This window comes from Lissotriton vulgaris, chromosome 6 (genome assembly GCF_964263255.1).
Source record: "Lissotriton vulgaris chromosome 6, aLisVul1.2, whole genome shotgun sequence".
In the NCBI taxonomy this organism is placed as follows: domain Eukaryota; kingdom Metazoa; phylum Chordata; class Amphibia; order Caudata; family Salamandridae; genus Lissotriton; species Lissotriton vulgaris.
Genome location: NC_141694.1, coordinates 939,860,158 through 939,932,246, shown reverse-complemented (window position 1 = coordinate 939,932,246; position 72,089 = coordinate 939,860,158). Strand labels below are relative to the sequence as shown.

At 42.0% G+C, this 72,089-nt stretch overlaps 1 protein-coding gene across 1 annotated transcript; it reads right to left on the bottom strand.

Moving 5' to 3' along the window:
• Positions 1-12,787: 12,787 nt before the first annotated feature.
• On the bottom strand, positions 12,788-66,901 carry LOC147708233 (sodium/potassium-transporting ATPase subunit beta-1-interacting protein 2-like). The gene is made up of 2 exons (XM_086925719.1): positions 66,704-66,901; positions 12,788-12,940 (listed from the first exon to the last, which is right to left on the bottom strand). Exons 1-2 carry the CDS (start codon positions 66,887-66,889, stop codon positions 12,788-12,790), a joined length of 339 nt encoding a protein of 112 aa, XP_086781845.1. The 5' UTR covers positions 66,890-66,901.
• Between the last annotated feature and the right edge of the window lie 5,188 nt (positions 66,902-72,089).

The window sequence follows — 72,089 nt, the reverse complement described above, 5'->3', positions numbered from 1 at the left end:
CGACCGGGTTGAGAGTGCCAGCATCTGGGGCCCTCCGTTGGGATGGCTCACCTCCTTCCTCAATGACTGCTATCAAGCGGTTCGTCTTTCCAGCTTCTCCTCCGAGAAAAGAAGACTGACCTGCAGGGTCTCCCAGGGGTACTCCCTCTCCCCCCTTCTGTTTAATCTGTACATTCTCCCCCTGATTTTTGATCTCCAGAAGAGAAAAGTTGTCACATTTAATTATGCTGATGATCTCCAGCTTATTTTCAACAACGACTCTTCACCCTCCTCTATGGAGAACTTCCAATCCACCATGACCTTCATCAGTAACTGGATGAATGCAAACCAGCTAAAGCTTAATCCAGACAAGACAGAGCTCATCCTTACAGGGTCCCCAGGTAACCCGTGGAACTCTAACTTAAGGCCCCACTCCCTGGGATGCCCGCCTTCCCCAGTCAGCTCGGTCAAGAGCCTAGGTGTCACTATAAGCAGCGATCTTACTATGAAGGCCCAAATCAACTTGGTGGTCTCTGTCTGCTTCTTCCACCTATGAAGAATCAGGAAAATCAGCAGATTCCAATCATATGAGGCTCTCATTCAAGTCACCCTGGCCCTAGTCATGTTGCGTATTGACTACGCCAACTCACTTTACGACGGAATCCCTGCATATCAATCGCACCGGCTTCAAATAGTTCAGAATCAAGCCACCAGGCTTGTCCAGGGCCAGCCGAAGTTTAGCCATACAAAACCCCTGCTCAAGAGTCTACACTGGCTCCTAGTGACCCAGCACAGCCTTTTCAAACTAGGGTGCCTGATTCACAGAGCCCTGTCCTCCCACGGACCTGTTTTTATCTCCTCCATAATACAGCGCTACATTCCATCCCGTGACCTACGCTCTTCCAGTTTGAACCTTTTGACCCTTTTGCCTTTTTTAATGGGAAAAACACGGTGGCCTGAGATTCTCACCCTTGGCACCACTTTTCTGGAACTCCCTCCCCCCAGGATTGCGCCAAACCCCCTCCTATCCCCAGTTTAGGAAATCACTTATACACGGCTTTTCTCTCAGGCCTAAAACTAGTCCCCTCCCGCCGCTTCTGTCAACGCCCCTCTTAAGCGCCAAGAAACCGCTGGTGAATGTGCGTTCAACAAATAATTTTATCATATCATTTCATCATATCATATCACATTACTTATTCCATGCTAAATCTAATTCATATCAGCACTAATGACTTCTGAATCATTTCTGATAACACTGTGCACTGTAGAAGGGTGAGTTATACTTTATGTAGACTGACTTGACTATCGGTAAAGGGTTCAATATAGGGCGAAGGCCGTGTGTAGTAGAGGTTGAGGGCCATATGAATCATCAACCTGAGTTGCGATTCCCAAATAGCGATTTTTAAGAAATCGAATTTGAGAATCGCAAATAGGTATGTATGTACAAAATCGCATTGTTTTGCGATTTCTTAAAATTCCTTAATTGCGATTAGCAAATTGCGAATCACAATTAAGGAATACTTTCCCATTCATTTCTATGGGCCAGGAGGCCCATAGGAATGAATGGGAGGTTATTGTCAATTTGCGATTCGCAATTTGCTAAATGCAAATTGAGAATAATTTCAAGGGTGCAGGGGAGTCCAAAGGACGCCCTGTTGCACCCCTGAAATATGCATGGGTGCACATACATGGCCTAAAGCCATGTATGTGTGTCACATGGCATTTTGAAAAATGCAAAAATTTGCATTTTTCAAGGAATTCGCAACTTACAACCAACTAGAAGTTGGTGGTAATTTGCGATTCCTTGAGGACATTTTGCAAATTCTTTTTGCTTTATACATTGCATTGAAGGAATCGCAAAATTTGCGATTCCTTAAATGCAATTGCAAAATAAGGAATCGCAAATTTTGTGATTCCTTGTTTTGCACCACATTTTGCTTAATACATACCATTTAGCAAATCCGCATTCGCAAAGGCGGAAATTCTGCGAATTTCGGCCTTTGCGAATGCGAATTTGCTTGATACATATGGCACTGAGTTTCTTAAATGGGGTTGGTGTCTGAAGGTAGTGGGCTCTAAGTGAAGAGTACACGGCATAGACTGTGTTCAGAAGGGGCTTGCCCACCCATATCCCTTAAAGGGTTCAGTACACAGTAAAGGCTATATGTAGTAGGGAGTCTGCTGCCTAAAGTAGATAGAGTACCTGAATCACAAAGGGCCTCTGCACTTGTGGTGGAGGACCCGCAGTTGTAGGGGCGTCTCTGCACTCGGGGCAGAATCTCTGCATTGAGCACAGTGCAGGGACTTCCCCATGACTGCTGGGCCTCGGCCATGAGTGTGGTGGCCTTTTGTGAATTAGGTCCTGAGTGTCCAAGGGAGTGGGTCATTGTGTGGGATGTTGCATAAGATGGAAATCATGTGCAGCAGTTACTAGGCCACCTGTGTGCAGTTTGATGCCCACAAAAGTCCAACTATCAAGGTAGAATAGTGGCACTCTTAAGATGATGGAACTCAAAGGAGATATGTCTATGAAAACGTGGTAAAGGCTAGACCCTTTTTAAGTATAAAGCACAAAAATTGCCTAAACCACACTTGCTTCAACGAAAAAACGTTTTTAGGTTAGAAAAATATTTATTACATTCCAACCAGGCATGCTTATTCAATGCCAATTGTTTTAACTTTTAAAGTATCTTTTTTAACATTGATAGGCAGAAATGAAACGGACTGTACATTCAATATTTACATCACTGTACAATTGGTTTGATACACATAGAAACAAACAATGTCAAAATAATATATAAAACATCAAACATCCTACAAAGAAATTAATACATAACAAAACACCAATTTCATATACATATAGAATCAATGAATGAAACAAATCGAAAGAATGGGGAATATGGTCAACTGAATGACTCGAGATTGATAATGTCTTGACTGTCTAATCCTAGTACTGTTTGTTAATAATGCTCTATTCCACCAAAGCTGCCGACGCATTTCGAGACCAGGACAAGCGTCCCTGGGCTCTCATCAGGGCTTTTATTCTTTGTGTCTGAAAGATGCAAAGAAAAAAGCGTTTTACTATTTTGATTGAATAAAAGCCTCTATTCTAAAGTTGCTACATATACTACTAGTTTGTGCATGGATAGAATCTACATACCAGGCTCTTTTTATGGGGTGGAGAAGGCTTGTGGGACTTGTTGTCAAAGTGCCGGGAACCAAGGGAATCAATCGTTTTCTGTAGGCAGGCGATTTTATCTGAAAAATCAGGGTTTGATTGATTAAGGCTAAGCGTTTACATTGTTGCCTAATGAATAAGTGAAGGCATAACTCATAACCAACACTGACCTTTTGTCTGCCGCCAACCGGCGAGGTGGCTTGTAAAATATGACCATCCGCGTTATTTCCTAGCAAGGGCAAAGTAAGCGCGTGTAAGTAAATTTGAACAAAGGGGGGGCCTCATCTACATTAGTGAACGCTGTGTAGTGGCAACAAGAGCCTACCTTGTGAATACTTCTTTATTCTTGAATTCAATATGTTCCCAGCACTTGCGGTCCTGTCATACATTCACCCAGTACAGAGATCTGGGCCTAAATCCATCGTTTTTTTGCACTCCACACCACCCCAGTTCAGACATGGCCATATTACAATTTCAGGTCTGAGCTCACATTGGACCGGTTCGCCACCATCATGCGACTGATCGCTAGCAATTGGATTGGTGATCTCCTCGCCTCCTCAGCCTCACCCCTGCATCAGCACACACTGCCTATCATAAGCAAGGGCACACACCACACAGTACCTGTGAACCACTCTGTGTGATTGTTTGAGGGGAGTGGCGCCCCACCCTTCCCTCATACAAAGTGACACTATATTTAATGTTCCCTGACACTGAGCCTGACAGGGGTGCTTCCTATGCCATACTATTGCCTGAGGCATCAGAGGTGAGGGGCAACTAAAAGAATGCTCTTTGTAACTACACTGCCTTCATCTAGATTGGCTGTGCCTCCATCCTGCAACTGCCTCTGTCCCCTTGATGCTATGGCATTAGGCAAGTCATCACAACAGTTGCTTTTTACAGAGGTGGTTGAGGGTGGCAAAGCAACCACTAACCTCCACTGGTGCACAGCTGACTGTTATGGACATGAAAATAACAGATTTCACTCAATTTTTGAAGACTATTAAGGCAGACATGAGATCCTTTCATGTCTGCAGAGATGTCATAGATCAGTGCTGTTGAGGATAGTCTGGAGCATGTGGACTATCTCATACAATAAGTAGTTGAACTGGAAGACTGGTCGTGTCAGGACAATATCCAATTGTAGAGGGTGACTGAGAAAATGGAAGGCGTTGATGATGCATTGCTCCTTCCAAAGTTCATCCCTTGTGTTACTGGACTTTCTTTTGCTTCCCTGCTTGAAATTCAGAGGGCACACTTCAGCTGAAGCCCACATATATCGACCTTCGAAAACCTGTTTCTTACACCACAACACACCCACCAAATCCTCTTGGAGGGAAGCAAACAACAAAGCAACTAGATTGGGGCAAACTCCTGATCACTACAGATTTCTCCTTTGAAATCAACACCAAAAGAAAGGCGTTCTTAGCTTTACACCCACAAAGTGAGAAAATAGGACATCAAATTTGGACTCCTTAAACGACACCATGTGGATCATGACGAATGACCAATGTAGAGACTTTTTTGATCATTTGGATCTGGCTCACTTACTGGATTGTATGACAACTTCGAATAGACACCTCAGACCCCTTGTTGGGTTCCAGACACACTCCTGGCAAAGGGGGTTTGATCTAGGGGTGTTGCTCATTTGACCACCCATCACAGAATCAATATGAAATGGACAGTGTGCTCCTTTTAAAAGAGAAAATCATGTGGACGTACCCAAGAAACAAATTATGTTTGCCATTGAAACCTAAGACTACCTAAGACAGGGATGCCAACCCTCAACCTATTCCTGTGTGGTCGTGACCGCCACCTTTGGAACTTTGGGACAGATGAGTATTGCTTAGTCTGAGGCAGTCCCCTACTATCCTGTGGTCTGTTGTCCTTTTCCTGGGTCATTTTTGCATTTTTGTTGCACTGCTACATGCTTCTCGTGTTCTCATTCATTTGATTGTTACCCTTCCTCAGCCATTAACCACACCACCCACCATCCCCAAACTTGCTCACAACTGGAAAAGGTTTTTCTCACTCACCCAGCACAGCTGATGCAGGATAGATTTCAAAAGACACATGCCTTAGGGCCGCTTGCCATGCCAACAATCTACCCAGGGTAACCCTCTCTTTGGGACTGCTTTACACAGGACCATATAACACGACATGTAAATGCTGCTACATACACTGTCATAAACATTTGGTGATTGCCCTCCTCTTGGGCACACCCATTTCATTTGGTCCCCTGGGTCCTTCTTCTTGGCTGTACTAAGAACTACCTGTGGATGAGTACTACGGCTATATCTATGGTCTCGCTTCCACATTCACATTGCTTGTCTCATTTTCCACAATACTTCCTCTCACTAGCTCCGAATCTCCCACTTGACATTAAGGCAATGTCTGTACCTTACTTCATCTAGTAGCTCCCTGAGAGGTTCTGACCCGCCGCTAACAATTCTCTGCAAGGTTTCTATATTCTCTCCCTACCCATGCACCAGCCCTCTTTTTTCACACCTTATAAAAGCCCACCATATCATGTATTGTATACCTAGAATGCCACATCAGTCTCAAAGTAATCTTGACTCTCTCCTGTTGGGATGACAAGACCTATGTTTTTAGCCTTGTTTTGATATGCAATTTTCGAAAAAATGGCTCTACTCTCTTTTTTGCACAAATGTATTAACTAAGATTTTAATTTCGATCTTAACTTTTGTATTCTGGATCTATTTTTAATCTATTTGTTTTTACCTGTATGTGTTGTTATGACTTGCTTTGCCGAATAAAGCTATCTAGATGATGATGAGGATGACATTCTATGTTTCTCCCAACCCATGCCTCCCACTACCCTAGCTCTTACTCCATCCTGTCTCTAGTGCTCTCTAAGTAGGGGAATGATCCTTGACATTCCCTCTGCCTCATGTGTGGCCTGGATTTATTTATTTATTTGTAGTGAGCATGGATGCCTCAGCGACGAGGCGTCCCAGCGCAACCAGATACTAGAGACAAGAGCCTGGGAGTACAACCTAGGGATTAAACAGCGGGGGTGGGGAAAAGCCAGGTCTTTAAGGCCTTTCAAAATGCCAAGTGGTTTGGAATGTCTCTAAAGGGAGCCGAGAGCAAGTTCCAAACCTTAGCTGCCAAAAAGCGGAAAGAACGCCCCCCAGCCCTTGCTCTCCAGACTCGAGGTGCGCAGACGAGCGCAAGGTCTGCAGATCTCAACAAGCGCCCGGGCACATAAGGCTCCAACAAATGAAGTAACCCCAATGGGGCTTGGTGTGTCAAGATCTTATGAGAAATGCACAGCGCCTTAAACTGAATGCGCTTTTCAACAGGCAACCAGTGGAGTTTGGGGAGCACTTGCGACACTGAGCAGGATCTGGGCAATGCAACCAAGAGCGTAATACTTGCCTTATTACCGCCCAGGTAAAGGGAATTGCCATAGTCCAGCCTGGACAAAATGGATGGTTGGACAATGGTCTGGCGCACTTTGGGAGGGAAGAAACCAAGCAAAGGTTTTGGGCCACCCAGTAGCCGGAAACCAACTGCTGCGACTGCTTTTGTTTGTTTCTCAAACGTCAATCCATTATCAAGCCACACGCCCAAGTTCTTCACAGCCTCCTAAGGGAGAGGGGCGGGTTTGAGGCAGACCGGCCAGCACTGCTCGGACCATAACTCCTGATCCTTCCCGAACAGCAGAATCTCCGACTTACTGGCCTTTAACTGTAAACAGTTTGCCGCCATCCATATGGAGAAGGCCAGGAGATCCTCCTTTAACTTGCCCAAATTGGTATTGCAATTCTTCAAAAAGGCAATAACCAATTGGGTGTCGTCAGCGTATAACACCAAGGACAGCCCCTACCCTTTGCCACCTCCGCCAGGGGTCTCACATATAGATTGAAAAAAAGTGGGCTTAAAATAGAGCCCGGCGGAACCCCCTGGCGCAGAGCAAACTCCTGAGAGTAGAAAGGTGGAACTGAAACCTGGAAGGATCGTTCCTCTAAAAGCGACCTGATCCAGTCCAAGGCCGCATCCCTTATCCCAACTGCCTGGAGGCGATTAGGAAGTATCTCATGAGACACAGTGTTGAAAGCGGCGCTTAGGTCCAAAAGGACCAAGGCCGCTGAGTCTCCAACATCCAGACTGCTCCAAATGGCTTCCGACACTACCAATAGCGCAGACTCGGTACTATGCTGGGGTCGAAAACCATGCTGTGAAGGATCAAAAATAGCATTCTGCTCAATAAATTTGGACAGAATAGAATTCACATGCGCTTCCACCAGCTTGGCCAAAAAGGCAACTGGGAGATGGGCAGATAGTTACCAGGTTCTTCCAGGTCCAGGGAAGGTTTTTTTATTAGAGGGATAACTTTGGCGTGTTTCCATGCCCGAGGTACAGATGCTGACCTCAGAGACAGGTTGGCCAAATCTAAACTCACAGGGGAGATCAGTGAGTGAAACTGGCGGTAATGGGCAGGTGACATGGGGTCTGCCAGGAAACCTGATTTGATTTTTTGGCACGAGGCCTCGAATTCCGGGGGTGTCAGGAGAGGGAATGATGACAAGTAGTTACCCCCCATGATATCCCTCACTCCTAGCGCCACCCTCTCCATAAGGGGGTCACCTTAGGTAAGCCCTGATAGATCAGCTCAACTTTGTTAACAAAGTATTGCGCAAGCTCGTCGCACTGACGGTTAGAAGCAATGGGAGAAACCTTAGTGGCACCTGTGCTCTTCATGCCTTTGAGCAGGGAGAAGATAGTCTTTGCAGGATTTGTACTGGCCAGAATTTTGTTGGCAACAAACTCCGCATATGCTCTTCGTATAAGCTTATGATACTGCTTGATAGCCGCCCGATATACTAACTTTGCAGACGCATTATAGGAGAGTCGCCAGGCGTGCTCTAACTGCTTGCAGCCCTTCTTTGCTAAAGTGAGCGAGTCCTTAAACAACGGATTAGAAGGCCCTCACCCTTTTCCTCCCCATTTGGCCAGGATACAGCTATCCAGGCCGGCCCTCAGCCATTCTTGAAAACACAAATTTGCCCCATCCACATCTGAAGGTAGCTGAGGCCTATGCTCGGCTAGCCAGGCAGAGAGGAGATCAAGGTCTAGCTTATGCCAAGAAGGTTAGAGAACTTGGGCTGGGCGGATCACATCAGCTTTGCCCTGCAACTGCAGAGAGAATGACACCAAGGAATGGTCAGTCCAGGCCTGCGGGACCGGCGAGTACATTTTTATGGAGCTGATGTTAGAGAAAATAGGGGCCAACAAATGGCCGGCCACGTGCGTGCCCTCGAGAACGTGCTGCGACAACTGGAAGGCCTCTAAAACAGCCAATAACTGGAGATCTCAGCTTTCCCCCCTTTCTCGAGATGGAGATTGATATCCCCCAAGATGGTAAAATTTGCCACATTACTGGCCAATTGTCCCACTTTACTCAGTAAGTCTTCTCTAAACAAACTCGAAGGCCCGGGAGGCCTATGAATTAGGAGGTCAGACACTGTGAAATTGTGATTAAGCTTGATTTTAAATAAAGCACTTCATAGCCCACTACGTTCTCACTGCTCACACTGAGAGTGTACGCTTCCTTAACAACCACTGGGATGCCACCCCCTCGTCCCCCCCTCTCTATTGATGGTCTCTAGCAAATAGCCTTGCGGAAGAGCCAACCGAGGATCTGCCACTGAGTCTTGGGTAAGCCATGTCTCCGTTAGAAATAGAGCATCAGGGGACTCATCGACTAGGAGGTCAAAAACCTTGGCGTAATGTTTTGCCAACGAGCGGCAATTTAAACTAAGGAACTTACACTCCGTGAGGCCTGATGGACGGACAGAGAACCCGCTCCACTGGGGCCAACTTAAATACACAAAATTAACAATGGAAGGATTGCTCCTGGAATGCCCAAGGTGGAGAATGGCTGTTAGTCACCAGAGCCAGGAGCTCTTCCCGCGAGTACCTGAAAGAGTCTGTGGATAGAGATGCAGGGGTTCTGGCGACTGGCGACGGCCCGGCACGAACGGGCGCAGATGGGCTTGCCTTTCGCACACCTTTGGCGCGCCAGCAGCGCGCCCCCTGTGCGGGCGCTGCTGTGTCTGCATTTATGCAGTCTGGGCAATCAGGGCCGCAACAACTATCCCACTAACCTTGCGTTCCTCCCAAGATGGCGGAAATGCTCCAGCCACCCCGGGAAAGCTGCAACCAGGTGCCTAGCACACCACCCGACGGAGTCCAGAAGCCTCCCGCAACTCCCACTGACACAGAAGCAACAGGTAATTTTTGAAAAGACACAATGGGATGTTAAAGAAAATTATTTAAAAACATGCGATGTGAGGAAAACGCTAAGTACACTCCCGGCTCACGCCTCAGGAGTCTGGTGGCTGTGCGGGCACTGCTGTGTCTGCATTTATGCAGTCCAGGTAATCAGGGCTACAACAACTATCTCGCTAACCTTGCGTTCCTCCCAAGATGGCGGAAATGCTCCAGCTGCCCGGGAAAGCTGCAATCAGGTGCCTAGCACACCACCCGATGGAGACCAGAAGCATCCCGCAACTCCCACTGACACAGAAGCAACAGGTAATTTTTAAAAAGACACAATGGGATGTTAAAGAAAATTATTTAAAAATATGCAATGCGAGGAAAACGCTACGTACACTCCTGGCTCATGCCTCAGGAGTCCGGAGTGGATAGCTTCCTTCCTCGTCTTCAGTATGGCCTCCCGAGCCCTGACTCTTGTCACAGTCAACCTTAATGGCCTAACGTCCTATATTAATTTGTAAGAATATCTTTTCATACCTAGTCTTAAGGCAACTGACATAGCCCTCTTATAGGCGATGTGTCTCTCTTCAAAAGAATCTGAAAACTGCAAGAAGGACTTGATGGAAAGGGTGATATAGAGTTGCCGGAGTCTCACTGGAGTCCTGCCTACACTTCCCCAGATCATTGCACCCGGCCCTAAGGAATTCAGAATGGCTATTCTTGTTCACTAACCTCTCCTGTGCACAGTCCTTCAAATCTGTATGGATGAGGAATGCATTAGCACTACTCAGGATCAGTACCAAAGTATTCAGAGTGGACTCAGTCTACGTCCCTAATGGCTCCAAGGCATAATTTTTCTCCTGCCTCTATAGACTCATTACAGAAATCCACACCTCTCAGATAAATGTGGGAGCATTAGGAATCTGGCATTGGATGCTCTCTAAGACCACACAGGCTCCATAGAGACACATAATACCAGAGACAGGGCTCTACGCCGTCATTTGCGATAATCAAGGCCTCCTTGACATCTGCCACCTTCTCCACTCATCTGAGAGGGAATTTTGTTCCTGTGCATTTCATATGGAACCCAGTCATGTGTAGATTACTTCCTTGTATCCCAACCGGTATCTCAGGTAGTCCTAGACTACACTATCCTGGAGGGTTTTTTGACTCATCATGCTCCCCGTAGGTATTGACTGGTGTCTTCAAAGGCCGTCTCAATAACTATTGCACCGTAATTGTACCAAGAGAAGACTCACTTAAAGACCCATATGTCTATGTATGTTGAGGAAAACAAAGTCTTAATTCAATTTGCTAAAGTCCTCTGGGCAGCGGGTTAGGCTACCCTCCAAGGGGCACCCATGAAAGATGGGGAATTGCGAACAAGCATAGAGCACAATGTCAAGTGACTTTAGAACATGATTTCAAAATTCATACATAGATATATACAAAGAAGCCTTCCTACAACACCCAATGCTCACTGTAAACAGCCAAAATGGCCCTCAATTTCAGCAATACGTCAAAGGCCAAATTAATGCATTATTAAACTGCAAGTTCACCATTATAAATAGAGAGAAAACCCCCTAAGGATCCTAGCTACCCAACTCAGACAAGGAAAGGCAGCAGTGGCTATCCCATCCATTAGGAAAAATTCAGGACACATGCTGCGAGTATTGCTACCACACATAGTGGTGCCCAAGTGGAAGCTTTCTTTGCCAATGTGATGTACCCTGTTTGAATGATGACTGTTGTGCACTCTGGAGGGTGAGATCTCCAAAGAGGAGAGGAGAACAGGCCATCTCCCTCCTCTCTGAAAATAGGGCTCCTGGTGAGGTTGAGTTCCTGGGAGAATAATATCAGTGTCTCAAAGAAGAGATGTTGGACCACCTCTGTGCCTCCTTCAAAGAGTCAGTGTGCACTGGGTCCCTGTCAAACATATGTAATTGGTGGTGATCACATCGTCTCAAAACCTGGTAGAGATCCCATGATCTGTGACAGCTACTGCCCAATCTCCCTTCTAAATACCAACATAAAAATCTTGGCCTGCATCCTGATGGCTCACCTCAAGCAGGTTGTTCCATTCCTGATCCATTATTCTCATGTGAGTTTTGCTCTGAGTTGCTCATCCTGAGATCATGTCCGCTTCCTTGCAAACCTCGTGTACATATCTAAGTACTTGTAGGAGTTCACCCTGGCCCTTAAGCTCAATGTCAAAAAGCCATTTGCTTGTATCGAAGGGACCTATATATTTTGGATCTTGCAAAGGCTGGGGCTGGGGAAGGGTTTCATAATAAAGTTCAATTGGTTGTACACCTTGCTCATCATTCAGGTTAACTGTGGTGACTTCCTTTCCGATCCTTTCATGGTGCGTGGGAGAACACAATGGTTCCTCCTTGCACTGGAACTGCTAGCTGCTGCCATCTGTTAATCTCTGTAAATTGTGGGCATCTCTACATCAGCTGGCTCATCAAAACTATTCCTGTATGAAAATGATATCCTGCTCACACTCACTGCACTCAACAGCTCTCTACCAGCTTTGCTATCACTCATGGAAGACGTCTACTCTTTCTGGGGCTGCAAATTTAATTAGGACAAAAGCGAAGCTACCCCATGTCCTGTGTCACAACCGGAGTGACCATAGCTGACTATCCATTATGGTTTAACTCACAACTACTTAAATACTTAGGTACCCTCATCACTAGGGCTATTGAAGGCACAGTCCCCAGTAATTTCAACCCACTTATCTCCAAAACTGATGCTAATTATGCCAAATCATGAAATGTAACCCTGTCATTGTGGGGGAGGCTACAAGGAATAAAAACATTTGTGGCTCCTTGTTTTACTTGTCTACTGGGCATTCTGCCTGTCTTGGCCAAGACTTCCCACCTTTGCTTCATTGATAAGGATATCAGGTTCTTTTTTTGACAGTGTGAGACTATGTTTAAACGCCTCTAAAGTGATCGCTGTTTTGTGGTGTGAAGACCTGGGGCATTAGACCATGTTTGAAAGCCACTAAACTGATTGTACCTCTGCGGTGTTGGCCCCTTGGACTGCCCTGTATCAAACACTCCACCTCTCCACCTTACCCACTTGCCCTCAATATGGCCTTAAATAACAGACCTACCCTTTTGGGTCCTTCTCCTTCTCGGGTTAAAAAATCATTTGGGACAAGTCACAAAAGCAGACTTCACCCATGTCCTGTGTCATGACCAAAGTAGCCATAGCTGATTACTCATTCCAGTGGAATTCATAATGACTTAAATACTAAGGTATCTTCATAAGCAGGGGCCTTGAGGTAATAGTCCCCAGTAATCCATACCCACTTATCTCCAAAGCTGATGCTTATTATGCCAAATAGAACCATCTTAACCTGTAAATGTGGGAAGGCTACAAGCGATAAAAATGGTTGTAGCTCCTGTTTTCACTGGTGTACTGGGCAAGCTGCCTGTCTTGGCCAAGAGCTTTCTCCTTCACTTCATTGATAAGGATATCAGATCTGTTTTCTGGGACAGCATGAGACCATGCTTGAGTACATGTAAACTGATCACACATCAGCAATTTTGAGAACTGGCACACAAGAAGATGTTTAAAAGCCTCCAAACTGACCTTGCTTTGGTAATATGGGACTTTGGGGATGCCCTGTATTGAGCACTACTATTTAGTCTTCCACCTTCCCCACTTGTCCTCTATGTGGCCTAAAATAACTGACCTCCCCTTTTGGGTTCACCGGGAACATATATTAACTGGTAGTGACCAAGGCTGTGACTTCCTCTATCAACATCAATCCCTTCTGCATCAGCTTCTAATCTCACTGTCCCGAAAATGGTGTGGACTTGATACCAGGCCCACAAGCTCTTGCAGAGTCATGCCCACTTACACCTCTATGGGCCAGTGTTGAATAGTAAAACATTCAAGGTGGATGGCAGGGCAATTTTCTGGAGCACATGGAATACTGTTGGAATAATGACCCTAGACAACTTCCTGACTTCAGGCGAGATGAAAACATTCAATGACCTTCAGGCAGAATTCCATCTAGCCCAGTTCCAACACTGGTGATGCTTACAACTGAGACACTGCCTCCACAGTTAATTAAGAGCCAGATAATGGAACCTTATTGCTTTCCCTATCTCATTATACCTTGATCCTGCAAGGGAGTCATGTCCGTCTTTTATAATTCTATTGTCAACCAACTGCATTCACAACCCCTCATAGCTATTTCTTGTATCAAATAGCAAGAGTCACTACAGCTGGAGTATGAGGAATAGGACAGGGTAGAACAAATAGCAGACTTGTGAATGCAGCATGAAATTTTGCACTTTAAGATGGCAGAGGCCTAGTACTAGACTTCACATTCCCTTGCAATGCTAGTATTACAGAATGCCCGATTGTGACTCAACACATATCCTTATGACTGTCCAGACATGTCACAACTATAATCCCAAATCAGCTCAGTCATGAGTCATACCATAGGATGTTCCTTGCCATTGCCATGCACCTTTTGCCAGGCTACATGACACCGGAGACTTTCCCAAGCTCACCGTCAACAAGTGCACACAACTGAGTACAGCACTGACTATGGCCAAATATTATGCTATAATTTACAGCTCAGAAGATCGCAGTAGATCCTGAAGTGTGATGACTGTCTGGTTGAGATGCGATAAGTGGGGTCATGTGAACAAATTATTTATCTGCTCAAATATTGTGTGGATATTTTCAATGCCATTTGGTTGTCTTTTATTAGGGCAGACAGTGGCGCTCCTTAATGGTTGTTGAGGACTCCATAATGGGGGCCAGCATGCTCCTTTCCTCCCTCTACATACCCATACTTGTACCTCTGCATATCCCATCCTTGCATGCCCACCTTTTCAGACCAGCATAACCCTCAGCATTCCAACTTCCTCCCTCTCACCCTAGCTACCCCCTTCACCAGCCCGTGTCATCCCTCCCAGCTTCTTGCTGACATCTGTGATACAATAGTATGGCCTGTGTTACTTTAAAGGTTATTTTATTTTATTGATTGTTTGGTTGTTCAAAGCTCCCTGCTTTATTGTTCCTCCCATATAATAGGCTACAATGGTTCTGTCACCAACAGAACCATTGTAGCCTATTATACATATACCCAGGATCTGAGAGACACACGGTTGCCCCATTGTTGCCATACCTTATTGTTCCTCCCAGCAGACATATAGCGCTTATCATATACGTTAGACTGTGTTGAGGCCCCCAACAGTCTTGTATTACAGTTATGACTAGGCCTGGGCATGAGCTCACAATATTTGTTGGTATCAGTCATCTGATGTTTGATGTGCTATACAACTGTATTGTAATTAAAAAAATTCTAAAGGTAAATGATCTGCGTAATGTTTGGCACAGGGTGAAGGCTGTGTGTAGTAGGGGTACAGCACCTAATGGGTCTTGGGTGCCTGGAGGGAGTGTACTCTCCATGAGGAGTGCACAGCAGATACTTGCCCATCTGTGGTTGATTCCCCAGGAGAGGTCAGCTATCATTGTAGAGTTCAGTACAGGGCAACACTGTGCATAGTAGGGGCGTAGGGGCTTGGTCACCTAATGGGGCTCCTGTGTCTGGAGGGAGTTATCTATGTGAAGAGTTGTGTACAGTGCAAATACCGTGTTTAGTAGGAGTTTGGCCAGCTAAGGGGAATGGATTGCTCTCTGTGATGGGGGTGCACCAGGCGGAGATCAAGAGCAGGCGTTTCCAGGCGAAATGTGTGTGATCCATGGCCCTCGAGAGATAAATGACCCACGTAGGGCTTGGTACAAGAATTGTGTGTTTGGAGGGAGTGTGCTATCCATAAAGTGTTGTGCAAGGGCAAAAAAACATGCACTGCAGGTGCTAGCCCACCTGCATGTGGATGGGTTCCCACAAGAGGTTGGCTATCTGCAAACTGTTTGGTACAGGGTGGTGTCCAAATGGAAACTGGACCCTTCTTCTTATCTAATCTACGTATTATGACTTACCTGATCCTCTGATGGATCTTGTATTATGCCAATATGGGGTTGGATATTAGGGATCCAATATCCATATATTTTATGAGGATCAAGAATGGGATATTTGATTCACAAGCTAATAATTAAGTTCACATATATGACCCAGAACCAGAATATATAACAAAAGAATTACTACTGCAAGTCTGAAACTAACTTCTGAAGAAGTTTGGCTGGACCAAAAATCATGCAAAATAAAAATTGTGCTGGACCTATAAAAAACAATACCATTAGTACTTTTCTCTAAGCTGATCTCTCCTTGGCATTAATAAACAAATTGAGAATGCATAATTAAAAGGAAAGGCCATGATAAAACATAGACTTATGTTTCTGGTTTAAATTTAGTTTATCAAAAAATTAGAAAAAAGGCATCTCATTATTAATAATAATTTATTTGCCTAAAGAGTAGAGAATAGTCTATTTGGTTAGGATTTCCAGAAGGTGGCAGAAGGTTTAAGGGAGTTCAACAAGGACATGGGCCATGACAGCTCATGTGCAGTGTCCATCGGAAGGAGCACATGAATGGCACACACAGCGTATGCGTCTGTCCAAAGGAGGGAGCGAACAGTGTCTGTAATTGATGAGAATTAATGGAAAGAGTTGCAGGAAAACCAAAATTATTCTCTCTTGAATCCGTCCGACTAAAAGAACCGAACCATAGCATATCCCATCCATCTGTTCATTCATAAGATTAATGGACTTCTAGTTCTGAGGTGACACCTCCTTGGTCACCTCAGGACAGATTCCCATACCAAATGTTCCCAAAGTATAACATTTTGATGCAAATAGTCCTTCTGAGTGAGTGAAGACTCCTTCTAGAAAGCAACAGTTTTGCTTCACAATCAAAATTTGAGAAAACTTCTCACTAGTTTAAGACAGTACAAACTAGTAAAATGCAGGCCTGGAATAAAGTCAATTGAAGAATATACAGGATATAGATAGTGAAATATACATTACATAAAGGTAAAACAATATTCTAATATCCCATTTCAGCTTATAGCATTCAAAGATGTCAAAGATTCTGTTGAAAAGATTTCATGTAACTGTGCTATTTTACTGCAATTTCAAAGTGCCAACGTATAAAATGATTTCAAATGATAAAACATGAATCTCGATTTAGGTGTTCTATATTAGCACATGCATGCAGATCATTGTCTGAGGGTGGCGTGAGGTTTAAACTCAATATGACTGTGAGCCCCCCATTTTGTTTTTCTCGTTTGGTGAACAATTTCACATATGTAGAAGATGAAATTCAGACCAGAATCCCTCAATGTCACACACAAATGTATTTAATTTATGTTTTATTTCATTAATTCTTCACACAATTTTACTATTTCTATAAGGATGTTTAAGAATGTCACAACATATGTGCGATTCTATCGCCTGCTGAAATAATTATGCTATGGCTGTTTAATAAAACGTAAACCTGTATTATTCAAATTAATATGATTTCATCTGTCCTACGATCACCTGCATGTTTTTGCGATGCAGTAACTAAGTTTTCTCACATTTATTTCTCATATCTCTTTAACGATTAGATGGTGCACATGAATTCATGTGTTACTTGAATTTTCTCAAAATCAGTATATGTGCCTCGGAAGGATTCTTACAGCTTTTCAGCTGCATCAGTGAGGGCGGTGTGTAGTTGGGGAGTCGCCCTATAATTGTGCTTCATGAGTGAGTGGGCTTTCCATGAGGGGTTGTGCATAAGGCAAAGGTCATGTGCAGCAGGGGCTTGCTTATCTGTATCTGCTTCCTTGGCCAGGAGAGAACAGGTAGCCGCAAAGGGTTCAGTGCAGAGAAAAGTCTGTGCATTGTAGGGGCTTGCCCACCTAATGGAGTTTGGTGATCCGGAGGGAGTGGGCCTCTACGAGGAGTGGTGCACAAGGTGAAGACCGTTTGCAGCAGTTACTAGGCTACTCATATGTTGTTCATAGCCCATGACAGATAAACAATCCATGTTGGGTTCGGTAAAGGTGAAGGTTGTGAGTAGTACTGACTTCACCAACTAATCAGACTTGTGTATGGAGGGAGGGGGCTTTCCATAAAGGGCTGGGCACAGGGCGATGACCATCTACAGACTACCCAAAGGCAAGCAATTTAATGCTTAAATGTCTATGATGACATTGTACATTACTTCTATCCATGTTTAGGTGGGATTTCCACATCTTTTAAGGCACTTTTTCAGTACACATTGCCTCATTGAAACCATGAATCGGCTGAGAACCTGATGGCATAGCTTCCTCCAGCCCACTCAGTCTTTGGCAAAAAGGATGTTTTGCTCTAGCTGTAGTTCATGCACCATGAACGTAAACTTTTCTATATTTTCAAATTGATGAGCAGATTGTGCTTCAGCCTCTAAATTGTGGGACATATTTGACTTAGTACACCAAAAGTCTGTTAATTTAGTCCTTGAGTCTGAAGGTGGCTCTTTATCTAAATTCGATGTTTAAACTTGAGCATTATATGTTTCTCCCATTTCAAAATCAACTATAGGTTTGTCAATATCACCTTTCACTTCAAAACATTATTTTTCCACCACTGTGAGTTCTGTAGAAATAAACATATTTTGATTAAAATAATTCCTGCTTGACATTTTATACATTTTGAAATGCATTACGGGGTTTGTAATTGTAAAAGAAGTGTAATACATAAAAAATGATTTGTCTAATATATATATATATATATATATATATATATATATATATATATATATATATATATATATATATATATATATATATATATATATATATATATATATATATAAATATATTACCTACTGGCGGTCGCCAGTAGGTAGTTATAGTTAGGATAATTTTCAATGTTAAATCTCAACATTCTATTTGGAATAACTTTGGCGCCGGTTGACGAATCTGCCTGAAATTTTCAGGAAAATGGTCTCATGGCGGTCCGGTCCTTCCCTGAAAGTTTGGGGGGGATTCGTCAAGCGGGGGCCGAGATAAAAGGGGGGTCCCAAAACGCGTTTTCCCCATGTTAATTTCCATAGGGCGGTCGATTTCACTTTTAGCCCGAACGGCTGAATGGATTTCCACCAAACTTGGCAAAATTGTAGGGACTGGTAGCCCGATGTGCCTTTGCTATGTCTCAAGATATGTGCTCCAGTGGATTTTGAGTAATTTAGGTTCAAAAAAATATATATATCTATAGCCGCGCTCCCGTGCGCGCACGGGAGTGCGCTCCAGGCGCGACACGGGACTTGCGCGCAGGAAGCTGATTGGATCTCAGTTGTCTGTAAACATTCTAAACAGTGCGGAGCGGCCGCCATCTTGTGTCTCGGTAAAATCGAGACACAAGGGGTTTGAAAAAAAAAGGGGCAAATGACCATAAGGGGGAAGAGTAGACCCCCTCTGACCCCCTAGGTTTGATGTAGGGACTAAAATAGGGTCCTGCAGGGCATTAAAAATTTTTTTTCGTTTTGCGCGGGGATATGCGCTCTCCCGTGCGCGCACGGGAGTGCGCTCCAGGCGCGACACGCGAATTGCGCGCAGGAAGCTGATTGGATCATAAGGGGGAAGAGTAGACCCCCTGTGACCCCCTAAATCCAGGACTATATTTATGAAGGCCTTGCGCTGTTAGTTTTGCGCTTCCTGTGCGTCAATTTTTGTGACGCACCAGCGGTGTAAAAAAATGCGCATTGTTATGCAATATTTAAAAAGTGACGCATCTATCTAGATGCGTCACTTTTTAAATATAGTGCAACGAGGTACATTTTATTACACTGCTGGTGTTATGCGTCACTTTTCTGTGCGCACTCCTTATGACGTTCCAGATGTGTCATATTTAATGTATGACGAATCATGTTGCAGATACAATATGGCGCAGAGTTTTAAAAAGTGACCCATGTACCTAGATGCGTCACTTTTTAAAAATAGCGTCAGGTATAATGTATGCAGAGGGGGTGTTCTCCCGCAAAAAGCTTTGTAATAGCGACGCAGTGAAATCTTTGAGATTTCACTGCGTCAGTTTTAGGATGCTGTTGCGTCAAAATCTTGTGCCTGCTTTACAGCAGGTGTTAGACTGAGGCAAGACCTTTCATATGCTGCTTTCCCCATTTGAAAGGACACATTACTGGAGTTGCGTCACTTTTGTGACGCACTCCACCAATGCGTTACTTGGAATGTCATAAGGAGTGCGCACAGAAAAGTGACGCATTGCACCAGTAGTGTAAAAAAATGTGTTGCGTTGCGTTATATTTAAAAAGTGAGGTATCTAGGTAGATGGGTCACTTTTTAAAATCAAGCGCCACATTATATTTGCGTGAGGTATAATGCATGCAGAGGGGGTGTTCCCCCACAAAAAGCTTTGTAATAGCGACGCAGTGAAATGTTTGAGATTTCACTGCGTCACTTTTAGGATGCTGTTGCATCCTTTAAATATAGTGCAACGAGGCACATTTTATTACACTGCTGGTGTGATGCGTCACTTTTCTGTACACAGTCCTTATGACATTCCAGATGTGTCATATTTAATGTATGACGAATCATGTTGCAAGGAGTTACAGATACGTCAGTATTTCTGACATATGTGTAAACATAAAAGTGATGCGAGGCCGGCGCAAAATTTTGACGCAATAGCATCCTAAAAGTGACGCAGGGAAATCTCATAGATTTCAGTACGTTGTTATTACCAAGCTTTTTGCGAGGGATTGCCCCCTCTGCATACATTATACCTGATGCAGATACAATATGGCGCAGAGTTTTAAAAAGTGACCCATGTACCTAGATGCGTCACTTTTTAAAAAATAGTGTCAGGTATAATGCATGCAGAGGGGGTGTTCCTTGCAAAAAGCTTGGTAATAATGACGCAGTGCGTCACTTTTAGGATGCAGTTGCGCCAAAATCTTGCGCCTGCTTCACAGCAAACCTTTCACATGGTGCTTTTTCCATGTGAAAGGACACATTACTGGAGTTGCGTCACTTTTGTGACGCACTCCTGCAATGCGTTACTTTTGTGTTTAGAGATATGTCAGAAATACTGACATATCTGTAACTCCTTGCGAATTGATTAGTCATATATTAAATATGACATATGTGGAATGTCATAAGGAGTGCGTCCAGATAAGTGACGCATCGCTATTTTCACGTAGCGATGCGTCACTTTTCAGAAATGAGGCCTCCAGTTTATTCACTGTGTCATAAATTTCTTTTCTAACACTCACCTTCTTTCAGTCCTCCTACTTCACTTCCTTTCACCTCTCATACCTTTCTGTTCTTTCTTACTCATTCTCCTTTCAATTATCAATGCACTATATTTCACTTACTCTTCATTTTTTAAGATTATAGCTCTTTGATGAGAATTGGAGGTAGTTCTGAAAAGAACTTTTGGTTTTCTTCTTTTAACTGAAGAGGAACAAAAACAGGGAATAGAAACTGCTCAACAGGAGCAAAAAGAAAAGAAAAAAATTAGGGGTGGGAAGGGCAGTGATGGTTCTCTAATGCCCGAACCATGAGCAGGACACTTTGCTCCCCATAGGTGAGGAGTTGATTGCAGTATCTGCATCTGACGACCCCATGGTTGAATGCAGGTTGGATGTTTGCCACCTGCCCCTGAGATTGTTCTCTTCCAGAAGAAGTTGCTCCTCCTGTTGATGTAGAGGCCCCACCTCTGGGAACCTCCTGTGCCAGAGCCCTGACACTTTCTCGGGCAAAATTCTGGGGGTGCCTGGTCTCCACATGGCGAATCATAGTGAAGTTGCCAAAAGAGTATTTTTTTTGGGGGTTACCCCGTGACAGGACCTTTTTGCAGATCCTGCACTCTACTTTTGGTGCATTCACCTTCTTCTGGTCTGCTGGGAATTTAAAGAATTTCCAAATGAAATGTCCCTTCACCTTTGGGGTAGGTGGCTCTTCATCAATGAAGTCATCTTCACTGCTGGATGATCTGGCAGCCATGATGAATCCAGGAATATGGAGCAGCAAAAAAGGCAGGTCTTTCAGTCACAAAAGTGAAAGAAGAAGTGAAGGAAATGGGTGGGGATTTCATTCATTGTAAAAAAAAACTGTTAGCAACCAATGAAAAGTGTTATTTTAGGGTCACATGACCTGACGCGCTTACGATGCGCGCTCGGGTGCACTTCCGGGTGCGTTTACGCAGCGCGATCGTAGGCGCTTCCGGGGCGCACACGTGGCGCGATCGTAGGCGCTTTTGCGTGCGTTTAGGCGCCGCGCACGTATGCGCTTCCGAGGGCACGTACGTTGCGCGCCGAAGTGACGTCATCAATCTTTAATAGAAATGCATAATCATTTTCCATATTAAAAAAAACAAATTTTATTTGTATGGTACGAAATGTTTTGCATTATTATTAACTTTTCATTCATATTTTTTTTTGACGAACGACAGTTGCGCTCTGGGTGCGCTTTCAGATGAGCGCACGGAGAAGCTTACAGGAGAGCTTAGCTGAAAGCTTCCCCGAGCGCGCACCCAGAGCGCAAAAAAAAAAAATTATAAAAAAAATGAATACTTAAAAAAAACAGCAAATTGTAAAAAAAAAAAAGGTTAGAAACTCGATATACAAAGGAATTAGCATTTAAAAAACCTATGAAATACACTGAAAAAAACATAGGTTTCACACCAGTTATAGTTAGGAATTAGCATTTAAAAAACCTTTGAAATTCACTGAAAAAACCATAGGTTTCACACCAGTTATAGTTAGGAATTAGCATTTAAAAAACCTATTAAATTCACTGAAAAAACCATAGGTTTCACACCAGTTATAGTTAGCTGGAAATTTTACTGATATAAAACCATTGAAATTCCCACGTTATAGTTAGTCGGACTCACTATAACTTGCGCGTGCAATGCACTGCTGATGACGTCACATATTACATCACTCATGACATGGTCAGTGACATCACTCATGACATCACTGATGACACCATCCTTGTGACATAGTGACAGACCTCCTCTCAGTGTAAAGTAACCCTTGAGACACATATTCAAAAATAGAAACTGAAATTTTTAAAAAATGGACATACCTATATCAGTTACAACAAGCAATTCTGTACTTCCACTATCTATATACTCATCCACTCATTCACCAACAGTTCTATATAGTCACTCATACATATACTCACTCATCATATGAAGAGATACACCTATACATTCTGTTACACACCGACATTCATCCAAAAGTTACTCACACACATATTCACACGTGCAAATAAACTATTGAACAACCATTTATTTGAAAATAGAGTTATACACACACTTCCACCTTACTTCTATTGAAAATTACACATATTTATTCTCTTAAACAATCACTTATAGAAACACATACTTATTTAAACAGGAAATCTTACAATCTCTTACTCTCACATATACTCAGTTATATACATCAATATTCATATATACTAGATTAAAACATATGTAGTTACTGATAAAGACACTAGTGAGACAGTCATTCACTCACTAACAAACACATATAGACACTCATCCACCCATACAGTCCTGTACATATGCTGTCTTCAAAACACATACAAACAAAGAGTCAGTCACTCATGCATCTATGTGCTAAGTAATACCTCCACCAAACCATATAGACACTCATACTAATACTAATAAAAATATCAAATAACCCATATACATACGCATGTAGCTACTTATCAACACATGTAGCCACTTATACACAAAGTGAAACACTAATATATGTATTTAAATATTTAAACATAACTCACTAATATTTATTTTTCAGAAAGACACATATTCACTGGATGGTGTCATCAGTGATGTCATGAGTGATGTCACTGACCATGTCATGAGTGATGTAATATGTGACGTCATCAGCAGTGCATTGCACGCGCAAGTTATAGTGAGTCCGACTAACTATAACGTGGGAATTTCAATGGTTTTATATCAGTAAAATTTCCAGCTAACTATAACTGGTGTGAAACCTATGGTTTTTTCAGTGAATTTAATAGGTTTTTTAAATGCTAATTCCTAACTATAACTGGTGTGAAACCTATGGTTTTTTCAGTGAATATATATATATATATATATATATATATATACATACATACATATATATAAGCGAAAATTCCAGGCACCACCACCAGTCCCAATGCGGATCGGCGAAGTAAGCAGGAGACGGACCACCAGATAGGATTACAGGTTTCTTTATTGCATTCTTGGAAGGGTAGAAGGGCAAGACACGTTTCGGGCTGGAACAGCCCTTGTTCACATGCAGAAGACGAAATGTAACATTTACTTTTTGTAATGCTAGTGACGCTCCTGTGGCCCACCTCCAACAGGGTCATGTGACCATTGAAATGGAAGACGTACTGTGCATTCAGTGTCTAGCGTGCAAAGTGAGCTATAAATAACAGGGTATTTAAGTTCTCCATAAATAAATATACATTATTTACGAGTAAAATCAGAAACATAATTATAAAACCAGAATAGATTAATAGCTGAGTGCTCCTCTAAGCTCGTGGGCAATTGGGAGTGAATTTAAAACACGGCCGTCCTGCCGTGGGAGGAAGCACCATCTCTGAATAACTAAATAGAGAGGCTAAAGATAGGAACTTTTCCCGTACTGAAAAGCACAGCTAATCATCGAGTCCACCAACCTACAGGTTTCTGAAATCTACTAGAGACATGTAACGCTGTTAAGATAGAAGATCACAGCGCTGTGTTTACGATAGACCGCATGTCCCAGAATGCACGAGGCATGCAAACTGCACTCAGCAGGGCCTCCTAAAGTCATGTGGGGCCAATACTCAATAAAAGGATCCCGAAACACATGAACGTTGTCGCGCCATGATTTTAACACAGTAGCCTCTGAGGATGGGTTTATTACCCTGAAACGTGTCAGGCGAACACGAATAAAAGGTCTCCTGCAGGAGGTTGGACGACAATCACCGGATGGTGGAGGCGCTGCTGAGTGCTCCTCTAAGCTCGTGGGCAATTGGGAGTGAATTTAAAACACGGCCGTCCTGCCGTGGGAGGAAGCACCATCTCTGAATAACTAAATAGAGAGGCTAAAGGAAGGAACTTTTCCCGTACTGAAAAGCACAGCTAATCATCGAGTCCACCAACCTACAGGTTTCTGAAATCTACTAGAGACATGTAACACTGTTAAGATAGAAGATCAGGGCGCTGTGTTTCGGATAGACCGCATGTCCCAGAATTCACGAGGCATGCAAACTGCACTTAGCAGGGCCTCCTAAAGTCACGTGGGGCCAATACTCAATAAAAGGATCACGAAACACATGAACGCTGTCGCGCCATGATTTTATTACAGTAGCCTCTGAGGAAGGGGTTTATTACCCTGAAACACGTCAGGCGAACATGAATAAAAGGTCTCCTGCAAGAGATTGGACGACAAGCACCGGATGGTGGAGGCGCTGCTGAGTGCTCCTCTAAGCTTGTGGGCAATTGGGAGTGAATTTAAAACACAGCCGTCCTGCCGTGGGAGGAAGCACCATCTCTGAATAACTAAATAGAGAGGCTAAAGGAAGGAAATGTTCCCGTACTGAAAAGCACAGCTAATCATCGAGTCCACCAACCTACAGGTTTCTGAAATCTATTAGAGACATGTAACGCTGTTAAGATAGAAGATCACGGCGCTGTGTTTCGGATAGACCGCTTGTCCCAGAATGCACGAGGCATGCAAACTGCACTCAGCAGGTCCTCCTAAAGTCATGTGGGTCCAATACTCAATAAAAGGATCACGAAACACATGAACGCTGTCGCACCATGATTTTAACACGGTAGCCTCTGAGGAAGGGGTTTATTACCCTGAAACGCGTCAGGCGAACACGAATAAAAGGTCTCCTGCAGGAGGTTGGACGACAAGCGCCGGATGGTGGAGGCGCTGCTGAGTGCTCCTCTAAGCTCGTGGGCAATTGGGAGGGAATTTACAACACGGCCGTCCTGCCGTGGGAGGAAGCACCATCTCTGAATAACTAAATATAGAGGCTAAAGGAAGGAACTTTTCGCGTACTGAAAAACACAGCTAATCATCGAGTCCACCAACCTACAGGTTTCTGAAATCTACTAGAGACATGTAACGCTGTTAAGATAGAAGATCACGGCGCTGTGTTTCGGATAGACGCATGTCCCAGAATGCAAACTGCACTCAGCAGGGCCTCCTAAAGTCATATGGGGCCAATACTCAATTAAAGGATCACGAAACACATGAACGCTGTCGCGCCATGATTTTAACACAGTAGCCTCTGAGGAAGGGGTTTATTACCCTGAAACGCGTCAGGCGAACACGAATAAAAGGTCTCCTACAGGAGGTTGGACGACAAGCACTGGATTGTGGAGGCGCTGCTGAGTGCTCCTCTAACCTCGTGGGCAATTGGGAGTGAATATATATATATATTACCTACTGGCGGTCGCCAGTAGGTATATATAGTTAGGATTTTTTTGAATAGGGATTTCTGAATATTCTATGTTGAATAACTTTGGCGTTGAAGGACGGAATTGGCTGCAATTTTCAGGAAAATGGCACACTTTGTTTCTGAGCGTCCCCTGAAAGTTTGGGGGGTTTCGTGAAGTGGGGGGCGAGAAAAAAGGGGGGTCCCAAAACGTGTTTTAACATTGAGTTTTCCATAGGGCGGTTGGACTCACTTTTAGCTCGAACGGCTGAATGGATTTCTATGAAACTTGGCAAAATTGTAGGGACTGGTAGTCCGATGTGCCTTTGCTAGGTCTCAAGATGTGTGCTCCAGTGGCTTTTGAGTAATTTAGGTTAAAAAAAATATATATATCTGTAAGCGCGCCCCGGTACGCGCACCAAGCGCGCCACGCGACTTGCGCACGGAAAGCTGATTGGCTCTCGGGTGTCTGTAAACATTCTAAACAGTCCGGAGCGGCCGCCATCTTGTGTCTCGGTAGGATCGAGACACAAGAGATGGCCAAAACAAAGGGGGAAATGACTATAAATGGGCAGAGTAGATCCTCCCTGACCCCCTAGGTTTGATGTGGGGGCTTTAAAAGGGCCCCGCGGGGCAAAAAAAATAATTTTTTTTCGTTTTTTTTGCGGGGGGAGCGCCCGGTGCGCGCACCGGGAAGCGGACCGGAGAGCGTACTAAGGGGAAAAAAGAATGATAGACTTTTCAAATATTGTATGTTTATTTATTGTTCTTTTTGTTGTTTTATTTTTTTTTATTTTTTTTATTTAAGTAGCAACATGTAGGTACCAATGCAGAGTCTAAAATTGGAATTCATACCATAGTCTGTCAGGAAAGCAGAAACAATATGGAGGCAGGAGATGATAAAGAGATGTTAAATACACATTGGAGATAATATAGTTGGAGAAAGGAAGTAACTATGAGCAAACTTACTATGTAACACAAAAAAGTTGCACAGTATATTTTAAGTCTCACTTTATATTATATCTTTTTGGGTACTATTTCATAATTTTCATATAAAAAAGAATAATGTCTCAAACAATTTTAACTTTTTAAATTTAAATTTATTGTTGCGATTTTTCAAAATCTAAAAGAATTTGCAACATTAATTCATCTGGTATGTCCTCCTTTTCATTCCATTCTTCAATTTCTTCAACACATTTAATCAAGTCTTGGTCTACAGTGTCATCCAAAAAGTCTATTTCTTGTTTGTCTTCTGTAGGATTGTTTTCCATATTTATTTAAAAATTATTTTCATTTTGTTGTGCTTCCATTTTCTTGCTGTAAATTGTATAAAAAATAAATATATCAGTAGAGATAGGGCACTGTTGGGTTTAAGTTCAGACAGGTACTTGTGAGTTTTTACCAGTGAAGTTATCTTTGGGCAGTGTATGGTTTCAGGCAGGAAGTAGAACTATTAAAAAGTGCCTGTGATGAAGCCTAAGTAAATTCATAATTATACCACAGAAGCCTAACTCAATCAATCATTTAAATAAATAAGTCTTTCTCAATGTCTAACTCTTATTGAGGGACAGTATATAACTATCTGAAAACGTTTTCCCAAATTATCTTAAAGTGCATAACATAGTTCTCCTTCAAATTAACAACTTACCTTATTCAAAGTAGTTGACGTTTTCTGTCAAATTCTTTTCCAAATGTACCTTAGGTAGTGTTAGTCAAAATGACTGTGTTTCTCTCTCATTTTTTATATATATTCATGTACTTAACCAATCAAATGTCAGCACATAAAAGTACAAAATGAAAGTAACATTTTAATTGGTTGAAAATTCAAACAGTTTCATATGTGTTTTTGTCATGTAATTTACCTCAGGATATTTAGACAGGGCTACAGCCCAAAAGGCTCAATGGAATACCACCAAATTTGGGTAAATGGTAGGGACTGCTATGTAGTAGGGCCTATTCTATATTTGATGAAAGTGTCTCCAGTGGTTTTTCTGTAAATTACTTTCCCACCTTTTTTTAGCGAGCGCTTACCGGTGCGCGCCCCGGTACGCGTACCGGAAGCGTTACGGGAGTTCACCATTTTGTGTTTCGGTAGAATCGAGACACAAGATGGAGGGCAAACAATGTTGGGAATGGGTAGAAGGGGGCACGGTAGACACTTCCTGACCCTCTAGGTTTTCTGAGGGGGGCTTACGACGCTCATATAGGCAAAAATAAAAAAATAAAAAAATAAAAATTCGCGGGGGGAGCGCCCGGTATGCGCACCGGTAAGCCTACCGGGGAGCGTACTTTGGTGAAAAATAGTGAAAAAAGTTAGAAAAAGATAAACGTTTTGAATGATCAGAGGTAGGGTAGCTCTGAAAAGAGCTTTTGGTTCTGTGGCTGATTTAGGTACCTACAAGTAGGTTCCAATGCACAGTCTTAAATTCAGGAGGAATATTCTATTCCCCTCATCTGAGAAGTGCACACCATCTCCTCTGTAGATGTCTTGCATGTTGTAACGCATGTTGGAATCAATTGGTGACATCTCAATCTTCTCTGGCCAATCCAGTTGATTTCCACATTTTGTAAATTGAGGTTGTGTACATTTCTGTTATCAGCATACCTGTGAGCCCAGTGGATGTAACTATAAAAAACTGTATACATAAAAAAATTCTATTAAATACATATAAAATATATTTTTCCTATAAAAGAAGAATACATTTTACAGCTTTTGATATTTGCTATTAAAAAACCATTGAAATTCACTGAAAAAACCATAGGTTATATACCATATATAGTTAGGAATTAGCATTTACAAAACCTTTAAAATTCACTGAAAAAACCATAGGTTATAGACCATATATAGTTAGGAATTAGCATTTACAAAACCTTGAAAATTCACTGAAAAAACCATAGGTTATAGACCATATATAGTTAGGAATAAGCATTTACAAAACCTTATTTTACTCACACAAAACCATTGAAATTCGCATATATAGTTAGTTGCACTAACTATATATCGCGCACCCGCAATCCACTGCTGATGATATCACATATTACATCATTCATGACATGGTCAGTGACATCACTGATGACATCACTGATGACAACTCAAATGACATCACTGATGACATCATCCAGTTACTGTATGTTTCTGTAAAGTTAAAATATGTCTTACATATTGAAGAATGAGTGGATGTATAAGTGTCTGGATGAAGGATTTAGTAGGTGCATGACTGACTTTATGAGAGAGTGATTAAATGTGTCTCACTGAGTGCATGGGTTAGTGACTAAACTATCTTAATTTGTGCATCATTATATCTGTTGTTCTGTAAACTGCTGCATGTGTTGATCAGTAGCTATATGATTAACTATATGGGTTAATGATTGGTTGCTCGAGTATTTGTATGGGAGAGTGAGTGTGTGTGTGGGTGGCTGGGAGGTGTGTGACTGTGCATAGATGTGTGAGCAGTTGATTCACTAGATGTATGGGTTCAAAACTGCATGTGGAAACAGCTGTATGGGTGGTTGACTGTGTGCATGTGTGTATTGGTGAGTGAATGGATATCTCAGTGCTACATGTCAAAGTAAGTACATATGTAAAACACAGTACATGTGAGAGTTGACATATATAAATAACTGTGTATAAGAGCCAGTGAATGTGTGAGTGGCTGTATGGTTCATTGTAAACTTGTATCAGTGATTGAATAAGAGAGTAAATATGTGTTAGAATATGTTAGAATAAGTAAGGTGTGCATAACTGTATAGTTGAGGAAATGGAGGTGTGATTGATTCTTTGCATGACTGACTAGGTGTATGAGTAACTCCATGGATGAGTGACAGTCTGTGAGTGTCTGTTTACACTGAGTGTATCTAAGGTTATATTAGAGTCTGAAGAGGTTCACCTTATTATCACATGAATGATGTCATCAGTGATGTTGTCAGTGATGTCATTTGAGTTGTCATCAGTGATGTCACTGACCATGTCATGAATGATGTAATATGTGACATCATCAGCAGTGGATTGCGGGTGCGCGATATATAGCTAGTGCAACTAACTATATATGCGAATTTCAATGGTTTTGTGTGAGTAAAATAAGGTTTTGTAAATGCTAATTCCTAACTATATATGGTCTATAACCTATGTTTTTTTCAGTGAATATATATATATATATATTCCCACACAAACGCCGCTCATTCTGCCGAACACTTTACTTGACGGGTGCCTCCTTCGTGCAAGCAGCATGCACATGAATTAAGCATGTGCAAGAAATCCGTTCCGCTCGCGATCCGCGAACTCCCGCGAATTTACTGAAAATCCGCGAGATCCGCGAGCGGCGGATTTCGGGGGCAAAAGTTCAACTGTGTTGAACTTTTAACTATTTTAGGATGGCGCCGGCAAGCTGCCAGCGCCATCCTAAAATAGTTACAAAGTTAGCTTCAACAGGCACTAATAGATAAAATAAAGCAGGTGCTCGAGCACCTGCTTTATTTGATCTATTATGAAGCTTATTTAGTAACTATTTTAGGATGGCGCTGGCAGCTTGCCGGCGCCATCCTAAAATAGTTAGTAAGATTGATGTGTATTTTGTCGAGGCTGGGTAGGTGTGGGTTCTCCCCATATCTATCGTCGAAAATTAGCTATGATGCTTGATGGAGGCCTTTGCATAATTGACTTTCACTAGCTCAATCCCTGTGCAGTTTCTGTGACCACGAGCTTCTCTGATCTGTGCCTGTGCTTTTATACACACAAGAGGCATGTGAACTCGCATATAAGCCCCGTCCTAACAGACACTAGTCTTCGCGCCCTGTACCCACTTGATGGACAGGTCACTCGAGGGACCCCAGCGCTCTTTGGTGTGATGGCAAAGTTAATCAGCACCCCCAAAAATGTGTGTTTTGTCAAGGCTGGGTAGGTGTGGGTTCTCCCCATATCTATCGTCGAAAATTAGCTATGATGCTTGATGGAGGCCTTTGCATAATTGACTTTCACTAGCTCAATCCCTGTGCAGTTTCTGTGACCACGAGCTTCTCTGATCTGTGCCTGTCCTTTTATACACACAAGAGGCGTGTGAACTCGCATATAAGCCCCGTCCTAACAGACACTAGTCTTCGCGCCCTGTACCCACTTGATGGACAGGTCACTCGAGGGACCCCGGCGCTCTTTGCTGTGATGGCAAAGTTAATCAGCACCCCCAAAAATGTGTGTTTTGTCGAGGCTGGGTAGATGTGCGCTCTCCCCATATCTATCGTCGCAAATTAGCTTTGATGCATGATGGAGGCCTTTGCATAATTGACTTTAACGAGCTCAATCCCTGTGCAGTTCCTGTGACCACGAGCTTCTCTGATCCGTGCCTGTCCTTTTATGCACACAAGAGGCATGTGAACTCACATATAAGCCTCGCCCGTTTGGCCCTGCCCCTCACACTAGCGATGTGCAGCGTTTTCCCGCCCGGCCATTACCCACTAAATCCGCAAAATCCGCGAATCCGCAAATTCGCGGATTTTGCGGTTTGCGAATTCGCAAATTCACAAAATTCGCGAATTGCAAATTCGCAAAATTCGCCCATGCTTAACGTGAATACGATTCCACAATTGCTTGCACGAAGGAGGCACCCGTCAAGTAAAGTGTTCGGCAGAATGAGCGGCGTTTGTGTGGGAATCTGAGGATATATTCTGCCAGAACCGCCGCTACGATGGAAAGCATCTGCCAACGATTTGGAATGTGACGGCACGTTAGAAAGCCGATTACTTAAACCGGCAATCTCAGATACAGGACATTCTATAGCGGTTGATGAAATGGGAGGAAAAGCAAATCGTGAGGCTCCATAGTCAACCACCCAGTGACATGACAACATCAAAGAGGCATGTTTCTTTTTCCCAGTGAGAAATGGAAGCTTATTGAAAAGAATGAACATCACCATTAATAACGACAATTTGGCAAACAAACCTAAGAAACAGACACTCCTAGATGGCGGCGTAAAATCAGGAGGAAAGGCATTTCTAATGCAGTCCCTCCTTGCTGAACACTGGGTAGGAGGAGCCCAACAAGGCTTTTTTAATGAACTGAAAATACAAACTTCTTGAACTACCAGACAGCATCTGAAGAAGTCGGAACAGACGAAACACGTCATGCTGTGCGTAATAAAGAACATCAGAACCCCATAGTATGCTCCGTGAGTGTTCTTTAAGGCGGGACACAATTGTGGAATCCCATATATATATATATATATATATATATATATATATATATATATATATATATATATATATATATATATATATATATATATATATATATATATATATATATATATTCCAGTACTCTATCTTAAGAATCCACTCAGCAGACAGGACTCAGATAGACAAGCGCGGACCCATTCTTTCGTGCTTTTCAATATTTATTCAAAGAAAATTCGCCACGCATCAGTATGCCGCCATGACGCGTTTCGGTCCGACCTGGACCTTGATCACATGACGCGTTACTCATGGACCCATGCCATATTTAAAGCGACAGGTAACAAATAATTGTAAACAGCTGTTACATTGCAAAATGAAACTAAAAAACAGACTATGCAACGAACATAATACATATAAACCAGACTGCAAATGGAATATATATAAACACAAATCTTGATAAAATGTACAATTAAAATCATGCGTATTTACAAGTGATTTCATGAATGTACACCCATATATTGATACAAAAATATACATATAAGTCTCAGTAGAAAAATATATATACATATACACATATCTTAATAAATAAAGACATTTTTAAGAAATGGCTCCCAAATGATGTAAGGAGCACTCCTCATATAATCATTGATACATAACCAAATCACTGGTCAACAACTATATATGTTGTATCAAACTCCAAATGCAGTCTTAAATATGCTGTTTACATTAATATAGCCCAAGTGGGCGAACACCTTAAACTAGGCAAAAGGGTCCTGGGATATAAAGATCGATATTATCAGCTGCCTGAAATGTATAGGCGAAAAATAAAGTGATAACATAATTGTGAATCAGTGAAACAAAAGAAATAGAATAGAAAACCAAAATACTCTATTCTATTACTAAGGATAACCAACAGTGTGTTACGTGAATTTAAAATAAGAGAATACTCAAATTCATATTATAGCGCAGATGTATAATCTCAAGAGACATAAAGAGAGGCATTGTTAGCAAGGCTAAATGGAGATTCAGATACATGCCAGAGCAGTGAAGATAATTTACCAAACCGATGTTTAAAGTTTATCAAATCATACAAAGCCTGTCAAACATGTAGAAAACAGCATTTGTTCCAGAGAGATTAGTTTCATATACAGGTATATAAGTCCTCCGTGGTGTTAAGACCATTTGGGACTTTGGAATTAAATTCCAGAATGTACCTGGTTTCCAGCACTCTCAAGGCACTGTCCCTGTTGCCACCCTTGAGAGATGGAGGTATGCAGTCAATGGCAAAGTACTGAAGCAGAGTGTTATCGCTATCATGCTTAGCTTGGAAATGCCGTGCTACAGGATATGATTGATCCTTGTTATTGATGGCCCTGAGGTGTTGCAGGATCCTCATGTGCACGGGTAGCTTAGTACTGCCAATGTAGCGCAATGCGCAGGGACATTCTAACACATACACGAAGTATTCAGTTTTGCACGTAATACGTCGCTTGATTTTAACTGGTTGAGGCAAGAATGGAGTACTATATTCCTTCACATTTTTTGCATGTTTGCAGGCTTTACATTAGAAACACTTGAAAAAACCTTTTTGGTTGGAAAGCCAGTTAGAGGGAGGTCTAATTTCAGGATTGCATTTATCCAGACAATTTCCCATGGATCTAGCTTTCCGAAAAGTTATCAGAGGGGTTGGATTGTCTCTAAGCAAATCATTGCCTATGACAGGATCCTTCAACAACAAATCCCAATGCCTCCTGAAAATCTTTCTAATGGCCGCCTGCTGTTTGTTATAGGTTATAATGACTCGCAATTTATTGTTAGAATCATTGGCCATGGCAGGGATTTTAGGGGATAAGATATTCTCACGACTCAAAGATTCAGTTTTCCTGATAGCTTTGTCAATGATCGCGGGTTTGTATCCCCTTAGAAGGAACCGCTCTTTACAACTTTCCTGTGCCTGTTTACATTCCTCATTGTCACTACAGATGCGTTTGATCCGCAGCATCTCCCCATAGGGGATGCTGTTGATCAAGTGCTGGGGGTGATGGCTTGAGGCATGTAGGACAGAGTTACCAGCCGTAGGCTTATGATGGAGTCTCGTGCATATATTGTTGTTACTAACATACACTTCCACATCCAGAAAGACTACCGAAGTTTTGCTCATATTAGCAGTAAATTGCAAGTTCAAAAGGTTGTCATTTAGCTTTTCTATGAACTCCCTGGCTCTTTCCTCAGACCCCCTCCATAAAATGAAGAGGTCGTCAATGTACCTCAGCCATAAAGGGACATGTGCCTTCAGGATGTTTTCATATTCCCTTTTCAAGACCTGCTCCTCCCACCAGCCCATATGAAGGCGGTCGCCAGTAGGTATATATAGTTAGGTTTTTTTTCCTATGGGATTTCTGAAAATTCTATGTCGAATAACTTTGGCGTTTGTGGACGGAATTGGCTGAAATTTTCAGGAAAATTGCACATTTTGTTTCTGAGCAGCCCCTTAAATTTAGGGGGGTTTCGTCAAGGGGGGGCCGAGAAAAAAGGAGGGTCCCAAAACGCGTTTTTTCCCATTCATTTTTCCATAGGGCGGTTGGAATCACTTTTAGCTCGAACGGTTGAATGGATTTACACGAAACTTGGCAAAATTGTAGATATGGTTTGCCCGACGTGCCTTTGCTATGTCTCAATATATGTGCTCCAGTGGATTTTGAGAAATTAACGTTTTAAAAAACAGATCTATCTGTAACAGCGCTCCGGTTAGCGCCCCGGTTCGCGTACTTGACGCGTAACAGAACTTCGCGAAGCGAAGCTGATTGGCTCTCCGGTGTCTGTCAACATTCTAAACAGTCCGGATCGGCCGCCATCTTGTCTCTCGGTAGGATCGAGAGACAAGAGGTGGAGAAAAACGAAGGTGGAAATTAATGAAAGGGGGCAAGGTAGACCCCTCCTGACCCCCTAGGAATGATGTGGGGGCTATTAAAGGGTCCCGTGGGGCAAAAAATAAAAAAAATAAAAATGTCGATTTTTCGCGGTAGAAGCGCTACCCGGGTAGCTTACCGGTAGCGTAACGGGAGTTCGCCATTTTGTGTTTCGGACAAATTTAATCACAAGATGGAGGAATAACAATGTGGGAAATGGGTATAAGGGGGCACGGGAGACGTATCCTGACCCCCTAGGTTTTCTGAGGGTGGCTGAGGAGGCTCATATATGTCGAGAAAAAAAATTTGAATTTTTCGCGCGGTTAGCTGCCGATACGCGAACCGGTACGCGAACCGGGAAGCGAACATAAGTGAAAATTAGTGAAAAAAGGAACATTCGAAATTTTAAAAGAGTAATTATAGTTAAGGTAGCTCTGAAAAGAGCTTTTGGGTTCTGTGTAAGTTCTAGGTACTTATAAGTAGGTACCAATACACAGTCTTAAATTTTGTATGAAAACTCTGTTTCCCTCATCTGAGAAGTGCACACCATCTCCTCTGTAGATATCTTGCATGTAGTAACGCAAGTTATTGTTGTGGATGGCGCCCATTCTATGGTCTCTCATATAAGCTGAAACAGACTTATTTACATGCTTCCTCGCTTTCTCAATTTGTGGACAAATTTGATTGGACCACCTCCATTTCTGTCTTTGGCATATATTGGAATATACCAAGGCAGTTTGAGGAAAAAGTGCCATTAATTGCTCAAAGGTGTCCTTTAAGAGCATTTCCAGACCTACCCCAGTCAAAGTGCCCAAATCATTTCCTCCACAGTGCACTATCATGAGGTCAGGGTTTGGCAAATGTAAAAAGGTTTTCACCAATGGTATCAATTGGTGACATCTCAATCCTCTTTGGCCAATCCATTTGATTTCCACATTTTGTAAATTGAGGTTGTGTACATTTCTGTTATCAGCATACCTGTGAGCCCAGTGGATGTAACTATGTCCAACAATCCAGACAGAAAACATGGTGAGAGGAGGTTCTGCTGCAGTCAGATGAAGTGTGGGAATGAAATGGCAGTTGAAACAGTAGGAGTTTGTAAAGAAAAAAAACTGTGGAGTTTCAGTGCTAATGATTCAGTAGCAGTGATTGGTGGATTTCCATTGCTGAAAACAGAAAGTTAGGGTGCATGGATGTGTTCTTTGAAACATGTAATTTGAATGGTTAAGAAAAAATGATTTTAAGAAACATTGCAGTGGATTAGCAGGTGTACTGAGAGTTCAGAGTTCATTTGAAACATTGTTGTGTGAACTTGTAAACATGAGAGGTCTGGCAGGAGGTAGTTGCTATGGAAAAAGGACAGAAAGGGCAGAGGGGGGAAGGGTGTTGATTTGAAAAAAGTGAGGGAAGAGTTTTGATTGGGTGACATGAGAGATATGTGTGATGAATTTCAGCATTTCTGTGCCTTTGTTGGTTGCAGCCTCTGGAGTGCATACCTTTTGCTCTGCTACAGAAAAATTGGTGTGTTTCTGAGACTGTTTTGAAATTCAAAAAGCATTTGCTAAGGTGAGAAAAAAATTCATTTAATTTAGATAGAGACTAGTATAGTTTATGGAGAAAATAAGGAAGCCATCTGTGCATTTAAAATGTTGTTTTGTGTCAAGTGTTTTCAAAAAAGATTTTGCTTATTTGACAAATTATAATTATAGATAATGTGAAGTATTAGTACTGACAGGGTGTGCTTGTACATAGGAGGTGTGCTGTGTTTTCAAATTATGACCAGAAAATCGTTTTTAACAAAAAGACATGCTTTTTACATTTATGAGAAGGACAACATGGGGTGTGCTTTTTTAAATAAATATTTCACTTCCCAACATGAATATGGGAGAATAATTTGCTTGTTTGTTGGTTTAAAAACTCGTTTCTTGAAGTCATTTAGGTTTCACAATATGTTCTGCAAGAGTTACATAGTCAACATGGGGGCATATTTACAAGGCTTATGAGACACATTCACGTCATTTTCCCCATTTTAAAAGTGACTTTAAAGGTGGTGCAAGGTCCTTGTAAATACACCCTCATGAGTGCTTTGCAAATTTAAGTCATTTTCCCCTGGTGTATGTGCCTTGTAGATACGCCCCTATGCGTGCTAGACAATTTTAAGGTACTTCTCCCATGAATCTGGGAGACTAATTTGCTTACATGATGTGTTTAAAAATCGTGCTAAGGTGAGAAAAGATTTATTTAATTTAGAAAGAGATTAGTATGCTTTTTGGAGAAAATAAGGAAGCCAGCTAGGTGTGCTTGTACATAGGAGCTGTGCTGTGTTTTCAAATTAGGACTAGAAAATCGTTTTTTTTAAAAAAGAAATACTTTTCACATTTATGAGAAGGACAACATGGGGTCTGCTTTTTTCAATAAATATTTCATTTCCCAACATGAATATTGGAGAATAATTTGCTTGTTTGACGGTTTAAAAACTCGTTTCTTGAAGTCATTTAGGTTTCACAATATGTACTGCTAGAGTTTCATAGTCACTATGATAATTATGATATACATTTAGGACTGTTTAGGGGGCATGGATATGCTGAGGCTTCTGTAATTGTCAAAGGAAGAGAATTATGTACATTGCACTGCTGCATACAGTCCTCACCTTCTGCGTACTTTTGGATATGCTAGACTATATCTACTCAATGAGATACCTAAGCTGAAGACACACAGGTGATGTGATTGTGAAATTAGCAAAAATATTTGCACGTTTTTCAATTACATCACCTGTGTTTCCTAACATTAGGAGCTGTGCTGTGTTTTCAAATTATGACTAGAAAATCGTTTTTTTTAAAAAGAAATACTTTTCACACTTATGAGGAGGACAACATGGGGTCTGCTTTTTTAAATAAATATTTCATTTCCCAACATGAATATGGGAGAATAATTTGCTTGTTTGACGGTTTAAAAACTTGTTTCTTGAAGTCATTTAGGTTTCACAATATGTACTGCTAGAGTTTCATAGTCACTATGATAATTATGATATACATTTAGGACTGTTTAGGGGGCATGGATATGCTGAGGCTTCTGTAATTGTCAAAGGAAGAGAATTATGTACATTGCACTGCTGCATACAGTCCTCACCTTCTGCGTACTCTTGGATATGCTAGACTATATCTACTCAATGAGATACCTAAGCTGAGGAAACACAGGTGATGTGATTGTGAAATGAGCAAAAATATTTGCACGTTTTTCAATTACATCACCTGTGTTTCCTAACATTACTAATCACATTGTGCAGATGAGGTTTAGGCCTGTCCAGGGAGACAGAGGAGGTCTGGCCTTTGTTCAAGTGTGCAGTGGACATGACTCAGTTCATCTGTTGGCCTGCAAATGTATTATGTCCTCTGTACTCTTCAACAAGCCAAAATTTCATCTGCAACAATGAGTAGGCCTCACCTCAAACAAACTTTTGTGACTGCAAGACCTGCCTTTTTGCTCCTAGATATTTCTTGGTTTTACCATGGCTGCCAGACAATCCAGCATACCTCTGGATAGGCCACACCTTGTGCTGGTGCAAGGGCCTTGTAAATACGCCCTCATGTGTGCTTGGTAATTTTAAGTCACTTCCCCCTGGTGCAAGGGTCTTGTAAACACACCCTCATGTGTGCTTGGCCATTTCAAGTCACTTCCTCCTGGTGCAAGGGCCTTGTAAATACGCCCTCATGTGTGCTTGGCAATTTTAACTCACTTCCCCCTGGTGCATGGGTGTGGTAAATACGCCCTCATGTCTGCTTGGCAATTTTAAGTCACTTCCCCCTGGTGCATGGGTGTGGTAAATACGCCCTCATGTCTGCTTGTCAATTTTAAGTCACTTCCTGCTGGTGCAAGGGCCTTGTAAATACGCCCTCATGTGTGCTTGGCAATTTTAACTTACTTCCCCCTGGTGCATGGGTGTGGTAAATATGCCCTCATGTCTGCTTGGTAATTTTAAGTCACTTCCCCCTGGTGCAAGGGTCTTGTAAATACACCCTTATGTGTGCTTGGCCATTTCAAGTCACTTCCTCCTGGTGCAATGGCCTTGTAAATACGCTCTCATGTGTGCTTGGCAATTTTAACTCACTTCCCTCTGGTGCATGGGTGTGGTAAATACGTCCTCATGTCTGCTTGACAATTTTAAGTCACTTTCCCCTGGTGCAAGGGCCTTGTAAATACGACCCTTTGTGTTCTTGGAACTTTAACTCACTTCCCCCATGGTGCAAGTGTCTTGTAAATACGCCCCCTTTGTCTATGTTGTTAAATTACTGTAGATAGAATTGACAACTAGTGTGTTAATTGTTTGCCTACTGTTTTTGGTTTACTGTTTGGTAATAGTGGTTAATATCAATTAAAAAAAAAAAATCCACAGATTTAACTGAAGATCTTTAGAAAACTTTAAAAATGGCCTAAAGGCAGAGAAAACAAAAAGAAGCAAAGCGACTTACACTCCACCTTGGTAAAGATTTGCGGCATTCCTCTACTATTAAATCGTATCAAGTCGCCAAAAAAGCTCCGGGTAAGAAAATAAAATCATTTTTAAAAAGAATTTGCAAACAAAAAAATACCAGTATTGAACATGTTTTAGTGCATAAGAAGAGAGACAATTTAAAGGAAAAGGAAAGGCCCGTCAAAAAAGTTTCTGCTAGAGCAGGAGATAAGTCTGTGCATGGCAGTAGAAGGGAAAATCAATTCAGGGACATTCGTAGGCGAATGTTCCGCAACAGGATAATTGTCAATTTGTTAAAACATTTTAAGAAAGGCCAACAGAAAGTGACATTTTATAAGAAAAAGAAAAATGTAGAGAAAATTATTGATCAGGCTTTCGAAATTAAGAGAAAGTTATTTATTTTGGTAATCAATAGAATTAGGAAACTAAACAAGGTAATTTCTGATTTCAAATCAAATAGTAGATGGAAGAGAGTAGTTAATCGTAGTAATTTTTGTGAAGTTTTCTCAGGAGAATGGATGCATAGTTCAAGTTGTGAGGCATTTTTCAATGAGGAGAGTTACTTTCAGGACAATGATTTGGTGCATGCAGTTGACACTAGTGGTCGAGCATATGAGGTAAAAGATGGTTGTCCGGTTGAAAAAGAAAAACTTGTGTCTGCAGATGCAGAAGAGGTGTTAGGTGATGAGGTTTTAGGAAGACGTCCTAAGGGACCAGTCTACACCTGGAAATGTAGTAGTATTTGCAGTGTGCGACAGGATTCCATCAATTTGCTTTGTGATTTTGTTCGTACATTTAATAAGAAAAGTTTAAAACAGAAAATGAAGTTGTTGCAAGAATTAGATCCTTGCAGAGTGAGAGAAGTAACAGGTTTGCATGGGCATTCACTGGCTTGTCTTTCCAGAAGAGTATGCCAGAGTGTTTTTCATCATTTCAGGATGCTAGCAGTGCATCATAATAAAGTGAGGACATTAGTGAGAATGTTGTATTATGCTAAGAGTCCAGCAATTATGCTTAAACAATTGAGCAGTGCTCTTTTGCATGGTTCAGAACTACATGTGAAGAATATTTGTGAAGAAATTGAGTTCTGTTACTTTGCAAGTAAAGAGAACAATGTTGAAATTGACCCAGTAGAAGAAGGTAATGTGGAAGAGAGTGTACAGATTTCTAATATAGATAAGTTTCACAAGGAAATTTCCATCTTTCAGGTGAAATCAAGTGAGAGGCCTAATTTCACTTGTGTGTGTTGTCGACGGACTTATTATAAGAATCAGACTAAGTTAGTGGATTTATATGCAAAAAATGAAATGGAAAACAATAATGAATGGAAGGATTTTGCTACATACTTGATGGTAGAAAATTGTTTTGATTTGGGATCGGACCAACGTATGTGTACTTATTGTTTTAACAAATTAAACCAAAACCGGATGCCTGCTAGAGCGGTTCATAATAATCTGGAATTGGTTGACATTCCTTCTGAATTGAAGGATTTAAATACTTATGAATCTATTTTGATTCAAAGTGTGCATCCCTTTCAGGCTATTGTACGAATGGAGCCAAATACAGGGAAATTGCCTCCATCAGATTTACAGAGAGGATTAAGGGAAGAGTTGTTTATTTGCCTTTAGATTTGAAGAAAAACTTTAATACAATTGGAGTAGAGAAAGTGGAAGAGGAACCTCTGGTTATCCTAGTTAATGGGGTTCCGACAAAGAGTAAGAAAATCTGGCAAGATTTAGTGGATGTTAGGAAAGTCAAAAAGGCAACATTGTATTTGATAAAAAACAATGAGTACTACAAGAATGTATGTGTTGCAGAAGAGGAAGTAAGTGAAGAAGAAGACAGCGAATTGTGTGCTGGACAAATTGAGAAAGTAGAAGCCTCTAAAAATGAAGAAATATATGAACATTATAGTGTTCATCCTTTGCATTCCAAGGAAGTCATGGGGAATGCTATTGAGTTGTTTCAAATTAAACAAGCCAAAGGGAGTCCCATTAGTGTTTGGGAGGAAAGTTTGGAAGCTCAGTGTTTTCCACAGTTATTTCCCACAGGTCGAGGAGGACGATATGATGAGCGACCTGATCAAATTCCTGCTTCTGAATACCGGACTTTATGATTGTATGCAGAAGATCCTAGGTTTCGTCAATGCATTCCCTATTTGTTTCATCTATTGTTTGAAAGTGATCTGTCTGGACTGTCTTATTAAGCATGGGCGAATTTTGCGAATCTCGCGTTCTCTAATTTTGCGGATTTGCGAACTCGCAATTCGCAAAATCCGCGAATTCTCGCGAATTTGCAGATTTTTCTTTTTTTGTGTTCGCGCGTGTTTCTGCCAGTTCGCGAGGGTTTTGTACAATTTCGCAAAACGGGAACTTACCTGTCGGCTCGCAAGTTTTGCGAACTTGTTGTTTCTACGTGTCCAGCCTGTTTGGGACACTCTTCTTCATCACTGCCACTCTCTGTCACCACTGCCACTCTCTGACTACTCATGCCACCCTCTGGCCCACCCATGCCACCCTCTGTTTCATCACAGCACCCTCTGGTTGTCCAGTCAGTGTACATTATTGTGGCAAAGCAAAGCACACCTTCCCTGCCTCAAGTGACCTGAATTAATTTGGGGCTGATTAATGTGTCACAGAATATTTTTTTAGCTGGCACCTGCTTCCTTAGTGCTTCCTGATTAGTGATCTTTTGCACTTGCTAAGTGCTTTCACTGTTGCGAAATTAGTTACAACACCTGCCCTGCCCCAACTGACAATAATGAATTAGGGGCTGATTAATGGATTTGAACTTCCAGCCTGGCTCCTGCTTGTCTCCCTTAGCTGTAATTCAGGACCTTTGTGGCATATGTGTAACTATTCTGAGGTTCAGAGCTGGGTCACATAATAGTTGCAAGTAGGCAACTGAACTCTGGAGGGGCCCCTCAGGAAGCACTACAGGAAATGGCTACTAATGATGAGCCTGAACTTTTGAACCTGGTAAGTAGTTTCAGTTTTGCTAAGATCGTATTTCTGCAATTTAGCGCTTATTCGCGGGGCGCGAAGTTGTACTGGGAAGCCGCGAACTCACGCGAACAGTGCGAGCAAGCCATAAAATCCGCTGCTCGCGGATTTTGCGGGAGATTCGCGAATCTCGCGGATTGCGAATTTACCGAAAATCCGCAAAATCCGCGAGCGAAACGGATTTTCCGCCCATGCTTATGTCTTATGCAGTGAACCACATCCTGAAAAGTGGTGTACAACTGCGAAATATCTCAGCAAGGGACTTTATGGATAAAGTCAATGTGCAAGACAGTATTTTGGATTCTCACCTGATTAATCTAATGGCATGTCAGCGTGGTACTAATGAGTATTGGTACCGTCGTCATGGTGACTTAAAATGTATGCTGAGGAACTTAGGAACTCCCACATGGTTCCTCACTCTCAGCTGTGCTGAGTATGGCTGGGAAGACTTACTTGAATTTCTACGAGAGGCAAATGGAAACATTGAAAATATTGAATTCAAGACACCCGGAGAACTGTGCTCTTTGGATCCAGTGTATGTATGCAGGTACTTCAATCATAGATTTGAAGCTATGATGTCTTTCATCACAAACAAGAATAATCCACCTCTTGGAGAGGTGTTGGATTTCTTCTGGAGAAAGGAGTATCAAGCACGAGGTGCTCCTCATATACATATGCTGCTATGGATCAAAGATGCACCCAAATTTGGAACAGATCCGGATGACTTAGTGATGAATTTCATAGAACAGTGTTCTACATGTGCTGTTCCAAAGACAAAGGAAGACAAATGTCTAAGAGAACAAGTTTTACGGTTTCAAAGCCATCGTTGTGGAAAGTACTGTCGTCGTAAATTCAGAAACAAGAACAAGTACTATACAAAATGTCGTTTTGGATTTCCACGATCGGTGATATCTAAAGGAAGAGTGAACAATTTGATGTCTTCGCTGTGACATAATATGACGAGGAAATCACCCAAAAATACATACAATTTGAAGAGAAACGAAGAGTCCAAGAACATCAATGACTACAACCCAGTGATTTTGTCCATGTGGAATGCTAACATGGATATACAGTTTGTGGCTGACAACTGTATGGCTGTGGCTCGGTATGTGACGTCTTACATCACAAAAAAAGAAAAGACAGAACTCAAGGATATGTGGGAGGACATTTCCCATGATAAGAGCCTCAGTAAGAAGTTGTACAGTTTCAGTCTGAAGATGTTGTTGCATCGAGAAATCGGAGCTTACGAATGTTCTGACCGGTTATCTTCAGCAAGTCTCTATGCCAAATCTAGGAGTATCATTTGGGCAAGTCTTGGTCTTGCTGCAACGCGTAATCGAGTTCTCAAACCTGTACGGGAAATTGAGTATTTGCCAGAGAAGGAGCCAAGCAGTACAGATATTTTGAAGACCAACATGTTGGATACATATTATCCAAATAGAAGCAGTCACCTGGAGAATGTTTGTCTGTATGAGGTTCTACAAAATTACATTTTCAAGAGGAACATCACAGAAGATATTGATAAAGGAGTGTATGCTGTAATTGGAAGTGAGGGATGTCTGGTCAAGCAAAAAAAATGTCTATTGGTAAATCATCGAAAATTGGATTGCGAATCTCCAGAAAGAAAAGAGTTTTTCTTTTTAGCTCTTTTGCAACTTTTCAAGCCTTGGCGTGCAGAAGAGGAACTGCTTGGAGATTTCCTCTGTTACGAAGACTCTTTCAATGCAGCCAAGGAGTCCATAGAATGTCCTGTTTTTCCAAAATATCTAGAAATGTTGAATGCAGAAATCGAGCAGGAAGCAACAATAGCAGCCGAGATTGCTAGAGACAGTTCTCAGGACAGTCAGAGTTCTGTTTCATTGAGGCAGGATCCACTAGGAGGACCAGTTATCGAAAATGAAGCTGCCACTGCCATGATTGAAGTGGAAAGAGCCATGGCACATGCTCAGGAGGATGTGGTTAACTTAGAAGATTTGGAAAGACAACTCAACGTTGAGCAGGGGAAAATATATGACGAAGTTACCAGCCAAATTGATCATGGATTAAGTCATGAGAAGAAAGAGTGCTCATGTACGTCGTTGAAGCCTGTCCGACTGTACGTGAGTGGAGAAGCAGGAACTGGAAAAAGTTTCCTCATTAAAGCAATTTCATGTTATCTGCAGAAAAGAACGGAGTCATCACTGTCTTGTGTTGTCACCGCTCCAACTGGACTGGCAGCACATAATATTAAAGGTATTACTTTGCATCGGCTACTGATGCTGCCAGTGGAGCATGATAACAAATTACAATACCACAAGTTATCGGGAGATGCTTGTTGCGAAGTATCTAGAGTCCTGAAGAAGATGAAACTTCTTATCATTGACGAAGTAAGCATGGTTTCCAATGTCATGCTTGCCTTTGTGCATTTGAGAATGCAGGAAGTTCTTAAAACAGAGTATGATGTGTTATTTGGTGGCAAACACATCATTGTTTTTGGTGATTTTCTGCAGCTGACACCAGTGAAAGGACAACCAGTGTTTAAACTGCTTACGCATGAAGATACCAGGAAGTGCCTAGGGAGCATTGGCAACGTTAACATATGGTTAAACTTCAATTATGCTGAGCTGCGTGAAAATATACGTCAGGCGAAGGATGAAGATTACAAGAATATTCTACAAGATGTTAGAATCGGGAAAGTGACTGAGCGTGGGAAAGAAGCTTTACATGCACGATTACTGTCAAATTTGTATCCAGAAGAAGACGTTCTGCCAGAAAATATTTTTCATAAAATTACTGAGAAGAAATCGGGAATATGTTTGATGCCAACTCTTGCAGAATGTTCCATCTTCAACAACAAAATGTTGAATTTAGAAAACCAAGAGATTGTGAAACTGGAAGCTATTGACAGAATAGAGCATATGGGTGCAACAATTGTTTTGTCTGAGAATTTGAAATCTAAATTGGATTCATTAGAGAAGACTATATCTAAAACTGCTGGTTTTGAAAAGACTCTGAATGTGTGCTTAAATTGCCGTATCATTTTGAGAAGGAATTTACATGTTGAAAAAGGTCTGGTAAATGGATCAATGGGTAATGTTGTTGATTTTGAGAAATACAGAAATAGAGATGGAATTGAATTTTTAAAAATTAAATTTGATGGCATTGAGGAAGTACAGCTAATTGGTTGTTGCACAGCTAGGTTTTTGCTTGTAAAAGACTTATATGTTCGCCGTAAGCAATTTCCTGTTTGCTTGGCATATGCGGTGACAATCCATAAATCACAAGGTTTAAGTGTAGACAGTGCTTTGGTGAATATTGGCAGTTCTGTGTTCAAGGAGGGTATGGCTTATGTAGCATTGTCACGAGTCAGAACTTTATCGGGTTTGTACTTGATTGAGTGTGATGTCACAAACATTTGTGCGGATCTAGATTGTGTTATGGAATACAATAGGTTAAGAAGAGAGTATGCACCACATTTGCCTCAATATCCTTTGTTTGAGAAACGTGTGGTAGGCCGGAAACGAAGAAATATCACTAATAGTAGGGAGGTTGTAGCAAAAAGACCAAAAGTCGATGAACCCAAAATTGTTTGCAGAAATAAAAGGAATTCTGTTGAAGATGTTGTTGGTTTTCAATTTGAAAATAGTTCTGGTGTGAACTGCTATGCTAATGTAGTGGTTAATGTTGTCTTTTCTCTAGAAACTTTAAAAGAACAGATTGAGATCAATTCGGATCAAAGTTTTTGCTGTTTGTTGAATTCTGTGTTAGAGAAATGTAGCGCTGATAGAACAAGAGTAGAAAGTGTGTCTGAAATTCGAAATCTGTTAGACAAATGTTCAGGTCAAACACAATTCTCTTAAAATATTCAGCAAGATTGTCAGGAGTTTTTAATGTATATGCTTAATGTATCGCAAGATGAAGGTGTAGATGTAGATCATCTGTTTGGCCTTTCTTATCAATGGCAGCATGACTGCGAGAATTGTACGTTATCAAGTACTACTAGGGTAGACTCAGAAAGATTTATATATTTAACTTTGCCAGACAGTAAATCAGTATCCTTTAATAAGCTAGTAAAAGCAGCCGATCAAAACATGGAGTGTAGCCAATGTAAGTCTGCAATGCTGTCCACATTATTTATACGAAGATATGGCCAGTATGTCATTTTAATGTTCCAACGATGTAGGCCTAATGGAACAAAATTGACAACTTTATTTAAAAATTTTGTGGCTTCTCAGTTGTCAATATCAGGAAGGACTTTTCTAACTGCAGCAATTATATATCATGAGGGTCCTTCAACAACATCAGGACATTACACAACTTATTTGAAGTCTGGAAACGGCTGGTCATTCTGCAATGATTCTGTTTTAACTTTCAAAAAAAGATTGCCTTTTCACCTTAAAAATTCTTACCTGGTGTTCTTACAACCAAAATTTTAGGGAAGGAATCTCGGGATTTGTTCTGAGGAATTTCAAGAGGTTCTAATGGCTCCTACACTATATAGCCTTGTGGATAAGTGTAGCACAGAGCGAAAATTGTTTGTTTTAATAAGCTAATTCAAGCAGCAGATCAAAAGAAGGAGTAGAGGTAATGTAAGTCTGCAATGCTGTCCACATTATTTATAGAAACTTATGGGTGAAATGTCATTTTACAATTCCAACTATATAAACCGGATGTAAATAAGTTGTCAAGTCTAATTAAAAATGTTTTGGCTACACAGTCGTCGATTTCAGGAAGAACATTTGTAACTGCAGCTATTATATGACATGATGGTCCTTTGACAACATCAGGATATTACTCAGCTTATTTGAAATGTAAAAAAGGCTGGTCTTTCGGCAATGATTAGTATTTGACTATGAAGCAATGTTGCCTTTTGACTTGTTTTCATAAGTGAGAATTTAGGGTAGGTAACTGTACTATAATGATTCTAGGTGTTGCTGTAATTTAGTGTGCTGTTTTAAATTGCTTTGTATGTCTCATTTTTCTTAAAACGATGGAGCTTATCTTTCAGAAAGTGGTGGGCAGAAAATAATAACAGCACAACAGAGTATAAGCTGTTCATAGGACATCCTTTGACGTCATGGAAAGTAAGTTACTTTTGAGGAGTTCTGATTTCTGATTGGTTATATTATATGGGTTTTTTAAACACAATCATTTTGATTGTGTTTTTTTCCCCGCTGTTATATGATGAATACCTTCAACTCACTGTTTTTAGTGAAATTTGATATATTCTGAGAACAGCAAAAATAAACCATTTAATATGTATAATTAATTCTGTACTTTGAATTGTGATTTTTAATATGTACTCATCTTGTCTCATGCTCACTCCATCTTTTACTACCTTCTATCAATTTTAAAATTTTTGTTCTTTCATTCACAGATTAAAAGTATAAAAATAACAAGTGACTAAGTTAACGATAATTATAAGGTAAGTGTTTAGTACTCATTCCGTTACATCTCTTTCACATTTAACTTTTATTAGTTCCACTGCTTCATTTCTTTAATCCTCAGTTTCCTGCCTTTGCTACTTCCCTCATTCCTTTTTCTATTACTTACTTACTCTACTCCTTCCACTCCTTTTCTCAGTCCCTCTGTTCTCATAGTTCCTCACTCTTGTTCACTCACTCCGTCTCTATTACTCTCACTGTCTCTGACTCATCACTCTTTCACTACTTGTTTATTATGCTTTCTCCCTGTAGTTCAAGCACACTATGTTATTTACATTTCTTTGCTGTTTCCATCATTCCTTTTCTGTCACTTCTTCTTTTCTGCTTTCTGTTTTTTCTCTCTGTTATTCCACATGTTTTAACCTTAGTCACTGTCATACATTTTGTTTTATTCCTATTTACTTTCGCTCACTGTTTTCTTAACACTTTCCCTCAGGATTGTTCTTTTAGTCCGGTTCTATCCCTACCTCTCATTCCACATCCTTTACTGTATTTCTTCTTAATTTCAACATTCACTCACATTCTCTAAGAAACTCTTGTTTATTATTCTTCTACTCTCCTTTTTTTCTTTCACTTCCTTATCTATTTTGTTTTTCACAATTATACCATCTTACATCTTTTCTTCGGTAAATAGATCTATTAAACAGTATCTCTGTGTTACTCCCTCTAGCTGTCTTTCTTTTAACATTACTCTCTGTTTACTTCCCTTATACTTACTCTTCTTTTTAAAAAAAAAAAAAAAAATCTGGTTCGCTTCCGGTTCGCGTACCGGCGCGCGAACCGGGAAGCGAGTCAAAAGAAATAGAGGTTGCCAGAGTGCTAAACATTCTAGCAAATTCTTATAAAGGGGAGGTAGTTCTGAAAAGAACTTTTTTTTTTATTATTTATATTTATATTTATATTTATATTTATAATTGTTTTATATTTTTTTTATGATTTTTCTGAACATTTTTTTACTTTTTTTGTATTTTTTGAACAGTTTTATTTTGGGGGGGGGAACGAAAATGATTCATTATAAAGGGCTCAACAGGAGCAACAAAAATAAAGATAATTTATTTTCTGGAGCGTTTTGGACATTTGTGATTGTCAATAGCTCTGTTGATTAAATGTATGCTACTCTCCCTGTAGCAAATCAATTGGCCACAAAAAATGCACACATGCTTCACATTCCCAAACTTCAGTTGGATATTTGGGACCGTCTCCCTCGCCTCTGGTCCCGTCAGTGCCTCTTCATTGGATGTACTGGCCACAGGTGGGGGGTTATCCTGCAGGTCACGTACTTGCGCAGCACTATAATTTATAGGGTGCCACCTGTCCATGTGCGGATGCATGGTATAATTGCCATAGCTGTATTTCTTATCAGTCCCTCTTGACAGATCTTTTTTGCAGATCAGACAGGTAACGTAGTGGGCATTTACCTTTTTTTGGCCCCGGGGAAACGTGAAAAATTGCCAGATGTAGTTTTCTTTTACATGGGACCTCCTCGGCTGTTCAGGTAAAAACTCCCTAGTCCCTTGCTGCTCTTCCTCTTCTTCCTCTTCTTTCTCCTCTTGCTGAAGGATAACCTGAGGAGGTGGTCCTCTCTTACTAGGAGGTGGTGGTGGTGGTGGGGGTCCACCAGCTGCAGCTACTAATGAAGCCATTTCTTTAGAATCAAAATAGGTCTTCCTCTCAGAAAGTTGAAAGTCAGAGTGAGAAAAAAGGTGGGGGCTTTCATCATTTGGGAAAAAAAAAAATTCTAAACCAATGAAAAGTGTTATTTTTAGGTCATATGACCTAGCCTTACATCATTAGGAAACCAAAAGTAAAATGAACCAATGAAAAGTTTTATGAACAAGTCACATGACCTGTTATGCTTACGTTACGCGTCCCGCTACGCGCCCGGAGCGCTTCCGGGGCGCTGCGCTTCACGCCTCGGTTCACGCTCCGGAGCGCTTCCGGGTGCGCTAACGCGGCGCGTCATAAGACGCATTACGCGGCAATGCGATACGTCGCGTTTACGCGACGCGTCACGATGTTGTTTTCTTGCGCGGCAGTTGTGCTAATGGAACGTTTCCCGGTTCGCGGACCGGGTCGCGGCACCAAATTGAGCTAACGGGAAGCTACCCGGTGCGCGGACCGGTAGCGAAACAAAAAAAAATAATTAAAAAAAATATATTCATAAAAAAATTATATTACAAACATATAAAATATATTTTTGCATTAAAATAAGAATACATTTTACAGCTTTTGATATTTGCTATTAAAAAACCATTGAAATTCACTGAAAACACCATAGGTTATAGACCATATATAGTTAGGAATTAGCATTTACAAAACCTTAAAAATTCACTGAAAAAACCATAGGTTATTGACCATATATAGTTAGGGATTAGCATTTACAAAACCTTATTTTACTCACACAAAACCATTGGAATTCGCATCAGTGATGTCATCAGTAATGTCACTGACCATGTCATGAATGATGTAATATGTGACATCATCAGCAGTGGATTGCGGGTGCGCGATATATAGTTAGTGCAACTAACTATATATGCGAATTTCAATGGTTTTGTGAGAGTAAAATAAGGTTTTGTAAATGCTAATCCCTAACTATATATGGTCTATAACCTATGGTTTTTTCAGTGAATATATATATATATATATATATATATATATATATATATATATATATATATATATATATATATATATATATATATATATATATATATATATAGCCTACTGGCGGTCGCCAGTAGGTATATATAGTTAGGACCTAGTTTCCATAGGAAATCCGCAACATTCTATTTGGAATAACTTTGGCGTCGGTTGAGGAATTTGCGTGCAATTTTTCCAAATTTTGGCCAGCTCAGTTCTGCTCCTTCCCTGAAAGTTTTGGGGGGATTCGTCAAGCGGGGGCTGAGAAAAAGGGGGGTCCCAAAACGTGTTTTCCCCATGTTAATTTCCATAGGACGTTTAGGCACGGCTACAGCCCGAACCGCTGAACGGAATTACACCAAACTTGGCAAAATTGTAGGGACTGGTACGCAGAAGTGCCTTTTGTTTAAATGGTGTAAATCCCTCCCGTAGTTCCTGAGAAAATCAAAAGAGAAAAAATATATATCTATAGCAGCTTACTGTAAGCTTACTGTACTCTGTACCATTCCGAGCACGAGCTGCATGCTGATTGGCTGCCAATGTCTGTCAACACTCCAAACCAGAAAGTGTTGGCAGCCATCTTGTGCCTCGGTAGACTGAGGCACAGAAAAGCAGAAAAACAAGGTGCAAAACACGCAAAGGGAGCAGGGTAGAAGCACCCTGACCACCTAGGCCTGCTCAGTGGGTCCCACAAGGACCCCCCAGGCCCAATTTAAAAAAAAAAAATTTTTTTAAATCACGGGGTACGCGTACATGATAGCACCTCATTAAAAAGCATTGCAGTTAATAGAAGGTTTTAAGACTTTAGTTACATTATAAATCATTTGTTGATGGTACCATACTCATTTTAGGAGTTGTGGTGTGTTCTAAGGTGATTTTACCATGTGAAAAAGCCTTCTGCTGGGATATCATGAATCATGTTTGAAAGAAAACTATTATCTAATGCTTTTCCCACAGTGGTTTGGAAGGGGAATCTATAAGCTAAACTGAAAGCATATTTTCTGTAACTTCACATTATCTTTCTCAGTCATGTGAGAATGAAGTCTGACATAATCAGTAAAACATGTACATCCAACAAGGACAGAGACTGTCAGTTGATTCCTTTGTGTTCTACTGCAGCCTCCTAGAGTGTTCTAAAGAACAACTTGAGCGCTAACAGTCCTACTTATTACAAAGGTATGGCACACCTGAAACATCTTGATTGGAATAAAGTGGTAACTCTTAAAACATTTAATTTAAAAAGGAACAAAATGAGGGGGTATATTTTGCCATATAAAGTATGATTAGTGCTGCAGAAAGAAAAATTAGGGCACATTTATAGTGACTTCTCAAATCCTCATATATTTCATTAAAAAATTCTGACATGCAGTCTCCAAAGATGGCCACCAGAGACAAAAGAGCCCAAATGTAGCCCAAATATCACCCAGATGTAGCCCAAGTATAGCCCAATGACAGAATGTCCCAGAGTGTTCTAAAAAACAACTAGAGCACTAACAGTCTTACTTATGACGAAAGTATGGCACACCAGAAGCCATCTTGATTGGAATGAAGTGGTAAGTCTGAAAACATTTAATTTCAAAGGAACAAAATGAGGGGGTTCATTTTGCCATAGAGAGTATGATTAGTGCTTCAGAAAGAAAAATTAGGGCACATTTTGAGTGACTTCTCAAATCCTCTTCTATTTCATTAAAAAAATTCTGACATGCAGACTGAAACATGCACTTTGAATACCAGCAGCAGACTTCCCTGGTGAGCAGTAGCTTTACTACAGTGATCTAATGAGCAACTAGAGTGCTAACATTCAGAATTTATGGCAAATGTGTGACACATCTGAATGCCTTCCTGATGGAACCAAAGTAAACAAGCATTGAAAATGCAATAGATCTCGCCCTCGTTTAAGTTAAAGCCATTCTGTTTGTAATGAAGTGGCTTTTTAGCTTTGCTTTTATTAGTGTTTTTCAAACTTTCATGTAAATAACATGCATATGTATGCATATATGTATATGTATGTATGCATGCATTTATATTTGTATTTATATAGATATGCAGAACATATACGTTTATATATGTATGTATATGTATATACACACATACATATATATAAATGCATATGCATATATATGCATATATATGTGTATATGTGTGTGTGTAGAGAGAGCTAGAGGCAGAGAGGTAGAGGTAGAGAGGTAGAGACTAGTAGAGAGAGGTAGAGAGGTAGAGAGTAGAGAGTGAGTAATAGAGTAGAGAGTGAGTAGTAGAGAGTAGTAGAGAGCAGTAGAGAGAGTAGCAGAGAGTGAGTAGTAGAGAGTAGTAGAGTGAGTAGTAGAGAGTAGTAGAGAGTAAGTAGTAGAGTGAGTAGTAGAGAGCAGTAAAGAGTGAGTAGTAGAGAGTCGCAGAGAGTGAGTAGCAGAGAGTGAGTAGCAGAGAGTAGTAGAGAGTGAGTAGTAGAGAGTGAGTAGTAGAGAGTGAGTAGCAGAGAGAGAAAATAGTAGAGAGTAGGAGAGAGTGAGTAGCAGAGTGAGTAGTAGAGTGAGTAGTAGAGTGAGTAGTAGAGAGTGAGTAGTAGAGAGTGAGTAGTAGAGAGTAGTAGAGAGTGAGTAGTAGAGAGTAGTAGAGAGAGAGTAGTAGAGAGAGAGTAGTAGAGAGAGAGTAGTAGAGAGTAGTAGAGAGAGAGAGTGAGTAGTAGAGAGTGAGTAGCAGAGAGTAGTAGAGAGAGTGAGTAGTAGAGAGTGAGTAGTTGAGAGTAGTAGAGAGTGAGAAGTAGAGAGTGAGTAGTAGAGAGTGAGTAGTAAAGAGTGAGTAGTAGAGAGTGAGTGGTAGAGAGTAGTAGAGAGTGAGTAGTAAAGAGTAGTAGATAGTGAGTAGTAGGGAGTGAGTAGTAGAGAGAGAGTAGTAGAGAGTACTAGAGTAGTAGAGAATGAGTAGTAGAGAGTGAGTATTAGAGAGTATGGAGAATATTCCAAAGTTTGGCACAGCACCACTTGCACAACAAGTCCAATCAAATCATATCACTTAGAGTCCTTATTGAAGCGCTGAATGTTGGTGTATATTCAAATGCTTTTATTTTCCTTAAGTTTATGTACCACAGCCAGCCGACACGTTTCGTTCTGTACAACAGAACTTCTTCAGGGCGTTCTTATTTCCTTCAAGTTATGTCGGTATCCTGTTGTCATATAACTAGATATTTCTTCCAAATGTTAGACGAGACATAAGTACATTCTTATTCAAAGTGACTAGGTATCAATTTTACCCACACAATTCGGGCAGACTTGAGTAATTTATCGCATCCTCAAAGTCAGTCTTTCAAAAATTCCTAAGTATAGAATATGATAATCCAAATCCAAATGTAACTATATAGGAGCAATTTCAATGGTTTTGTATGAGTGAAATGTCCAGCTAACTATAACACCCCTAAAACATATAGTTTTTTGAGTGAATTTTAAAGGTTTTTTAAATGCTAATTCCTAACTATATAAGGCCTGAAACCTATGGTTTTTTCAGTGAATTTGCAAGGTTTTTTAAATGCTAATTCCTAACTATATAAGGTCTGAAACCTATGGTCTTTTCAGTGAATATATATATATATATATATATATATATATATTCACAGAAAAAACCATAGGTTATAGTGGATATATAGTTAGGAATTTGCATTTACAAAACCTTGAAAATTCAATGAAAAAACCATTGGTTTTAGGCCATATATAGTTAGGGATTTGCATTTACAAAACCTTATTTTACTCGCATAAAACCATTGAAATTCCATATATAGTTATAAGCGCTAACTATATATCGCGCACCCGCAATCCACTGCTGATGATGTCACATATTACATCATTCATGACATGGTTAGTGACATCACTGATGACATCACTGATGACATCTCAAATGACATCACTGATGACATCACTGATGACAACATGCAGTGACTGTATGTTTCTGTAAAGTTAAAATATCTCTTACATATTGAAGAATGAGTGGATATATAAGTGTCTGGATGAAGGATTTAGTAGGTGCATGACTGACTGTATGAGTGAGTGATTAAATGTGTCTCACTGAGTGCATGGGTTAGTGACTAAACTGTCTTAATTTGTGCATCATTATGTCTGTTGTTCTGTGAACTGTTGCATGTGTTGATAAGTAGCTATATGAGTAACTATATGGGTTATTGATTGGTTGCCCAAGTATTTGTATGGGATACTGAGTGTGTGTGTAGGTGGCTGGGAGGTGTATGACTCTGTGCATAGATGTGTGAGCAGTTGATTCACTAGATGTATGGTTTCAAAAGTGCATGTGGAAACAGCTGTATGGGTGGTTGACTGTGTGCATGAGTGCATTGGAGAGTGAATGGATATCTCAGTGCTACATGTCAAAGTAAGTACATATGTAAAACACAGTACATGTGAGAGTTGACATATATAAATAACTGTGCATAAGAGCCAGTGAATGTGTGAGTGGCTGTATGGATCATTGTGAACTTGTATCAGGGATTGTATAATAGAGTAAATATGTGTTAGTATATGTTTGAATAAGTACATTTTGTATAACTGTATAGTTGAGGAAATGGAGGTGTGATTGATTCTTTGCATGACTGACTAGGTGTGTGAGTAACTCCATGGATGAGTGACAGTCTGTGAGTGTCTGTTTACACTGATTGTATCTAAGGTTATATTAGAGTCTGAAGAGGTTCATCGTATTATCACATGAATGATATCATCAGTGATGTTATCAGTCATGTCAAATGAGATGTTTTCAGTGATGTCATCAGTGATGTCATTTGAGATGTCATCAGTGATGTCATCAGTGATGTCACTAACCATGTCATGAATGATGTAATATGTGACATCATCAGCAGTGGATTGCGGGTGCGCGATATATAGTTAGCGCTTATAACTATATATGGAATTTCAATGGTTTTATGCGAGTAAAATAAGGTTTTGTAAATGCAAATCCCTAACTATATATGGCCTAAAACCAATGGTTTTTTCATTGAATTTTCAAGGTTTTGTAAATGCAAATTCCTAACTATATATCCACTATAACCTATGGTTTTTTCTGTGAATTTCATTGGTTTTTTAATAGCAAATATGAAAAGCTTTAAAATGTCAAGTACGTGATAGATGAAAACATTTTCGTATTTATGCACGCTGATGTGCTTTGAACGCTGCACCCCCCCCCCCCCCCTCCCCTCTTTTGTCTTAGTAGTACTCTCTCTTTGCAGATAGTGAACGGTAGTTAACGCAAGCCTTTCCCCCCTTTTTAATCCGTCGTGCCTGCTTGTCTCTCCATTTGATTGATTGTTGTCCAAGCATTTACTGTTTTAGAATTGGTTCTCTTTGGATCATTCTCTATTTACAAACAAGCACAAAGTCGCAATACTCTGTTTAGTCTTTGCAGATAGTGAAAAATCGTGTAAAAAAAATAAAAGTAATCGAGCAAAATCAGTAGGCCACTAATTGGATCTCTTTTTGACCTCGCTAAAATAGAAATATTAGGAACAACCATACATGAGAAATACGAAAATAGTGAGATGAACTGAGCTCCACACCATGAGGGCTGCAAGACAGCTCGGCTCCATCACCCATCCCGCACAAAATAACGACAAACCCTATGCAAATATTAAAAATATAGACAACACACCAGCAAAGAAACAGGGTAAAACATTTTATTAAAAAACTATTTACATAACGTTGGTTTATAAGATGATATCAGTAGTGGACCGATGTGTGAATAGATCGAAAGCAGCACAAGGCTCCAAGATCCGGATGGCAAGCTCCTGGATGTTGGGTGCCATAGTTTAGAGTTCTGAATTTGAGCCTTTTTCAATGCCTGTGCTTTGTTGAATCAAAATGGCGGCTTGACACAAAGCTGACTCAAGCGTTGCTACTGATGCTATGCAGACCAAAACTGGTTTTCAGTTTGTACATTTTTCTAGATTTTTCAATCCAAGTTTGGTTGACTTTGTAGAACGATGGCTTCAAATTTTCAACATACGGTGTGGTGGCGCTGACTGGGAGGGGGCGCTTCGCTCCTGCCCCCTCCCCAAGTAAGATTTTCATACGTGAAAGTACGTTAATGGTTTTGGTCCCTGAGATGCTTCGATGTCACTGCCATTCTCAAATAGCATAAGTTCTGGATGTTGGGTGCCATAGTTCAGAGTTCTGAGCAGCGCTTGTAACACTGCCTGAAGCTTATTTCCACCTACTGCAGCTTCACTATTCTCAAAGTAAGTGAGTGTCGTTTGTGGACCTGACTGCATTAGAAAACTTGGGCGGTGTGATGGCCATGGACTCGGAGAAGACGCTTGGCTCCGACACCCTCCCCAAGTCTTATAGCACTGGTGTAGCCTGAGATCGCCCCCGACATAGGCGGCCGGCTCCCGGGGTCCGGCGGAACTTTTTGCCTTTTGATGACTCTTCAATTCTGGACCTTGTCCCACAATCCGTTTCACCTGAAGACAAGCTGTAGTGGGGCGCCCCTTTACCGTTTTAGTTGTCATTCCGCCCGCTTTTGCTACACTGTGCCTCTTCCGCCATTCAGCTGTTTACCGCCCGCTCTTGCGACTACAGCGTCTCGCTCATCATGTAGTTGAGTTGCTCCCGCTCTTGCGGTGCAGCGATAGGCGGCTGCCACAGGACTCTCAAAATGGCGGCCGGCTCTTCGGTTTTGGGCCTGGTCCACTAAAATGGCCCTGGGACACCTTGGAACTCGGACGCTTCCCTGATAGGGCTTGGGTCCCATTCTCGAAAAGCGTCCCCTCAGCCGTGAAAATTCTACAAAAGTCTTGGGGGCCTCCGACTCCCGCAGGCTTCTGGTGGGGAGCGGCTGCCATGATTGCTCGTGGAATGGCCACGACGGAACTACGAGATGGTAGTGGTCTCATGCTGACGCAGCTTTAGTCTGAAACATCCAGAAACACTGTAGACTACCAATTCGATCAGTTCCGGTAGCGCCCCAACATGACCCGGAAGAGAAGAACTTGCCCTCCCCTCTTTGACTGATGGTTCTTGTTGCCTGTCCCCTCTGTTGTCATTTAACAGAACTTTTTGGACTGCTGAAAGGGGTTGTGTTCTGAACGCTGGTTGGTGGAGACATTTTGACTATATTCTTGACCTACGTTGTCGCGTAATGCGTTATATGACACGCCGCGTTAGCGCACCGGAAGTGATCCGAGGCGCGGCGCGCAGCGCGTAACGTAAGCATAACAGGTCATGTGACTTGTTAATAAAACTTTTCATTGGTTCATTTTACTTTTGTTAATTTAATGATGAAAAGCTTGGTCATATGACCTAAAAATTACGCTTTTTATTGTTTTCGAACAATATTTTTTTTTCAAACATATGTTATAATATTCCAGGCTAATGTACTTTCCCGGAAAATTTACAACTGTCTTGCAAGTAAAATATATTCCTTTTTCGAGAAAAAGGGCGTTTCTTCCTTCCATGACGGAACCGTTGAGTAAAAGAGATTCGGCCTGCTGTCTTAGTCGCCGATACGCCTGATTATCAGATTCTTATCATTCACTTTATGTTGCAGACATGAAAAACACAACTGCCCTTGACCATTTATCTTTACTGCGTTCCTACATATTATACCTTTTATCCGTCATGTAATTGGACTGCTTTATTTCACTTGCCTTTTACTGATTCGAAAACAGTGACTAAAAGTAAAAACTTTACCAATGTAAATACTACTACCGTGTTTTGTTTTAAAAACCTTTATTGTGAAAATGTCAGTATACAAATACGGGCCTATAACCACGTGGGCCGGCCACGGAGCAAACTGAAATCGTATATGATGAGGAGACATTTACACTGTAGAGGAACGTAACGAGCGGGCCATTAGGTTGCAAGAACTAAGGTGTCTAACAGTTGCGGAATCGGTGGACATACATTTTGTAATTAAAATAGGACAGGGCCACTTACAATAACATTTTCTAGATATACATTTGCGGGCAAGGAGTTACGAGTCCCATTTATACCGGCGCCATTTTGGGCGAGGCCGGGCAGGTCCAAGATATAGTCAAAATGTCTCCACCAACCATCGGCCAGACCAGAACCCCTTTCGGCCCTTTATGCTACAAGATGGTGTCTTCCATTCAGAAAATATTGTTGGCAGCATTTTGAAAGGAAACAGAAACAGCCGTTCTCCTAGTGAGTTTCACATTGTTACATTTAGGAAGAATGTTGAAGAGTAGTATGTGGAAAATCTGAAGCCATTTTTCTACAAACTCTCAATCAGACTTGGATGGAAAAAAAAAACATGAAGAATGTACAAACTGAAAACCAATTTTTGTCTGTATAGCATCAACAGTAACGCTTGAGTCAGCTTTGTGTCAAGCCGCCATTTTCATTCAATCAATAGCGTCCCCCTGCACACATTCAGGGACCTGGTCGTGTCTTCAGATGAAATGGATTGTAGGAAAAGAAGCAGAAAGGAAAAGGCAAAAAGTTCCGCCGGACCTCGGGAGCTGGCCGCCTATGTCATGTGCGACCTTTGGCCACACAAGGGCAATAGTGAAGCTGCAGCAGATGCAAATAAGCTTCAGACAATCTTACAAGCACTGCTCAGAAATCTCAACTGAGGCACTCAACATCCAGGACTTGCCATTCGAATCTTGGCGCCTTGTGCTGGTTCCGACCTATTCACACATCGGTCCTGGATCTCGGCGCGTTCGACTCACTGTACCGCAACAGTGACCGCAATTCAGCTGGACAAGCCGCCATTTTCATTCACTCAATAGCGTCCCCCTACACACATTCAGGGACCTGGTCGTGTCTTCAGATGAAACGGATTGTAGGAAAAGAAGCAGAAAGGAAAAGGAAAAAAGTTCCGCTGAACACCACCTTGGGCAATAGTGAAGCTGCAAAAGGTGCAAATAAGCTTCAGACAGTCTTCAACTTACTCTGATTCTTATAATAAACTTCAGATAGTCTTACAAGCACTGCTCAGAACTCTCAACTGAGGCACTCAACATCCAGGACTTGCCATTCGGATCTTGGCGCCTTGTGCTGGTTCCGACCTATTCACACATCGGTCCACTACTGACATCACCTCATAAGCCAACGGGGCACCCCACGCCGACTTTCGGCGCAGCATTGTAGGATGGCCACACCAGTGCGGCAACTTGCTGGACACAACATCGGGGCCATCCAGATCTCGGCGCGTTCGACTCACTGTACCGCAACAGTGACCGCAACTCAGCTGGACACGCCGTCTTTCGGCGCAGCATTGTAGGATGGCCACACCAGTGCAGCAATTTGCTGGACACCACCTCGGTGCCATCCGGATCTCGGCGCGTTCGAGTCACTGTACCGCAACAGTGACCGCAATTCAGCTGGACACGCCGTCTTTCGGCGCAGCATTGTAGGATGGCCACACCAGTGCGGCAATTTGCTGGACACCACCTCGGTGCCATCCGGATCTCGGCGCGTTCGAGTCACTGTACCGCAACAGTGACCGCAACTCAGCTGGACACGCCGTCTTTCGGCGCAGCACTGTAGGATGGCCACACCAGTGCGGCAATTTGCTGGACACCACCTCGGTGCCATCCGGATCTCGGCGCGTTGTGCTGCCTTCGGCCTATTCGCACATCGGTCCGCTACTGACGCTGCCTCACGTGCCAACGGATTTTCTACGCTTTTTGTAGCCCTATGCCGCATAACAGGTCATGTGACTTGTTTATAAAACTTTTCATTGGTTCATTTTACTTTTGGTTTCCTAAAGATGGAAGGCTTAGTCATATGACCTAAAAATAACACTTTTCATTGGTTTAGAACATTTTTTTTTTCCAAACGATGAAAGCCCCACCTTGTTTCTGGATCATTCAGACTGAAGCTGGCGTCAGCATGAGAGCACCACCATCTTGTGGCTCCGTCGTGGTCATTCCGCGAGCAATCATGGCAGCCGCTCCCCACCGGAAGCCTGCGGGAGTCGGGGGCCCCCAAGACTTTTGTAGAATCTTCACGGCTGAGGGGACGCTTTTCGAGAATGGAGCCCAAGCCCTAGCAGGCAAGCGTCCGAGTTCCAAGGTGTCCCAGGGCCATTTCAGTGGACCAGGCCCAAAACCGAGGAGCCGTCCGCCATTTTAAGAGCCATGTGGCAGCCGCCTATCGCTGCACTGCAAGAGTGGAAGCAACTCAACAACATGGTGAGCGAGACGCTGTAGCCGCAAAAGCGAGCGCAACTCAGCTAGATGGCCGCCACCTGGGGAGGCCCGTTCACGCCGCCTCCCCCACCCCCGGGCCGCCGCACGCCAATTTTCGGAGCAGCATTGTAGGATACCAAAACCAGTGCGGCAGTTTACTGGACATCACCTGGGTGCCTGTCGTACATGTTGTGTCAGCCATGTGACACTGGACACAGTCCCATCAACATCTCAACGCGTTCTGCTGCCTTGGGACTATTCGCACAACAGACCGCTACTGACGAGGCCTCCCCCCGCACCACCCGGGACGCCCCACGCTGTTTTTCTGTGCTGCATTGTAGGATCCCAAAACCAGTGCGGCACCCAGGCGACATCACCTGGGTGCCGTCCAGAACTCTGCACGTTGTGCTGCCTTGGGACTATTCGCACAAAAGACAGCTTCTAACCATTGTTGCTTTTTGTGTTGAAAAATGTTTAAATGTTTTTAGTTTTTGTTCCGTTCGTTATAGTTAATAGTTAATAAAGTTTTATAATCTTACTTTGTTGGAGTGTTATCTATTTTTTTAAAAACGGGTGAATGGGGCCTTGAATCTGGTTATTGTCATGTGTGGGCTTTGGAAGTGTGCTGCTGCAGGATCGGACATTTCAAACTCAAATGCACGTTCTTTTTCTTACCTTTCCGAAGCATGGAGCGCAATAGCAGGCAGAGAAAGGGTGATGCACGTGTTGAACACTACCTGACCTGGCAAGTTGCTGGCAGTGCCCCCCCCCCCGCCCGCTCCTGAAAGAGGACACACACACACCGCCGCCCCGAGTACTTCACAAATCTTTAAAAGACCATGCGCTTGTTCATGAGGCTTAAATGGTTTATCACCTCTTCTAGAACCCCTGCATCGACCCTCTGACGTTTCCTGGAAAAATTACCATGTAACACAATACCAAGCCCTGTCAGCTGAAACCCCCAAGGAATCGTGGGGCATATTATCAAGGGGGTTTATCTCCGCTTTTTTGGCTTTAAAAGCCAAGAAAGCGGAGATAAAAATATCTCCCTATTACCAAGCAGTCGCTAACACCAGTTAGTGACAGCTAAAAGGAGATAGCGACCATCTTGGGCCCCGCTTTGCATGTCAGTGATACTTATCACTAATGACATGCAAAGCGGGCGTGCCAAGATGTTAGCGACTGGAAACAGTCCCTAACATCGCTATCTCCTATTACCAACTTTTGGAGATATTCGCGCTAAGCGCGAATATCTCCAAAATCTAACACCTGCCCTGAGCAGTTCTTAGCCATGTTATCCAATGGGAGGTGGATAACATGGCTAAGAGCATTTGCTCGATAATACATGAATATCGCTGACTTTTCTGCGATAATAGCAAGGTTTATCTGCGATAAAAATCGCCGATGTGCGGCGATAATTTTTGTCTCTAAACAAGTTAGAGACAAAAATTATCGCTAGTTGTTCGTAATATGCCCCCGAGTTTTTGCTTGCAGAAATCGGGAGGCGGGAGACTAGCACTGAAATCAGTAGTCACACGCCTGAATCGGGAGGGTTGGCATGTCTGAATTCTCTACAGCTGGGGCCATAAACTACATCCGCAGGGGTAGGTGATAGCCTAGGTCCGGCCTGGACAATCGGACACAGAGGAAGAGGAGTGTCAGAGGGTGCGGTAGTGAATAGGGTGAAAGAGAGGTGTCGGGAGGGCACAGGGTGTGATTCTCAGAGAAGAGCAGCGCAGATGGGGGGAAGTATATGGCCCATGCATGAGAGAGAGAGCGGGGATGACCAGTGCGTGGGGGAGATGCTTGCGAGGGTGGGGAGCCATGCTGAGGATCGGCGGCGTGCAGAGAGTGGGCCTGGTCAAGGCATCTAAAATGGCTGCCGTGCACGACAAAATTGTGGCATTGGACAAAAAGGCAAGATGGCGCAGACAATGTTTTTCAATAAGGATTCATTTATAACAAAATATTTACTCGCAGTGACAAAATGGTGGTCAACACTTCCTGATTTCCATCGAATCGAACGTTAACAAACGTCACGCAGCAAAAAAAAAAAAAAAAAAAAAAAAGCTCACGCACAGAGCAGTTTTTAACCATGTTATCCAATGGAAGGTGGATAACACGGCTAAGAGCATTTGCTGGATAATGCATGAATATCGCTGACTTTTCAACGATACTCATGCATTGTGGCCGATGTGCGGCGATAATTTTTATCTCTAAACAATTAAAACGAAGCACAAAATGGCGAATTCCCGTTTCGCTACCAGTTTGCGGCCCAGTTTGCGGCCCGTGAAGCGCTTCTACCGTGAAAAATCATTTTTTTTTTCTTTTCCCCACGGGACCCTTTAATAACCCCAACAACATTCCTAGGGGGTCAAGAGGGGGATACCTTGCCCCCTTTCATTAAATTCCCCTTTCGTTTTTCACCTCTTCTTCTCTCTCGATCCTACCGAGAGACAAGATGGCGGCCGCTCCGGACTGTCACGCAGCAAAAAAAAAAAAGCTCACGCACAGCCGCTGGAAGAGATGTATCAACATATATCAGCCTCCTCAGCCACCCTCAGGAAACATAGGGGATTAGGATACGTCTCCCGCACCCCCTTATACCTAATAATTTAATTAACGAAGCACAAAATGGCGAATTCCCGTTTCGCTACCAGTTTGCGGCCCAGTTCGCGGCCCGTGAAGCGCTTCTACCGTGAAAAATCATTTTTTTTTTCTTTTCCCCACGGGACCCTTTAATAACCCCAACAACATTCCTAGGGGGTCAAGAGGGGGATACCTTGCCCCCTTTCATTAAATTCCCCTTTCGTTTTTCACCTCTTCTTCTCTCTCGATCCTACCGAGAGACAAGATGGCGGCCGCTCCGGACTGTTTAGAATATTGACAGACACCGGAGAGCCAATCAGCTTTCTGCGCGCAAAGTTCCGCTTCGCGAAAAGTAAGCGGACCGGATCGCTGCCCAGAGCGCTGTTACAGATATATATCTTGTTTTGAACGTTAATTTCTCAAAATCCACTGAAGCACATATATTGAGACCTAGCAAAGGCACATCGGGCTAACAGTCCCTACAATTTTGCCAAGTTTCGTGCAAATCCATTCAGCCGTTCGAGCTAAAAGTGAGTCCAACCGCCCTATGGAAAACTCAATGTAAAAAACGCGTTTTGGGACCCCCCTTTTTTCTCAGCCCCCCCTTGACGAAACCCCACCAAATTTTCAGGGGCTGCTCAGAAACAAAATGTGCCATTTTCCTGAAAATTTCAGCCGATTCCGTCCACAAACGCCAAAGTTATTAGACATAGAATTTTCAGAAATGCCATAGGGAAAAAATCCTAACTATATATACCTACTGGCGAACGCCAGTAGGTAATATATATATATATATATATATATATATATATATATATATATATATATATATATATATATATATATATATATATATATATATATATATATATATATATATATATATATATATATATATATATATATATATATATATATATATATATATATATATATATATATATATATATATATATCAGGAAATACTCCAACCCGTAGTTCTTCTACAAGGATAGGAGCACGGACCACCAGATAAGTGCAGCAAAATGTCTTTATTGCTCCATTTCAAAATCAACCATTACGCGTTTCAGCCCCGAAGGGCCTTGATCACATGACGCGCTACACAGCTTTGTTTTGCTTTTTATACAGTTTTTTTTACCCATTTCCTAAAGTGATACATGCATGTTGAACACTAGTTCTGGACATAGACAAAATACTACATGTTGGCATTGCTCAGTTTTTTCAACAAATTGGTATTCTAGGTATTTTAAAACAATTCCCATTCCATTTCATTTGTAGAGCGCATGGCTACCACCAACGGTGGTGTCCCGGCGCTAATCAGCGGGGAAAAAAACAAGCAGGGAACAGAGAGAACAGGACGGGCTAAGGCAGATCAAATAGCCAAGTTTTCAAGGCCTTCCTAAACGCAGTCTCCGAATCTGCTTTACGAAGATGGTCAGGCATGGTATTCCAGAGGGTAGCAGTTCTTACCGTGAAGGCTCACATACTAATCCTAGTTTTGGAAAAGCAAGGAATCTGGAGCAATTCCTGAGAACTGGATTGCAGCATCTTAGTTTGGCTGTACTTCTGGAGTCTCACCTCCAATGCAACTTGTTCTAACACCATTTGGTATGTACGTTGCATTAGTGCACAGTTTTCGTTACTGCCATCTTAACGTAGTTGGTTTATATAAATAGCTAAAATCCATCACAAAATTTGTGTATGAATACAATAACCATTTTGTTTTCAAGGGTTAATAGCTGTCTTAAAACCAATTGAGCAACTTATGTGCAATACAGATTGTGCAAAAAACTGCTGACAGTACATGTATAAATACAATAACAAAATGTGTTCAATGTACTAGATAAATACCTAAAATTCATTGTGCAAATCATGTCAACCTAAAATTGTGCCAAAACCGCCAACAATTGAATTTTAATGTAAACAATTATTGGTACCTCTCCTGACAGACAGATGAAAGTGCTTGTGCTGCAACATGTAAAAGTGCATATGTAAATTTTAAAAGAAGTGTAATACATTAAAAATGATTTGTCTACTATATATTTATATATATATATATATATATATAGATATAGATATAGATATAGATATATATACACACACACACACACACATATATACATTTGTTTGCTTTAAATATATGTCTGAGAATTTGACTAAATATTAAGATGATTTGAAAACAGATGTATATGTGAGTTCACTAAATCAAATAGCAATTTCTAACATGTACTTGAAGAAGAAAAATGTGAAATATTGTGTTCTGTAACTCCCGACACAGCTTCCTGTGCAAAGGTTCTGTTTATCATTTCATCCATCAGATTTAAAGGGGGAACAAAAGAAATGCCACTCCCAGTATGACGAGCCCCAAAGAATCATTGTGCAAGCTTTTCTTTGGTACGAGATCGTAAGTCATACCAGCGCGTACACATCTCATCAATGGTGCTTTGGTGATACCAGCAGCCCTGATGCACACTTGTATACCCAACCAATTTTTTTGTATACTCAAACACCGTTAAATAACTTTACCAATAAAGCATTTTATTATTGGACACAAGTTCTTCCACAGGAATCTCACGTCCACCTCTGAAAACTTCTGCTGTCTTTTGTGTCCCTCATTATCCTTTGTTTGCTCCTGCTCGAATGTTTTTTAATATCTGCACTACACCAGGTTTTTTTCTGACAATGCGGACAGAAAAAAACCTCCTCAAACTGTCTACTCTAAGTAGAGGGGGGCAGTCTGATGGCTTTAAACTGAGGGCCTCCGCTCCATCAGGGTTTTCGGTTTAGTTTTCCAATAACAGAGCTAGCCAGGGTACCACTGCTAAACACATGACGAGCTGCTCGACTCACAATTGAGCAGGCAGACCGAGGATTCATCACATTTAGTTTGGGGTACCCGACTGCCAAACACTTAGGGGCAGATTTATGTCGGACTTGCGCCACGTTTAAGCCGCTGTTGCGTCACGCAACGGTGGCGTAAACGTGGCGCATCCCTGGGACCCATTTACAACGTGACGCATCTAGGCAGATGCGTCACGTTGTAAAGCCCTGCGCCACATGTGGGCGTTCCGGCGCAGGGTGGGCGTTCCGGGGCAGTTGCGCCTCGCAAAAGTGGCTGAGTGAAATCTACAAGATTTCACTCAGTCACTTTTAGGTCAATGCTGCGTCAAAACCCTGCGCCTGCTTGAAGCAGGCGTAAGACTTGACGCAGCATTGGACAGATAGGGCACCCCCGAGCCTTGCTGGAGCTGCGTTGCGCTTGCGACGCAACTTCAGCAATGCGCCGCCTTTAGGCACAGATGCGTGACACATCTGTGCCGTTTTTGCCCCATGGTGCGCCGCATTGTAAATGCGGCGCACCATGGGTGGCGGAGGTGCGGCGCACCATAACTGGCGCATCCCTGGGGATGCGCCAGTTATTGTAAATCTGCCCCTAACTTCGTTTGAATTGAAACAAGTCACCTGCCACTAATCAACACAAAGCCATATACAAATGGGACAAGGTGAACTGATGGAGTATGTTTACACATTATATAGCTAACGTTGTGCAGGCGTGTAACCAACAAATGTATGACATTTTCAGACAGGGCAAAACGAGATGAAAAACTCACTGCAAAGATGATCTGAAGGGAGCTGTGAGCGACCTCGATGTATTGGTACTCAAGCAAACACTCTGAGACACTGATGTAGCGGTGATCCTCCGGGGCCCAGTCTGGTGCAGGGGTGACTGATGTCACGGTGCAGCCAGGCCCATTTTCCATCCACCAGGAACGATGCATCGAGACATTGAAGGTCATAACAAGATCGCTATCCTGAAAGATAAAAGAATAACAGCCTAAGAAAAAAGATGGATTCCTCATTTACAGTTATATTTGAATATTGCATCCTACAGTGACTCAAAGCAATAAACAACTAGTTCCCATCTGCTGCATACGTGTCTCTACAGGGAAAATAACAGAATCAAGAGTAAACAGTTCTCCGATGGGGAATTAGGTATCTATGGATACCACCTCGAGTGCTATGTCTGACCTATTCTAGGTTGAAAACGACATCGTTAAAATGCTTTTACAGAAAAACAAAGACAAACAGACACTCTCTTTTTATTCTATTGATGTGCCAGGTCTCTTGATGTGACAAAAGATACATAGACATATGCGAGCATATTTATAACCCAGAGACCCTTATGCACTGTCTGCTAACATTGAAAATAAGTGTCTGCATATCTTGGCAAGTAAATTTGGAACAAGAAAAAATTAGTCTGGATGTTCATAAAATAAGTTTGGTGTATTAAATCTGTACTCAAAAATGTTTGTTGTAATTTGTACAGTAGTTTTGAGCAAATTAGCGTTAAAAAGGTTCTTGGTTATGCCTAGAGATATTACAACATTACATTTTAGCGATGTCTGAAACATCAATCTGTAAATTCTCTATGGATTTGCGACTCCTCAAAGGATTCTCAAATCTATTAAAAGAAATAAAAGTACTCAAGATATTTCAAATTATTTATTTATTTCTTCATGTTCGATTAACTAAAGTCATTGCATGTTTGAAACCCTACAGTGTAATTACGCAAAGATACAATGCTAGACTATAATTGATAACACATTTTAAGGAAATGTAAAATACATACAGTGATGTTACTAAAAAGAGAACAACTTCCTATAGACAACGTTAAAGTTATTCAGGGATAACAAAAAGAGATAACAAATGAGACCAGAAGGTTTTGATAGTTTTGTGCAAAGAAGGTGGCCTCCAAGAAGTGCAAAGTGCAAGCTAGCCCTGGTGCGCTTTTGGAACTCAGGATGCTTAGCAAATGGGCACGTCGGAATATTAGTCCATACTGATTTAGCGACCCAGTCACCACTGGATGAGGCGACAAGGGTGATGCAGGGGGATGTTAAATGCAAGATGGTCATCCTGTGGTATGCTAACCCACTGGGACTTGAGGAGCTTTGTGTTTGGCCTTAGCTGTGGATAGTGAAAGCAGGCAGCAAATCGTGGGGGTTACACAAGGAGCATAAGGTACACTGCCAAAAGTTAATGTCACCCTCTAGGGGCATTAAGGTGTGCGAGAAGGATGAACTCTGTGAATTTTCCTAGTCTGGCTAGGTTTTTGGGGCCTCATTTATGAGGCTGTGCGTCACTTTTACGCCGCCGGAGCGTCACTTTTTGTTACGCACCAGTGGCGTAAAAAATGCGCCTTGTTGCGTCATATTTACAAAGTGACGCATCTAGGTAGATGCATCACTTTGTAAACCCCTGCTGGTTTGACCCCTTCCGTGAACCAGACAACAAGGTAATTATAGATTGGAGTTGCGAAATCTGTGGGTCTCCAAGCTGCCAGTGAATTTGTTTTTTTTGGAGTGGATATTTACTAAAGATGATGACCTTAGTTTTATCTAACTTCACTTGAAGTTAGTTCTTCTGGCTGAAACTGTGAAGGGCATTGAGGGCTCACTATAGACCTACTCTGGTATGGTCCATGATTACAGAGTCGCCTGCATACTGCAAGATGGGAAGGCACACATTACTCCGTGTTGGTGTGATTAAGCTGGCCCCTTCCTGGCAGTGCCCAGTTCTGCGGAGTAAAGATTAAAAAGGAGGAGGGCCAGAACGCAGCCCTGTTTGAGCCTGTTGTTGGGTAGCACCCTAACAGTGGCTGTAGAGGGACTTGTGTTTACCCGGACCAAGTCTCCTGAAATAGAGATATTATTGCCTTAACTAGCAAGGGTGGGATCCCTCATGCTGTTAGCTTCCCCCATAGCTTGCCCTGGTCTATCCCATGCTCTTTACAGCTTGATTGGATAAATGAGTCAATGCTCTGACGTTGTCAAATCGCTAAGCAGGCAGGCCTTAATCCAGACTGGTAAAAAGGCACGGTTCTTTGTTCTGAGTCCCAGACTTCCATCTACTCCAAGAGGATACAGGCATATGCTTTAGCTGCAATATCAAGGAGGATGCTGAGTCAATAGTTTGCCGGATTGGAGTGGTCTCCCTTTTTATGAATTGGGAAGAGGATTGAGCCCCTCAAACAGGACAGTCGCAAAGGTATTTTTACAATGTGGCTTTAGGATTCTGAGCCAAAGTCTTGTGCAGTTTTAAACATGGAGGCGGGGATCCCGTTGGTCCTGGTGCCTCGTCACTCCTCATTTTCTTGATGGTGGCTGTTACAATACCTTCTGTGATAGTGATGCCATCTTGAACTCAAGGATCTGGGGCTGTGTGGGATGGAGGAAGTGTTGTTGCTGCCGCCTGGTCCATTGTGTATAACTGCTTGACATTGCTGATTCTGTCCCTTTCTGCCACGCCCATCTCTTTGGTTGGTGCCAAGTTACCCAGTCGGTTTATAAACTTCTAAAGGCGAGAATGGTTCTTGTCTTTTAATAGGGAGAAAATTCTGTGCCACTCTGCTTCAATGTGCTCCCTTGGAATGGGGTTCTTTTCTCCCTTTCTGCATTGTGGATTAGTATATCTAACAATGTGTTTCTGAATCTGCTAAGTTCTGATAGGCTGGACATCACAGAAGCATTTCTCTTCCCGCTGCATTACCCAACACTGTTCATTGATTATAGGGTTGGAAAAAATAAAATGATAACTGGCAAAAGGGGCCTCAGTAAACCTACCCTGCTCCTAAGGCCCATTTCCTCATAATAAAATATTAATGAAAAAAATGGTTATTCTCGTAAGATTCCCAGATCCTGTGTTGAATATGTGAATACTGGCCCCTCCCTGAGTTCCGAGGCCTTATAAATCCAGCATGGGATCTGTGAATCCAATGGAGATTTGCTTTTTAAAGTATTGAGTGTACTATTGTTATGCTTGGCCAGTGGCGACACCTGGGGTTGAGCCACAAGCTGAAGGGTAAGAACAGGCCATGGCCGCAGCCCAGGCACTGTGACCAATCCCAATCTGCCTATGGCAGAAGCTTACACAGCTGGGGTTAGCTGCCCATGGAGACTCAATATTTATGCAAATAAATAGCAACACCTAAAAGTGAAATTAAATTAACGGGAAAGGATGTGGTGTTACGGCCAGAGCCACAGACTTGGTAGCTGGGAATCCAGGTTCGAGTCTCAACATTGGCTCAACGTCCTGTGATTCTGCACAAATCTACTTCATCTCTCTGTACCTAAAAAGGGAATGTGTCCTTGTGTAATTTAACTAGGGCACATGTAAAGCGCTACAGTACCTTAAGGTCGAGCTTTCATTATATAAAACTGCAAAATAAATAAATAACAGCACATGAGTATATCAATTATTAATACTACATTCACAGTGGGGGCGTGGCTTGGACGCCGGGAAGAATGGCGGCGTAATTCTGTCCTCCTCCAGGCAGCTACAACCTTTTGAATGCAGAGGGCTGCTATCCGACCCCATTTCCTGATCTAAGAGGGAATTCGTATGTCGGAACATCACCCCTAGCTATCCTGCAAATTTGAACCGAATCTGAGCTCGGAATCCCGGAAAAAAAGACCTCTTCGTCCTGACCGCTGATTAAGGCGGAGCAGGACGGAACCCGACGCCGGCCGTAACTACGCGGCTTCCCAGGACACCTGGTCCGCTCCACCGCAGGTCGAGGAAGAGCCTAAGCAGTACTGAGAATGACCTCAAGGACTTCCACTCAGCGATATGAACTACACCAGAGCCGTGAGTAAAGAGAATACTTCTTACACATGCATGTGTCGGCTAAATAGAGGGAAGGAAAAAAAATGGTGCAAAGAAGTGATCGTTTAAATGGCGGAATGATCGCGCTCCCGACTTCACACGAGGCACCCAGCGCCCCCGCTCCTACGATCCGCACTACCGATGCGAGATTGATGAGGCCAACTATACTTGACGACAGAGACTTATATACACATTGTCTGGGAGCCTGACGGTGTCTGTCTACAGTGCGCGGCAGTCAAGGACACGAGTCACACAGCACACAAAATGGCGGCAGCTGTTGCTTTGCGACTGGTTCTAACGCTCAATGACACAGCCTCGTACTCTTATTACGGGTATTAACACAGAGTTGAACATATGCATCCTAACAAATCTTTGAATTGCCTCTTCTCCACGCCAATGCACCGAGCGCGCAGGGAAGATTAACAATCCCTTAAATAAGGCGCAAATCGCTACCCACAACTTCCCGCCAGGCTTGAATGCAACTCTGCGCGCTGTAGGCCTTTACGGAAGCAAGCCTAAATATTTAGTGGCGCGCTTGACGCAAAATACTTTTGGACCAGGCTATCCACAAGAGATATAAAAGTCATTAGCCAACCCCTGACATCTGCCTTCAGAATGGGGGACAAAGAGAATGGGTAAACCTCCAAACGTTTGAAGTCGGACCCGCCAGCGCCAATCTCACAGTTTAACCTCTTGGCTGCTAATGACAAGGGTAACTCGTCATGGACTTTCCATTGATTTCAATGCAAATTATTTGATCAGAAGAATAATGCCTTAGCAGTAAAGGGGTTAAAGGGAAAAAAGAATTTGCTGAAGCAATGAAAACTATTTTGAACAGACTAGAAGAAGTTGGAGACCTGGCCAAATCCACAAAAGAGGAGGTAGTTGCGGTCAGACAAGATATCAGAGATATCAACTCGAGGCTAGCTGAATCTGAAAACAGGATAAGCAAACTGGAAGACTCCGAGACTAAGACCTGTGGAGCCATCAAGAACCTCAACTTATCCTCTGATCGTCTTTCAAGGAAAGTTGCGGAGTTGGAGGACAGAAATAGAAGAGGGAACCTAAGAATTTTTGGCATGCCAGAAAAAGCAGAGGAATCCCATGGCTCATGCATAACCTTCCTCGAACAATGGTTTACACAGGCCATGAATCTAACCTTCACTCAGCCACTAGAGTTCGACAGGGCACATAGAGTTCCGCGACGAATAACAAATGATCAGAAAGGCCCAAGAGCGATAGTGTGCAAACCGCGGAGGTTTCAACATGTTGAACAGATACTTACCTTCGTCCGCAAACATAACCACGTGTTATGGAAAGGTCACACATTTT

What these genes read in the sequence shown, in the direction of transcription:
- LOC147708233 (XM_086925719.1), bottom strand. Translation starts at nt 66,889, where the DNA reads ATGACCTTCAATGTCTCGATGCATCGTTCCTGGTGGATGGAAAATGGG. An exon ending in CCCTTCAGATCATCTTTGCA is followed by an intron (nt 12,941 to 66,703) that starts GTGAGTTTTTCA and finishes ATGTGTGATCAG; the next exon opens with TTTACATGTACTCAAGCATG.